The sequence below is a fragment of the Beta vulgaris genome, chromosome 7 (genome assembly GCF_026745355.1).
Source record: "Beta vulgaris subsp. vulgaris cultivar EL10 chromosome 7, EL10.2, whole genome shotgun sequence".
NCBI classification, from domain to species: Eukaryota; Viridiplantae; Streptophyta; class Magnoliopsida; order Caryophyllales; family Amaranthaceae; genus Beta; species Beta vulgaris.
The window spans coordinates 52554425-52626513 of NC_079208.1; the positions used below are offsets into that span (position 1 = coordinate 52554425).

The following is a 72089-nucleotide window of genomic DNA, read 5'->3' on the forward strand; positions in this document are numbered from 1 at the left end:
ATCTAACACTGATATCAATGTTTTGGATCAATCTCCGATATTTGATGAGTTGCTTGAAGGTGAAGGTCCTGAAATCCAGTACACGATAAATAGAAGTACATATAATATAAGATACTATCTTGCAGACGCACAGTATCTATCCTGAATGGCCTGTTTTCGTCAAAATTATTCCTCGAGTAAACATGTTATCTGAAAAAAGAAAACTATTTGCTCAACATCAAGAAGGTGCAAGGAAGAATATAGAACGAGCTTTTGGGGGTGCTTCAAAAGAGATTTGCGATTGTTTGCAACCCTGAACGTTTATGGAAAAAAGTGAAGTTGGCGATATCATGAAAACATGCATCATATTACATAATATGATTATTGAAGATGAAAGAGATGATACCAAATTGACCACTAGCGTTGACTATATAGTAGCAAGGAATCAAAGTGAAGGTCCACAACTTCATACCGGTCTACTTAGAAATTATTATGTAAACCGGAGCAAGTACTTTGAAGATCATATGCGAATTCGCAACCGAGCCCAATGTCACCAAATGCAGCATATTTGGTGGGACACATATGGCCGCATTTTGGAGGAGACGTTAATAAAATTTCGTGTATAATTTTCAATTTCGTGTGGTTGTACTTCTTTTATGTTTTAGAAATTATGTATGCAACTAATTGTGTTTATGCATGCCTTTAAATTATGTCATTATTTCAAATGTACTCAATTTGTGTCCCATAATTTATATAAAATTAAAGTAAGCTTAAAATCTTAAATAAATAATTACATAAATTGTAATTTAAATGATATAATAGTCGATAAATGTAACACCCCCAAAATCCATACACGTCTAATGCTACGTCGCATCGACTTTGGGAGTGTTACCGCCGCGATGGAACGCAAGGCATAATTAGAAATACGGTAACTCAAATTCATTGTCTCAAAACCAAATTGCAGCGGAATAGAAAATGTAATTACAACTCGGGAATCATAGATGACCCCTCTTTATTCAAACTCAAACCATGTAATAATGTTCTATAAAATTCATTAATGATCAAACCAAAAATTAACTTCAAACTACAGTCTAGCCCCATATGCTTGATGTCATGCAGCAGCACCAGCTCACCTAGTCTGCTCCCCATTGAAGTATCAATAGTTCATCACAGGACAACAAACACATAATAACACACGGGTCAGCTATGCTGAGTACGTAATGAACCATTGAAACTATATGAACATAAATGATGCATACATTACCACTGTTATATGAACCTACGTTATCTCACATCCTTTAATCTTTCATTATTTGGCATCGAACGGGCACCGTCATCTCACTAGAATCATACGGGCTACTGAATCCTTAATAGACAACTTGGTCTATTAGATGAAATGCAAATACGGTTTTGTTCCGTCTCACACCCATCACCTTAGTATGCATACCCCAAGATCGAACGGAACCTTCCGCCTACTTGAGTTATCAAAATATAAGGACACTACTGTCGTCACAGTAGGCCTGCGTAGGAGTGTAGGACAAGTCCTACACCCCCCATTGTTCTATACTTGTAGGGAGTCCAACTACAAGTATCGCCATAATCTTCTTTTATTACCAATCATTCTTTTATAACTTTAAGGAGTCATTTACATACTCTCTTAATTACCAAACTCAATCTTATCCTTAGTAACACTCTTGTTACTCTATAGATCAATAATAATGCTGATGTTACACTAGATAGAACTTCGCATTTCAATGCAACATATTTCAATGCATCATATTGATTTCACGTTATAAACGTCTAACCAAACAATCACAATCAAATGTTCCCTATCATGGTACTAGGTTCCAATAACATGAACTGCAACCTAAACATGATACTAAGCTTTGAAAGTAAACTGGTACGCGTACGTACCTTGTAACGGAGAATTTTCGCTGACTTAATAGAACGAGCCGCTTATGAAATTGGGACCTAAATCGTTAAAACAAAGCTCTTAGTGTTACGTCCTTGATAACACTAACAACTACTACGTCCTAAGCCATAACGATCTAACGATTCGAATTACGCAATAGTTAAAACCTTATTCTAGAACTTTCGTTATAATTCTAATCTAGTGAATTTAACGTCTTTTAGAAGTCAGAAATAGTGAGTAACTAAGTTATTTAGTAACATTAGTCCACTAATTTACCAATCCAAAATGTCATAAGTCCAGCCTGTCTTATGTCCAAAAGTCAAGTCATATGTCCAAAAGGTAAGTCATATGTCCAAAAGGTAAGTTCCATGTCCAAAAGTAAGTTCCATGTCCAAAAGGGTAAATTCCATGTCCAAAGGGTGAGTCACACGTCCCAAAGTCAGATTTCATGAAACAGGTTACTCATGAAACGATAATAATGTAACTAATAATAATACACAATTTTCCTACTTCCAACTTATTCCAATTACAAACCTAACCAGAAATTTTCACTTAAAACAGAACAATAACTTAACTAATAATTTATTACACAACTCTAATTATTAATTAATAATTACAAACCTTTCTTAACTACGAAACAGTAAATATAAGAATAATTAATAAACTGACATACTAAGTTAAGTACAAAATTATACCGTTAGAAATCGCCGGCGAAAGAATTCCGGCGACCGAAGACCACACCACTCACGCGCACGAAACCCTCAACACCACGACCCTTGTCGCAGCACTCGACCCACTTTTCGCACAAGAATTCCGGCGGACTCGCACCCTTGTGCTCGACAGAATTCGCACCACACGAACCCTTCACCAAGACTCTCGTCGCTGCTCGTACGTCGCCCACACCGCGCGACACTCGCGAGCCTCACACGAACCACAGCACCCTTCGCACCAAGACTCCCGGACAGAACTCTCGACACTCGCGCACACCTCACCCCTTCGACGAAATCGCGCACAACTCGACCCCTTCGACGGAATCTCGCAACTTTTCGACCCTCGACGCCTGCGCACCCTGCGCGTCGAACCTTGTACCTTCGTCGGACCCTTTTGCACGAAGCCAAAGAAGAAGAGTAGCGAGCGAACCCGCGAGAGAGATTCGAGAGAGAGAGATCCGAGAGAGAGAAAGAAAATTCTGAGAGAGAGAAAAAATTCGAAAAAGAGAGAAGGAGAGAGATGAATGTCGGCTGAGGAAGAGGGAGAAGAAAGGGTTAGGGTTTTTATCTGAAATTCCAACTTCTTTTCCTTTTTATACTCCCTTCCAAAAGGTAGTAACCCTAGGTCGATTAGGTTACTCTTTTAAAATTCCGGAAATTCCTAACAAATTCATATTACAATAATTTATTCCTATTAACTTGTAAATAAATTAAAATACCTTTTTTATTAATTCTTTTATATTTTCTTAATTAGTACGAAATTAGTATTAAAAATACGGAGTATTACAGGCTTCCCCCCTTAAAAGAAGTTTCGTCCCGAAACTTTGAGGTTGCCCGTCTTAACGACGATCTTTTGCACTTCTAAGTCCCAAATTTCACAAGCGTTTTCTAACGTTCACACAATAGATAAGCAATTTTCACACATAACTAGCATATAACTAACATAATCAACATAATTAACATACTTTAGGGTGAAAGCGCGAAATTCTATCGCATTCTTCCCCCTTAAAAGAAAAGTTACGTCCCCGTAACTCACGTACCTCTTGGAAAAGCTCAGGGTACTTCAGACGCATTGCATCTTCGGCTTCCCATGTGGCTTCCTCGGTAGTTTGATTTCTCCACAACACCTTGACAATTCTGACGTCCTTATTCCTCGTACTTCGCACTTTGCGGTCTAGGATCTGGACAGGTTTCTCCTCATAGGAAAAGTTTCGTCTAATCTACGTTTTCAGGTTCAAGGACATGTGACGCATCAGGTACGTATCTCCGGAGTTGGGAACGTGAAACACGTTATGGACCCTTTCTAAGTCGTTGGGTAAATCCAGGCGGTAAGCAACTTTCCCTACCCTCGCCAGTATCTCATAGGGTCCTATGAACTTAGGGCTTAGCTTCCCTTTTTTCCCGAATCGCATCACTCCTTTCATTGGGGACACCTTAAGCAACACTTTTTCCCCAACTTCGAAATTTTCGTCCCTTCGCTTCTGGTCCGCATAGGATTTTTGCCTGTCCTGTGCAGTCTTAATCTTTTCTTGAATGACTCGCACTTGATCCATCGTCTCTTGAATCATATCAGGTCCTAACACTACATCTCACTGATGTCGTTCCAACACAAAGGGCTACGACACTTTCTCCCGTACAACGCTTCAAATGGTGCCATCTTAATACTAGCATGGTAGCTGTTGTTGTATGAGAATTCTATGAGGTCCAAATGGTCTTCCCATGACCCTTGGTATTCTAAAGCACATGCTCGCAACATGTCCTCTAAGGTCTGAATAGTTCGTTCGTTTGACCATCGGTAGCGGGTGAAAGGCTGTACTCATTAATAGCTCACTACCAAATGCTTCCTGGACCTTTTTCCAGAAATTCGACAGGAATCGAGAATCTCGATCTGATACTATACTTGTGGGTACTCCATGCAATCGAATGACATTTTTCACATAAGCCTTGGCTAAGGCTTCCATACTCCACGTATCTTTCATAGGTATGAACCTTGCTGTCTTGGTTAGTCTATCCACTATCACCCAAATGGTATTATTGCCTCCCCGACTCCTAGGTAAGGCGACAACGAAGTCCATGGATATCGAGTCCCATTTCCACGTCGGAATGTCTAAGGGTTGAATCTTTCCCTGAGGTCTCTTGTGTTCACTTTTGACTTTCTGGCATGTTAAGCATTTGGAAACAAACTCAGCTACTGCTCTCTTCATACCAGGCCACCAAAACATCTTCTTGAGGTCCTTATACAACTTATCTCCCCCTGGGTGGACAGAATACGTCGTGTTATGACCCTCGCTCATTATCTTTTGTTTCAGTTCTTCACACTTTTGTGGCACGCACCACCTACCCTTATATCGTATGCCCATCCTCATGGATCGCAAACCCCTCTGCTTTGCCCTCCTTAAGCTTTGCCTTGACTCGCTCAAGTTTCACATCCCCAGGTTGACTCGCCCTTATCTCTTCTAGGAAGTTAGGTTCGATGGTTAGGGCACTCAGCAATCTTTCTACCTCCCCTTCATGAACAACTTCTATTTGAAGTCTAGAGAATTCCTCACAAAGTTTGTCGGCAACGACTAATGTATTCAGGCTATGGCTAGACTTGCGACTTAACGCATCAGCAACAACGTTGGCTTTACCCTCATGGTATTGAATGTCTAAGTCATAGTCTTTGATGAGCTCTAACCATCTGCGTTGTCTCATGTTGAGGTCTTTCTGGGTGAAGATATATTTAAGGCTTTTGTGATCGGTGAAGATACGGCAGGTTACCCCATAGAGGTAGTGTCTCCAAATTTTGAGTGCAAATACTATGGCGGCCAATTCTAGGTCATGTGTTGGGTAATTGACTTCATATGGCTTCAACTGTCGGGACGCATAAGCTATAACTTTCCCGTTTTGCATCAGAACACAACCCAACCCATTTGAGGATGAGTTGTTAGCTGATGACTTTCAGAATCTTAGGACAGTCACTTACGTCTCTGATGATGAAAGGAACAATAGGACCTTCATTATAGTGTTGGGTGGAGTCCAGGTTGTACCAGGGTTACATGGGGAGGATGATGATGATAGCCACCTCCACTAGAGGATATACCAGTTGAGGAGGAGAACCCTGCTGAGAATGAAGACCCTGTTGAGGATGAGAATCCTGTTCAGGAAGAGGATCCCATTGGAGGAGGATCCCATTGAGGAGGAGGATCCCATTGAGGAGGAGGATCCCAGTGAGAGGAGGATCCCATCGAGGAAGAAGATCCCGAGGAAGACCTAGGACCCATACTAGAAGATATATTCTTTGAGGACGGCGAGCCTGAGGCAGATGAGATTGACCTTGATGGAGGGATGGAGGATTCTGGATCTGAGGATGAAGCTCACCGTCTTGGCCCATATGTTCTTTTGAACATATATGAGGATTAGGATTTTTGTTTTAATTTTGATCGTTTTTGTTCATTTGTTATGTTAGGGATAATAAGGCTTGCATGCCAATTAGGGAGTAACATTATTTGATTTATATATATATATATAGTATTTCTTTACGAATATTACATTCCCATTTTCAATAATAGTGCATAGTTTTATCTTTTATTGTTAATTATGGCATCTTATTTTGGATGATTGTAATGCAAGTCAGTACAGACTTAAAGGTGTTCGCAATATATGTTGATATGTTAAATGTGTATTCGTTGAATAAGTTAAAACAAAAATTATGTGTAAGTCACTGAAATAGCTACTATGTTAATTTCAGCGCAGATGCTACGTCGCATCGACTTTGGGAGTGTTACCGCCGCGATGGAACGCAAGGCATAATTAGAAATACGGTAACTCAAATTCATTGTCTCAAAACCAAATTGCAGCGGAATAGAAAATGTAATTACAACTCGGGAATCATAGATGACCCCTCTTTATTCAAACTCAAACCATGTAATAATGTTCTATAAAATTCATTAATGATCAAACCAAAATTAACTTCAAACTACAGTCTAGCCCCCATATGCTTGATGTCATGCAGCAGCACCAGCTCACCTAGTCTGCTCCCCATTGAAGTATCAATAGTTCATCACAGGACAACAAACACATAATAACACACAGGGTCAGCTATGCTGAGTACGTAATGAACCATTGAAACTATATGAACATAAATGATGCATACATTACCACTGTTATATGAACCTACGTTATCTCACATCCTTTAATCTTTCATTATTTGGCATCGAACGGGCACCGTCATCTCACTAGAATCATACGGGCTACTGAATCCTTAATAGACAACTTGGTCTATTAGATGAAATGCAAATACGGTTTTGTTCCGTCTCACACCCATCACCTTAGTATGCATACCCCCAAGATCGAACGGAACCTTCCGCCTACTTGAGTTATCAAAATATAAGGACACTACTGTCGTCACAGTAGGCCTGCGTAGGAGTGTAGGACAAGTCCTACACTCCCCCATTGTTCTATACTTGTAGGGAGTCCAACTACAAGTATCGCCATAATCTTCTTTTATTACCAATCATTCTTTTATAACTTTAAGGAGTCATTTACATACTCTCTTAATTACCAAACTCAATCTTATCCTTAGTAACACTCTTGTTACTCTATAGATCAGATTAATAATGCTGATGTTACACTACGATAGAACTTCGCATTTCAATGCAACATATTTCAATGATCATATTGATTTCACGTTATAAACGTCTAACCAAACAATCACAATCAAATGTTCCCTATCATGGTACTAGGTTCCAATAACATGAACTGCAACCTAAACATGATACTAAGCTTTGAAAGTAAACTGGTACGCGTACGTACCTTGTAACGGAGAATTTTCGCTGACTTAATAGAACGAGCCGCTTATGAAATTGGGACCTAAATCGTTAAAACAAAGCTCTTAGTGTTACTCCTTGATAACACCAACTACTACGTCCTAAGACCATAACGATCTAACGATTCGAATTACGCAATAGTTAAAACCTTATTCTAACTTTCGTTATAATTCTAATCTAGTGAATTTAACGTCTTTTAGAAGTCAGAAATAGTGAGTAACTAAGTTTTAGTAACATTAGTCCACTAATTTACCAATCCAAAATGTCATAAGTCCAGCCTGTCTTATGTCCAAAAGTCAAGTCATATGTCCAAAAGGTAAGTCATATGTCCAAAAGGTAAGTTCCATGTCCAAAAGTAAGTTCCATGTCCAAAAGGGTAAATTCCATGTCCAAAGGGTGAGTCACACGTCCAAAGTCAGATTTCATGAAACAGGTTACTCATGAAACGATAATAATGTAACTAATAATAATACCAATTTTCCTACTTCCAACTTATTCCAATTACAAACCTAACCAGAAATTTTCACTTAAAACAGAACAATAACTTAACTAATAATTTATTACACAACTCTAATTATTAATTAATAATTACAAACCTTTCTTAACTACGAAACAGTAAATATAAGAATAATTAATAAACTGACATACTAAGTTAAGTACAAATTATACCGTTAGAAATCGCCGGCGAAAGAATTCCGGCGACCGAAGACCACACCACACGCGCACGAAACCCTCAACACCACGACCCTTGTCGCAGCACTCGACCCACTTTTCGCACAAGAATTCGGCGGACTCGCACCCTTGTGCTCGACAGAATTCGCACCACACGAACCCTTCACCAAGACTCTCGTCGCTGCTCGTACGTCGCCCACACCGCGCGACACTCGCGAGCCTCACACGAACCACAGCACCCTTCGCACCAAGACTCCCGGACAGAACTCTCGACACTCGCGCACACCTCGACCCTTCGACGAAATCGCGCACAACTCGACCCTTCGACGGAATCTCGCAACTTTTCGACCCTCGACGCCTGCGCACCTGCGCGCTCGAACCTTGTACCTTCGTCGGACCCTTTTGCACGAAGCCAAAGAAGAAGAGTAGCGAGCGAACCCGCGAGAGAGATTCGAGAGAGAGAGATCCGAGAGAGAGAAAGAAAATTCTGAGAGAGAGAAAAAATTCGAAAAAGAGAGAAGGAGAGAGATGAATGTCGGCTGAGGAGAGAGGGAGAAGAAAGGGTTTAGGGTTTTTATCTGAAATTCCAACTTCTTTTCCTTTTATACTCCCTTCCAAAAGGTAGTAACCCTAGGTCGATTAGGTTACTCTTTTAAAATTCCGGAAATTCCTAACAAATTCATATTACTAATAATTTATTCCTATTAACTTGTAAATAAATTAAAATACCTTTTTTATTAATTCTTTTATATTTTCTTAATTAGTACGAAATTAGTATTAAAAATACGGAGTATTACAATAAATATTTGAACTATATATTATCTACATATTAAGTAATTAACATTATAGAAAAAAAAAACATAAAATAGATTAAATATAAAATAATATGTTAAATTTTTGGTAGAGAGTCTGAGGGATAAAATTAAATGTAAAACTAGAATGGAGTCTGGAGTGAGTTTGAAGAATAAAAATTAGGTAAAAATTAGTCGAAAGCTAATGTGGTATAGTTTGAAAGTTGGGTTTGGGTATGATGGATAAGTGAAAGTATTGGGTCAGACCATCTGACCTAACATTTTCCGTCGGACAAAGCCGCGAGAACGGCACCGCTGCTCCTTCATCTTCTTCCTCCGTCGCCGCCGGTGAAAAACCAAAAATGAGCACAACCATTCATCATCATCCATTTTCATTCATCTTCCATCACACTCAAAATTCTTACACATACATACATACAATTTTTCCAGAAAATATAAACTTCATTTAGGAGAGTAAAAAAACAACAATGGATACAGCATGTGGTAAAGGAAAGAAAGGTGCAGCAAGAAGAAAAAAGGGTGGAGGTCCTAGAAATTTGATTGAAGTTGATGAAATTTTGCCGCATTACTTGAAAAGGACCCGACTAAGGAGAAGAATGTTGATATCAGACAATTCGAATTTGGTTTACTTTCAATTCGAAGGATGGTGAGAATGTGGTGAGTGGTGATTCCTTGCTTATAACAATGCCATGGTTGTTTTTATCAATTCGAAGGATGGTTGTTTTCAGGTTAGTTTTCTTTTCAGTTGGACTTTCTTTTCTTTCAGTTGAACTTTGTTTTCTTTCAGTTAGACTTTGTGTTCTTTCAGTTGGACTTTCTTTTCTTTCAGTTGGACTTTCTTTTCTTTCAGTTGAACTTTTTTTCTTTCCGTTAGACTTTCTTTTCTTTCAGTTAGACTTTCTTTTCTTTCAGTTGGACCAACTGAAAGAAATAATAGACTAACTGAAACAAAATGAAGACTACCTGAAGAAAAAATATAGACTACCTGAAAAAGAATAAAGACCAACTGAAACTCAAGTAAATCTAACTGAAGCACAAAAACCTACTGAAAAACAAAAAAGACTAACTGAAAACAAAATGAATACTACCTGAAAAAAAATTGGAACCACCTGAAAAAAAAATGAAGACTACCTGAAAAAAAATTGGAACCACCTGAAAGTCGTCCGACCAAGATTATGGTCGGACGAGTCCGACACAATACGTTCTCGATGGATAAACTCACCCTAAACTCAACATTACAAGACCTAAGAGAGCTTTGAGTTTTTAAACACTTGTGTTTTTTTAAATAGAAAAAAAGAGGTGATATTGTCCTTTCCAAGTCATTGTAAACTAAATTGAGAACAAAAATGTTGTGAGAAGGAATTTTAGGATAGATAGAATGAAAAGGTAAGGGGTGATTTTTTAGAAGTGATAATAAATTATAGTCTTATAGAATCAGATAAGCATTCGTAGTATTTACAACTATCAAATAATCAAAGTACAAATGTCTAGTATTCTAGTGTTTTTAAAATGCCTCGACGATTTCTAGCAAGTAAGTATTACATTTGTTTCTTTTCAATCTACAAAACAATAATAACGGAGGGAGCAGCCAGGGGACCAATTTCCCCAGTTTCATTTTTTCTTTTTTTTTTCTTCATATAAAATTTGTTTTTAAATTTTATATAATACTCCTAATCACTAATTTTAGTGTTCAAGGTATTTTACCACATTTTCTTTTGTGTTTTTGTTTAACTTTTTTTTTAGTATTTGTCGGGTGATATGATTATAAACTTATCTAACAAAGAAGATTGCAATAGTTTAGTTTCTCACGTTAATTTTTCTCACTGTATATTTTTTTCCCTTGTACTATTGATCTTCGATGAGTTTGACTTGATTTTATAGAGTACAAATAATTGTATGTTCACTTTTAATAAGATATGCTCCTACAAGTTTTTTTCTAAGATATCATTGATTGGTATTAAAAAAAAAATAAAGACTTGAAGACTGTCATTGTAATTTATTCATCTTTTCTAATTATATGATTTTGTTATTTTCGGGTATTAAATTTTTAGTTGCTCCCAATGTTATCAGAATCTGGATCCTACCTTGGATCGTAGGGGTTGGTAGAATTGAATCGGTGGGATCGGATCGTAGGATCGTAAGATCCTACAATTCGGTGATCAAATACATATTTTTTTTTATAGTATCAAATACAGATAATTATACTAGAATATGGTGAGAAGCTCATGTTAAAAAAATTTACACATATTAATAATGGCTTTTAGCAAATGGTGATAGTTTTTTATAAGATTGAAGTAACATGTGACCAAAATCTAATATGAGAAGTATAATATGTGAAATTACTTTAAATTACTTTATGATTTTTTATACGGTAGGATCGTAGAATGGTGTTAAGATCCTACCATGTGATTTTTTGTGGTTGGATAAGATCGAAAGATCCTACAAAATTAAGATCCTATATATACGTAGGATCGGGATTAGTGAATTCCTTCAGGATCGTAAAATCGTAGGATCTAAAGATCCGGATCGAGATTTTAACAACAATGAAGGCTCCATATTACATACTCTGTGTGTTGAAGTAAAAAAATTCAATGATTTTTGTCAAATTTTAACATCGATTGCCACTGCTTTAAAATTTGACATTCACATTTGTCAACACAACGCTTCAATCATTAATATCTCTAATTACAATATTTTAAATGTGAAAGTATTGGGTCAGACCGTCTGACCCAATACTTTCCGTCGGACGACCTTACAAACCTCTTAAATTTAACAGTCTCCCTCCGTTTCTGATGTTTCGGAAGATCTTTACTGACTGCAACATCACTAAGCTTCTTTTCACGGCCACTCCCTCTTTGAACTTTCTTCTTCTTCCTGTCAGTTTTAATAGACTCCATCGCCTTTAAATAGTCATCAAATGAAGACTTAAATTCAGTGTCTTCTTCTCATAACCATGTTGTTCTCCATCTGGGAAGTTGAGAGCGTACTTTTAATACAACTACTTCGATGGCGGGAGAAGAGGAGGAAGAACCACACCAGGAAACATGCCAATGGCGGTCGTCGGAGAGAGAACGAAGTTGGAGAGGAAGGAGATGAGGAAGACGATGATCAGGATGAGTAGATTAGAGAGTTTGGAGGAGAGAGAGTGGGAGTGAGACATAGCAGTTGGTGTGAGGTAGGAGTAGAGAAGAAGATAGTAATAATTTGGTGAGAGATTACTTGACTTTCAGTTGGTGTGTAAATTCTTTCAGTTTGTGTTGTTTTTCTTTCATTTGGTCTTCTGTGTTATTTTAGTTGGTGTGTAAATTCTTTCAACTTGTGTTGTTTTTCTTTCATTTGGTCTTCTGTTGACTTCCAATTGGTGTGTTGAATCTTTCAGCTTGTGTTGTTTTTCTTTCATTTGGTTTTCTATGTTCTTTCAGTTGGTGTGTAAATTATTTCACCTTGTGTTGTTTTTCTTTCATTTGGTCTTCTGTTGACTTTCAGTTGGTGTGTAAATTCTTTCAACTTGTGTTGTTTTTCTTTCATTTGGTCTTCTGTATTCTTTCAGTTTGTGTGTAAATTTTTTCAGCTTGTGTTGTTTTTATTTCATTTGGTCGTCCGACCAAATATTATGATCCGACGCATCTGACCCAATACCTTTTCATTTTAAATACATATAATAGCACAATCAAACAAGATACTCCATAATTATATTTTTCCTTGCGTTGATCACGTGTAATTGTGAAATTGCAATTTATTATTAGTGTTTAGCCCTGGGGTGAAGTGGTAAAAAAAACCCACAGCAACGAAAGTGGCGGTAAAAAGTAATGGAGATATATCTTCTTCTTTATCCACGTCCTGAGAAATCTGCTCTGGTGTGGCAGATGGCACCTTGTTTCTGACAAAACTGAAATCTTCTCTTTCTTTCTTTCTTCTACAATCCCATTTCACCTTATTCTTCTCTTCTGCTGCTTTTTTTTTTTTAGGAACAAATTTTTGGTTTATCTTCTTCACTTTTCTATCTGCAGTTTTGCAGAAAGTATGGCCATGTTTTTTCACTGCTCTACCCTCCTAACTCCTGCAAAACAGTCTGGTATTTCTTCATGGCATCAATTATTCTCCAGAAAGTTTAAATTTCAGGGTTAGTACGACTACATTTGATTTACTCATTAATCATTATTCTTCTTTCCATTTTGATAGTGCTGTGTATGAAAGTTTTTTTTTTTTTCTGAGTAGAATCATAATTGTGTTACCCATCTCAAAATTATTATGTTATCTTGACCAGTTTGGTAAAATTTAATCTGGGTGTAGTAGTTTTAGAAGTAATTTTATGAGTTTGGCGCGTAATTAAGCTAGTTTAGTTGGTAAAGTTTTGTGGGTCGCAATCGAAACTCGGGTTCTTGTTTATTTGGTATCTTTGAACCTTGAATTGGGGTTGTTGAGTGTTGACTGTTGAGGAGGTAAAAGGAGGAAATCAAAGCATATATTTTTTTTTTATGTATTTATGTATTATGTCATTATGTGGGATTGTGGGTTGATATTTGATGAAAGAAAGGGCATGTTTTTAAGCAACACTGAAGAGTATCAATTTATCATACAAAAATTCAGTAGTGCTAACTGCTAAGTTGGAACTGCAAAAATGAATTCTGAGAAGTTAATTCAATTTGGCTATCAGAGGAAGGGTTTAAGCCTATGTTCTTTTGGACTGAATTGGACTCGGCTGGACTGGACTGAACTGAACTTAATTTGTCTAACTGAACTGAACTGAACTTAATTTGTCTAAACTGAACTAAACTTAACTTAATTTGTCGAAAGAACTGAATAAAAACTGTGAGAGGAACTAACTGAACTGAAGTGAATGTGTGTGAGAACTGAATTTGTCTGAACCGAACTAAATTTGTCTGAACTTCACTGAACTGAATTTCCATTAATTCAGTCCAAAAGAACAGAGCTTAAGTAAGTGAATATAATTAAAGCAGTAATGTTGTTTGAGGTAATAGCTTAGAAGCACAAAGGCAAGAAAGGGTTAAACTGGTCCATTACCAAATCTTTGGATATCATTCTTTTTGAGCTCTATCTGGGTGGCTAAGTGATTGCATATTAGCTGCAGTTGAACTTTCAGCTGAATGTATGAAAAAAAATGGTTGGTAATGAATGCAAAATGCATTTGCAGTTTATTTCATCATATCTTATGTGGATTGTTAATACCTTTGGCGGTTCATGAAATGTGCCATACCTAGTAAGCCTAGGTTTGTTTATATAATTATAATCTGTTCTGTTCATGCACATATCTTCGGATTTTTGAAATGCTAATTGCTAATTTCTGAACCTGCACATTATTATTATTATGCTTTCTGTTTGTGGGTATGACTTATGCAACTCCCAAGTTACTTTCGAACCTACCCTACCTATCGTGTCTTGTATGCCTGTGAAAATTGAACATGCAGTTGTCAACTTATCATTTTTTATCTCTTACCTTCTTTGTCCATGTTTATCACCAAATAATCATCATAGTTTCCAACTCGTCCGGGAATGTTGTATAGGAAGGTTAGAAAAACATATTGGTCAGAGTGCACAATTATTGTAGACAGTGAACATCATCTGAACTTATGTGTCACAATTATTTGAGGCCTGGAAATCATTTTATTTCTTGGTAATGGTCTGCATTATTTGTATGACGCTCTTAGCAGTTTGGATTTCTTCTCATTGATGGTGGTTTTGTGGAACTGTATTTTGTGATAACTAAAATCTTAGCTTTCTTATGGAGTTACAAATGCATAACATACTTATCAAGGAAGATGTGTTGTTTAACTTAGGGGACCCAGCAATGCCATACAATTCAAAGAATTTCATATTGGCAAGCCGAGGTACTGCATCTGCACTGTCTAAGATTTACAGGATTTATTCAGGAGAATCATCTATGAACCATCTACAAAATAGGATTAACATGAAGACTTGCATTCACATGTCTCCGCTACTCTCAAGAGATGAATTGCGAAACCTTTCTTTCAATGAGGTATGCTGGTCAGTGGAGTCACAATCTTCTTCATATTTCTACAATTTCTTGCCAGTCTTAGATATGAAACTTTGTGCTGATCCTCCATAAACCTAGTAGTGTATTATCCCATGCCACATGCAGCCTTTGCTTTTGGGATATGGAGCATCTCAAGTTTCATGCTAACAGAAGAAATAGAGAAATACTTCTGGATAACTTCTTACTATCTGATATAATTAATTTTACCAGTCTCAAGACACTTTTGCTCAAGTAGTTTCTTGATACTTTTAGGGTTTGTATGACCTTCCAAATAGAAATCTCCATTTCAGTTCTTTAAAATGGGTTGACTCAAACTAGAAGTTTATCTCTCATCTCTCTTCAATTATTGTCATTTCAAATATATTCATTGAGTAACAAACCCTTTCGATGCGTGCTATTACCCTTCTACAGGATTGATACAGTATTTCATGATAGCTGACAAAGTCTTACTCTGTATCCAAAAAAAGAAGAAACTTTTCTCATAAATTAGTCCTCGTATGCAACTCCTACCTCTACTTATCAACTCACATTTAGAGGGATGCAAATCATGTTCGGCTTTTATTTTGGCGTCGAGCTTTTGCCTCATAACATGAACTCTCTTGTCAACATGACAGGAAGTCTACATTTTGAGATTACCTGCAATAGCAGTTCTTTTAGCCAATGCCATGTTTCTCACTATGCCTTTGGAAGCTCTAGCAGAAACAAGTGAGCCAGTCAATTCCGTCTTCAACATGCCCCTGTTCCTATTTGTAGCACTCATTGGGGCTACTGTTGGAGGTGAGTTACCTTTTTTGCTTCTCATGTTTGTATCATTGTCATAGTAGATCGTCTACTAATTTATTGAGCATGTATAAAGTAATGGATGGAACAACACAGAAAATGAGCTGTAAGAACATTGCTAAGACAAGCTGTATTATCTTCTATCTCAGCTTGATCTCTGAAAGCTGTGAAGGCATTATCCGAAATCTGCTTTATGATGACACCTGACACGTGTGAAAGAGAAGGTGATAGATGTGCTCATACAAGATGCAACTCATTTTCTTAAATACTGGTTGGGTACTTTTATCTTAGGAGCATGAGATGCCATAATCTTCATGAGCCTATATATTAAGCTACTTCATGCCCGTAATAGATTGACCTAGGGGGAAGGGGGCACTTTTGGTAATGCACATTAGTTTGTTATGGGTTAGCTTGAGGAATAAGTTAGAGGGTTAAAGGAAGAAACTCTGTAAATAACATAGATTAGGTAGAGAGAAAGGATGTTGAAAATTGTTGAGTGTTTAGGTGTTTAGTTTTTGGAGAGAAACAAGCCTCTCAAAAGCTTGTTACTATCTTTGTTTAACTGTAAAATTCCAAATTATCAATCAAATATAAGCTTTCCTTCTTAATTTTCTTCTTAAATTTGTTTTGAGATATCAGTTCATAAGCGAGAGGAAGACTTCTGTATGCACTGTTTTTGAAGAGAGCATTTCAATGATGCTGATCTTTCATCCGAGACCATGAGTCTGAACTAATCGTCAAAATGTGGAAACAATAACTACACAATTACTTTTATGTCATTGGAACTACGTCAGAACTACATTGTGAAGTGTGCTGTATGGTTACAGCCTCTTCGAAAACCTTTTACTTACATGGCTCATCAGTATGCAGAGTTGGTGATGCATTACCTAGTAATAGCTCCTTAGCTTTACCCTTCACCTAATTTCCATTACTAATAATGAAACTTCCATGAACAACTGACAATCATATACTTAATAGGCCATAAAGGCACATATATGTATCTATGGTCAATTTCTCCTCTGCCTGACTTCTGTTACCCTTGGCAGCTAATGACTCAATCTTAGATCAAAGATTTTTGATGTCGTGCGAACAGACTGCGAAGTGCAAATTACTACTCTGCGCTTCGTAGGCAGTAATGCTCATAAATTTATAGGTACACGTTGATGCTAATGAATTTATAGGTAAATTTGTGAATTAAGTCTTATCTCAATGTCCATGGTAATGCTTGTCCTCCTCATACCTTTTTCTCTTCCTAAAACTCCATTACTGTCCACTTTCATTTTAGAAGTTGCATTGTGGTAATGAAAATTTGTTAATAAAAACACATACTTGGGGATGAAACTTTATTACCATTGATATTGGCATGGGAAATTTCCTACAAACTCACATATAAATTCATCATAATTACCACATCATATCATTGGCTACCAAAGGGGCTTAAGTTCATGGTTGAATTAATGAATCATTTATTGGTGTTTTACGTCTTGGATCTTAATTCTGTGTTTATGTCACAGGATTGCTGGCTCGACAAAGGAGAGGGGAACTCCAACGACTTAATGAACAGCTGCGTCAGATTAATGCAGCTCTTAGAAGACAAGCAAAAATAGAGTCATACGCCCCTACCTTGAGTTATGCCCCTGCTAGTAACAAAATCCCGGACACTGAAGTAATAGTTGATCCAAGGAAAGAAGAGCTGATTTCTCGTCTGAAAGCTGGTAAAAATCATCTGAGGAACCAAGATCCAGAGAAAGCGTATACAGAGTTCAATGTTGCTCTGGCACTTGCTCAGAATTTAAATGATCCTGTTGAGGAAAAGAAAGCTGCCAGAGGCTTAGGTTGGTTTTTGCCTGACCTTATCATCTGCCTTTAAGTTCTGCATTTGGCGTTTTATGTGTTCCTTTTCTGCCTTTAACTTTTGCTTGAATTAAAAATTGCATATTTCTTCAAGGACATTCATCCAGGGAAAGTGTGAAAATCTGTGTAGCTGGAAGAGTTGAATTTCTCTTTTTGAACGAGCAGAGAGAAGTTTATAAAGTAAAACTAGCCTTAAAAGAAGTTGAAATCCGCATTTACTGTGTCAATATCTAAAGCAATGTGCATTTGTCCGTGGGGGTGATTCATATTCAAAAGGCAAAATATAAATTATGAACTGCTATTTTGTTGATGTTATAAAATCTCTACTATTTTCTGGTCATATCTGGTAAAATATATCAGCTCATTGTCCAATAGATCTACTATTTACCATTATTGAGAAAGTATAGAGAGGACTCAGCTCTCAGGAATATTAGGTTACAAAGCATAAAGTCAAAAGCTATGTTATATCTTATTTTTCAACTTGTGTTTTTTACCATTATCAACTCTAGCCATTATTAGTTTTGGTTTTTCTGGTTATGTGCTAAACACCATGTAGCAAGTCTGCGTGACGATGAATCAACTGGTTAAATGCTTTTCAGGAGCTTCATTACAAAGACAAGGGAAGTATCGTGAAGCGATCAGGTATCATAACATGGTTCTGGGTATATCTAAGCGCGTAGGAGAGTCCTCAGGAAATACAGAAGCTTATGGTGCAATTGCTGACTGCTACACTGAGCTAGGCGATCTTGAGAAAGCTGGAAAATTCTATGACAAGTATATTGCTAGACTAGAAGATTGACCTGCCTTATGCACCATTATTGTTCTTTGCTAACAACTATAGAGGTGCAGTGCCGAAAAGAAAAAAGAAAAAAAAAGTCGTCCTTAGCTACATCTATCATGGTAGGGTTTGTTCACTTTTATCTCGGAGCTATCCAATTTTGCGCATCTGAAAATTTATTCGTCTCTTTACCTTTGCTTTTATACTAGTCTTAAGGGATTGTTAATACTGCTTGAGATTACTTGCAACCGTGTTCTTTCTAATAATATTTCTGTACATGCTCCTTGTCTCTCTCCTTCCTCGATGCCACACCATCCCTTACGGGCACTACCATTAGCCCACCGGCCACCACGCCACTGCCATACCACTGAAGAAGAACTTATATTTAGTGGTGATTTCATTAGTATGCTATGTTCCTTGATTTGCAAGCCGATTAGATACTCTGTTCCCTCCCCTGCGGCAGGGAACAAAAGCCACTTCCCAGTCTAGGTTACCACTAGACCAGACCACTGCCATACCACCGAACTACACCAATATCTACTACTATCTACTGGTGGCTTAATTCATTTGCTCTGCTCTTCGATTTGGGAGCCAAATAGATGGCACTTTGCAATCTAAGGTTGAAATCAACGAACAACATCACCTATTCATTTTGTGGATGCTGGAGCAAGGTCTAACCCTATGTTGCTCAGACTCGGGTGCCCATGTCCGACACAGTTACGTGTCCAAGTGCCCGATTCGGCTATTTTTGGAATTTTTAGCCCAAAATAAAGTGTACAAGTGTCGCACCCATGTCCGATTGAGGTGAAATGAAGAGTCCGAGCAATATAGGTCTAGCCCTCTTCAAATCATCTATTCTATGTATTTCCTTAACCACGAATATCAAATTATCAATCTATACAATTATACTATATACTAAAGCAAAAGCTATTTAAACCTTTTTGCCCCTCCTAAACTCATCAAAATTGATTTGACATTTGCATTGAAACTCTTAAACATTGGTCTTGCGGGCATTAATTAGTGCTTGCATTCAAGCTAAATTTAGTGAATATATAGAAGTATTTGAATAACTATATCAAAGTAAATTTTTTGATTCATATATGGCCAAACATTTTCACATACATTAACTAGGATAACAAAGAAATGGAAATAGCTCAGAGTTTGCCTAGTAATTATTTATCTTAAATAAAATTAACATGAGCTTATACGGAGTGCTTAACAATGTAATTCGCAAAACGATGCAAATCCGTAAAACAATAAAAATTCACCAAACTTGTGAAGTTTGACAGCATGTGTCGTAAAAACAGTTTTATAAAACTTGGGAACTTTTTCTTCTTCTTCGCAGCAGCCCACACAAATAAACAGAAGTCACAACTCACAACCGATTATGCTGCGTATCCTAATTCTACCACTAATTAGCACTTCTTCCGAAAAAAAAAAAAATAGCTACAAGACTAAAAACAGCAAAAACAAGCGTCATTAAACAGATCTTGCATCACAAAGGCAGAATGAGTGAGAAGGAACACCTAGATACTGAATTTACTTCAAGCAGAAATATATTCCGACATTTTTGTATACACATAAAACTTCCTCATATCAACTTCTGGGATCTGTCACAACGCTTCGCAAGGATAGCATGGAAAACCAAATCCCAAGAAAGGAAAAATAAGAGAAATGTAAATAAACTAAGGACCATAATGGACAGACTTCCTCTAAATCAACCATAATAAGTTCCTACAAGATAGGAAGAAAATAAAAGAAACTGAAACATGAAAAGCCGAGGGGATAAAACAAAAGATTAAAAGAAGAAAAAGGAAAAAAAGAAAAGAAAAAAGAAACAAGAAGGGTTACATCATGCATCCACAGTCCACACACAGGACAATCAAGTGCAGGGAGGGAGGGAAATAAGCCTCTAATCCTCGCCGTTTTGAAAACATAAATGTCGCTAATAAACGATTTTAGACACACGAATGCAAATCTGCAGGTGCAGAAGAAATTCAAAAGGCTGTGCATCAAGAGAGCTTAATGGTAGTACATCATTTGCTGGGCAGCTGCAACGTTCTGAAACCCGCCGTCATAAATAGCTTGGCTAGCTCCAGCAGCCGTCATCCCCCCCATACTTGCCTTGTTAAGCGGATGTGGACCCTGAGCATGCATGAGAGCATGCATTCCACCCATCTTACTCATTGCTAGTTGCCTCTCATAGGAAAGAAGATCTGTAGCAGAAAGCCCCAGAGGAGCAGGAGCAGGTGGAGGAAGTGGATTTGAAGCTGTCCCCGCAGGTGTTGGCTTGCTTCCCCAGGAGCACTAAATTCACAGGACAGAAACATCATTATATCAGCAGCAAAGATAATTAAAAGATGAGAGGCGCAAATACCAACGTATTTTTAAAGGGTGAGAGTCATTCGAAATCCCCAACACAGAAAAGGGAGAAAAATAGACGCACCTTAATTTGTTTGCCCAAAAGCATGTTCTGTGTATTTCCCACCTGAATTGCCAAAGCAGCTTCAGCATGAGTACTGTATCTGACAAAGCCAAAGCCTTTGTCACGCTGCACCCTTACTTCTTCAATAGCTCCAGCACCTAAGTTGTGGAAGTGCCGATGGAGGTCAAGCTGGGTAGTCTGCAGGTAATGCATGACCATTTTGACATCATTAAAATTACATTAGTAAAAAAATCAAGTTAGCAAGTATTTGTCCCTGATTGTTCTGCGTCTTATTCTAGAATATTCTATTTGACTCCAATAATTGATATTAAAGAAAATTCAGCCAATAGCTAACTCCCTTCTTCGTTATCTAATATGATTACAATTCTTCACATGCATTAAGAATTTGACCAACACTCGACCTGTGTTGGATGAGTTTAGAAAAAGCAGCAACAAAAATTGACTACAAATGTCCATTCGACCACAATACAGAAGCTACTGAGTCTACTGAGGCTGCAACTAAATCCTCATGCTAGATAAGCAAAGATAAAACTTTGCCTTCCCCTGAGAACAGGTTTGAAGGGAAGATAGAACCAAAGAGAAGATAGATCAATGACATCTCATTACCTCAGGAGCAAGATTCCCGACATAAACAGTTGTGAATTGTGGATTGTTTTCAGGGGCTTCGCTGTTTGTGGCCTCCTTTCCATCTTCTGAAAAATGCCAAAAAGTTTTTAATACACAACATTATAGACTTCATTGTCGTGATAGAATTATATGCCCAGCAATTTGACAGGTTGCATGAACAATGGGGGAAGGGGATGACCTATACTGGGTAAGCATATGCAAAAACGGAAAACTGGGCAGAACAGCAATACCCGAAGGTTATGATATTTTGATAAGGCTCTTTTTCTGTCACCTGCTTGTAGTCATTAGGATGCTTTTTTGCCTTGGGGGGGGGGGGGAGAAGACCACTCACTACTTAAGCATGATGGTGAAATCTAGACTGAATACATTATTTTCATGATTCATCTTATTTACTCTTTGTTAGCGAGCAATTCATCCCAGATGACACATGTACACACAAAATAGAACCTCGGATCTCAAATTCCCTGGAAGTCTTCTTTGAATTCTCAACACCATCTTATTTACTCTTTTCTAGGGAGCAATTCATCCCAGATGACACATGTACACACAAAATAGAACCTAGGATCTCAAATTCCCTGGAAGTCTTCCTTGAATTCTCTAACACCTTGTATCAGCAAAGGTTTCTACTTCACTACTATTAGTTAACTAAAGCTCCAGGTGTAAGTTTAAGCTTTACAGATTGGCTTAAGCAAATAATGCTGTATGGAATATGGACAGGCCAACAATCTTGCTGTCATAAGTAAAGGCAAAAAAAATAAGTAAAGAAGTCGTGGCAGAAAAAACAATTCGATGGTTTAAGGGTCGTTGTTAATAGTGGGCATAAAATATCCGATCCGATCTTTTAGTTTTCGGGTCAGATACGGGTCGATATTTTCAGTTTCTGACATCCGAAACATAGGGATTTTTAGTATATTTTCGGATCGAAAATATACATTTCCATGACCGGATATCCGAATATATCCGATGACCCGATTTTTTCCTTTGAAAAAATTATTAATTTTAGTTATTGGATATCCGATTTTTCCGTATTGGGTTTGAATCGCATTTTCCCCGATCCGGAACTTTCAAAAATCCGAAATTTGGATCGGATCAGGTTATCCGAAGCAAACACCCTATCAGTTATCAACAAAAGCTACCTTACTAGACTACTTCAAACCCATTTGAAGTGCACAACATAGCTACCTCAAACTGCCTATCCATACCCATCTTCCTCAGTCCCATCTCTCTTGTTCAATTCAGGATTAACCACGATCCACTATTCGAGTCTCGGGATATTCAGGTCAAAGGTATTAGGTTAGCAAATGCAATGAAGAATTGGCTTGAAGTTGTTTAGATCTCCACTCAGGCCTCAAAGGGGCACTAGAAGTCCCGGACCTTTAATTAGTACGGTGGCCCAAATGAAAGCTTCCAACACAGAGACATGATTAAAGTTCTGGAAGTCATTGGCTCCAGGAAGGTTTGGACCTAGTACCACAGCCTCTAGGCTTATTCTAACCACAAGCTTGCGTGCACTAAGAGTGCAAATACAGAGCATTATTCATGTTGTAAATTCGTGATAGATAGACCCTTGCCTAGATCAGTGTATCGCGCCGAGGCGCCGATTGGGGTCGGCTAGGGTGCAGCTTGCTCTGTGAACTTTATTAGTTATTCATTTCTTATACACTGGTTGGCAGTTGCTAACCAGATTAGGAACCTACCATTCCCCCCAAAGCCTAGACCTACAAATGTGGCAATAGGATCCAAGCCAACCAACAAAGTATTACAAATTTACTACGCCCAAGATCACAGCTAAAAATGAGCATAAATTGCAGCATTTAGCACCTCCCATGAAGAGTTGAAGACCATTGACAGTAAATCATATAAACATCACCCCAATGGCCCAATGGCCCAATGGCCCAATGGCCCAATGCCTCTAAGAAAGGGTGGCAGGTCAAGCATAAGCAGCTTTACCCTTGCAATAAGGATCTGCTTGGTCTAAAATGCAACAATTGTTGATAATCTAGTTTCAAAACCAAAAGCTAAGTGTTTGATACGTCATTTCCAAAATTTCTGGATACGGGGACACTGTCCTAACTTTAGACACGGGTACGGCAAAAAAAAATCCTAAAAAAAACTATCTCATGGCAATTTAAACTAATCTTTTCCCAAAAAATAGGGGCACTTGTCTAGGGAATAGATGATAAATGGTGTGATTTAAAATAAACTCCAATTGAAAAATGTCTTTTCCCCGAAAAAACCCAGATAACTATTTGCTCAAAACTCGAAAGCCCGTATACCAATTAAAGTACCTTGTGGGATGAAAGAGAGCAATAAAGAAACACGGAGCATTAAGAAAAAAACAAAAGGCAGCCGGCAGTCTTTGAGAGATAGAAAGAAAGACAGTCACGTGAAGTAAAAAAGCCCCGGCCTTTTGTTTTCTCTCCTCACTAAACATAACACTCATTTTCTCTCTCCTAACGTGGCTCTTCCATTCTCATTTTCTCGATGACTTTCTCAGGCGACTACCCGACCATTTCCGATGATGCATGAGGTAGACAAGGTAAGAGTGCTCTCTCTCTTTACTGGTTTCCCTCCTTCCATAGGTAACCGGTCCTCTCTCTACTTAGTGGTTTCCCTCCTCCCAGATCTAGTCGTATCCCAGTGCAAATTGAAGAATTCCATATGTATTTCGTATCGGGATCCCTGCCGTGTCGTATCGATACCGGTGCGCTGGCAATTTTGCCGTGTCCGAGTAACATAGCACGTGTCAAAAATTGTTGATTACTTCTTCTTTCTATAATGTTTGCAACAAATAGAGTGGGAACACTTTTTAAGGAACCTATGTGATGAGGAAAAAGAAAGAGATAAGATAAAATGAAAGACTCGTGTGATAGGAAAGAGATACAGATGATATATTACCAAATAAGGTCATGTTGCAATTACTATGGAACGGATGAAGCATTACAAAAATCAGAATATGCCTTTCCGCATTAAGTTTCAGTCACCAAAAACCAATATTCGTTTTATTCAGCAAATCTATATCCGGGTCTTTTTTACAATTCCACCACTACGTTGAAGAATAATTGCAAAAAAAATAAGGTCATGTTGCAATTACTATGGAACGGATGAAGCATTACAAAAATCAGAATATGCCTTTCCGCATTACGTTCAGTCACCACAAACCAATATTCGTTTTATTCAGCAAATCTATATCCGGGTCTTTTCTACAATTCCACCACTACGTTGAAGAATAATTGCAAAACAATCTTTTTCCTTCATCTAAGCTAAGGTCACAGATGTGAAGCCTATACTAAGCTGAGGTCACAGAATATGCCTTTACATGACCCTCTATCCAAGACCGACATAATCAGCCATGCTGCAATCAACATAGTAACTCAAGGGACTTAATTCTCCCATAACGAATTAGTGCCTAGTGCAAGGCTCAAAGACGAATCAAAACTATACACCATAGGAAAGCCTCTTGAGAACAGAGTGATCATTATTAATACTGACCGAGACCAATTTCATAGTGATTTTTTAAACAACAATGATCTGACAAGAGAAGAATTGCCACCAATTTCGGACTTTATTAGAGAATTCAACAAAAACAGGTCAGGTGAACATTTACAGAAGAAATCCTAATACGTCATCAGATCAGTACAAACCTGATGAGCCGTTGGTCAATTCAACCACACTTTTCGCATCAGAACTCTGCTTATCATCATTGGAAGCAGCACCTTTAGTTGCCCAATTGCAGCGTATCTGCCTACTACCAAGCCATTTTCCTATGATGCATGAAAAAACATTGATCTGATTATGTACAAGTAAACCAGTACCATGAAACAGAAAAATAGCCAAAGGCCCAAGACTCCAAGGACTATGCAGAGCCACAAACTGATGGAAAAGAAAGCACCAAGCAGATGCATAAAATTCTAATAAGAACTACATGCCATTATTGTTCACTCTAAAGTCAGTAACTCAATATAAGGGGCAGTAGTTGTTCCAATCATAAGATCAACGAGAATTGTTAAAATTATGATGGCAGATACAAGATTATCTACACTAAATCGAAGCAACTATTACAAGACACCTCAAAGAAATTTATTACAGGTTACAAGACTTACAAATGATAAGAAAAAAATATTGAAACAAAAAGCTAAATACATCAACCTTTTTCCAGCATGCAATATACAATTTAACAAGTAACTATGACTTGTTGAAAACATATAGACCACAAGTCTTTTCCTCCAAAAAGTATTCACAAAGTTGTCACAGACTCTAACTTATCAGTTCACTGAAGGAAAGCAGAGGATAAATGCATACATTGAAGACCTTGCTCTGCCAGCACGTGGTACAAAACATACAGCAAAAACTCTACAAGCACAAAGAGAAAAAATGTATGTGTGATTCATGTTGCTCTTACCAGTAACGTCATTTATAGCACTTTGAGCATCCTGTAGAATCAAAAGAAATTTTAGAACAAAATTTATAGAGCATAGAAGAACCTGATACAGAGAAGAACATGAAATAACCTGCTGGCTGCGGAAAGACACAAACCCAAACCCCCTGGAACGCCCAGTTTTCTGGTCCCACATAACTCTTGCATCTCTGCAAAGGAAAATAATTTATCAACTAAGGCATACACAATTGCATCAATCTACAAGCCTAGACTCAAACACAAACAAACTTCAAATTAAAGAAACATACAGGAAACAACTTTAGACACGTTAAAAAGGTATAAACCACAGAAAAGAATTCAAAGAAAGATAAGGAAGAATGACGCTTACGAACAACTAGGAAAAACGGAAAAACAAGCAAACAGCATAGCATCGGTAACCTCGGGGCTCAGGTCGCCAACGAACACATTGAAGTGATCTGGAAACATCACAAATGGGGCATTCATAAATGTCAATCAACCGGGCCATTATATGAAAAAACATCATATCCTACAAGAAAAACAATTGATTGCAAACTAACTTGAAGTATCTTCTCGCTGACCACTTGTATATGCCCAATTAACCTTTATCGGCTGCCCAAACCTGGATAACATATTCCCTTTTAAACAAAACAATCAAAATAACCAGATCAACAGCAAAACCAAACATGTTAACACTCACAAATGCCTTCCATTAAGCGTTAATATAGCCATGCTAGCAAATCTGCGGTCATAGTAGTGAATGAAACCATAGGACGACTGCATGGAGCATAAGAATTTTGTTAGCAACCAAACATAAGTTAAGAGCTCATCCTGACTATATATCCTACCATACTTATATGCTAGCAAATAGGCAGCATATACTCTATCTAGCAAATGCAACGAATATTTGTCCTCAAAAAATACAAAAGAGAAAATTAAGGACACCAACAAGACATGAGATGCCAAGAAGGCACACCATCAACTCCTTCAGGTTGTGCAAGCTTGGAGTTGGCATGAAGTTTTAGAATAATAACAGAAGTAGAATATATGATAGCGGAAATAAAATGGAAGTAAGAGAGAGTATGGGTAGAGAGAACAAAAGAGCTGCTGTGATTGAGAGAGAACATCTACCTATAACTCTACATAGAAGTGTAAACACAAAGTGAGGAGAACTAAAAAACTATAATGTGGAAAAAACAAAGAATTTAACATGGGAGATGCAAAAAAAACCATATTAGCTAACTCACTCAAGTTTCAATAGGCAGTTAATGGTTTAAGCAGTCCAAAAATCGAAATGTAATTCTTATGTTAAGTTGGGAAATTTATTTTGGAGAAGCACTTCTTGTTTAAGGATAAAGTAAAACATCCATGTTATTTCCTCAAGATTGAAGATACAATGGTTATGTTGTTCTTTAACCTCCTCTTTATTCCTTAATCATCTTGTTCTAAGTGTCCTGCCCAAATGAAAGAACTTTTCAATAATTCAACAGAGTGTTTGTTAGAATCTCTATGAGTTCACCAAAGTTCCACCCATTTTCACAATACATAGGCCTTTCACTAAGTAACTTGACAGCCAAAGCGAGTACCTTTTCCTTCCTAATAAGCTTACAACCTTCAACATGGCCAGCACTAGCAAAAACCTCCTGAATTAATGGTTCTGTAACCTGAGGATGAATATTACCCACATACCTGCATTTTCTCAAATAATAAACAAACTAGAAAATTAAAGATAAATAAGAAAACAAGGAAAACGAAATAAGCCATAAGGAATTGCCGTCTGAATACTTAAAATGCTGAAAGAGAAACAAAACATTAGTTGTAAGATGTGCACAGCAGCACTTACACACTGCGGCATGTAGAAGGATCGAAGCCAGGAGGAAGGTTCCCACTGGGATATGGCTCTATCTGAAACATTCAAAGTGAGTATATATGTGAGTTTAAAGAGGATAAAGATTACAACGTTAGATGCACAGGAAATTATCACTTCTAATTTGCTCTAGTTAGGTATTACACTGCGAGAATAATTAGCAAGCATTAAATTAATCCTACCAACACAAAAATACATAGCAAAGCCCAGCATCAGCCCCTCAAACAGATAAGCTTCATAATTACTTTTAGCTAAATAGGGCAAGTGCTTCTGATGTATGTAAGACCCTTACCATAATTACAAGTACACAAACAACGACACAGGAAACATAAATAGAAAATATGCCGCTACACCGTGAAACAAGACAACTGAATACACCAGGATCCTAATTGAAACAGTCAAGCATCCCAGATAGATGATACTCTCCCTATAAGGATTTCCAGATTCTCCATACTATATGGTCCACAAGAAAGATAGAGCACATTCACATAAAACAATCTCACCCAGAAAAGCCAAGTAACCCATTGCCCAAGTGGTGCTCTAGCAAGCTTAGTTGTCGAAATCACTTATTGTAGAGCAGGATCATCAAAACGAATAAAGAAATTCTTAAAAATTCAGCACAAATTCACTCACTGACACGCATTCCACATCTTTTTTAAGGTTAACTCCCACTTTTGAACTACACCAACAACAATACGAGTATGTACTGTATATATTCATAATCCTCACAACAATTACGCCAAAAGACAGCCATAAGCGAACAAGCAAGCTAGAAATAGCTCAAACGAGCCCCAAAAAGCTCTACATTATGAAAAGGAATCCAAATTGACCCAGTATGACAAAATCTATAGTCTCAGAACATGAAATCCTAGCTCAAACAAGTATAAACAATGTACAAACCCAAAAAGAAAAAAATCGAACCCCAAGATCAAGAAAAAAAACTACAAACCCTAAGTTCATCTGTCAAAAATGATAGAACTAAAGCAAATTTCAACTCCTAGCTAACGAAAAAAAAGTATAAAAACACCGAAATCAAGGAGACGAATTATAAATAAGTATAGATAAAAAAAAATTAACCTGAGGAGCAGCAAGAAGACCAGGATGGTAGAGAGATTGCTGCTGCTGCTGAAGAAGAGCTTGCTGCATCAAAACTTGCTGTTGTTGCTTCATTCTTTGGTTCTGCATACTTATAAACCCTAGAAATTGAAATCAATTTGGGGGGAAATTTAATAGAAGAAGATTTGATTAAATTGGGGTTTTACCGAGTGTTTTAGGGTTCGAGGGGGTTTCGACTTCGGAGAGAAGAAGACCCTCGAAGAAATGTTAAGAGGGGGAAAGAGGAGAGAGAAAATGAGAGGGAGGCCTCAAAAAGGGGGTAATAAAATTTTCCGATGATCATTTTTATACATATACAAAATTTATTTATTAAAGTAGAAGCATGGGCATTTACTATGGTTATGTTCAGTTCACCTTATTTTTGCTTATTTCAGATCTAATCAGATCAGATCAGAAAAAATAAGTTCAGATCAGATCAGTTCAGATCATGCTTATATTTAAAAATTATTATATCTTTTATTACATATTAGTAAAAATTATAATAATTGAATATTAATAAAGTACTCATTGAGACGAATCAAACAAGACCCCACATGACTATATTTTTTCTTATATATTGAGAAAAATTTAAAAGATAAGATCTTGTAATCAGATCAGTTCAGATCAGATCAGATCAGATCAGAAAAAATAAGTTCAGATCAGAAAATTTCAGGTGAACTAAACATAGCCTATGTTTTAATTGTTGAGAATCTACTTCCTCGATAACCAAAAAAAAAAAAAAAAAACCACAAGAAATGTAATAATTGGAAACTTACTTATTTTAGTAATTTTTTCAACAAAATTACGAAAAATACCATTATTTAAAAATAATAATCTAATTATATCATCTTAATTTTCATTACATTTTTAACCACAAATTCATTAAATTTAATGATCCTACAAATCACCACTAGTCCGCCACCAACCTTCACTTATCATCACCACCACCCATCTCGCTTTCATCACCACCAGCCCCACTCCATCACCATCACCACCCCACTCACCACCGATCACCATCCTCTTCCAAAACTCAAACCCTCCACTAGTAGAGAAACACAAATTTGGGTTAGTCTACATGTGCGTCACACGTTAAAAGCACTGACGCAAATGACCTGGAAGAGCTTATTTGCATCGCACATAATTAAGAGAACGTGTGATGCAAAAAATGAAAGCAAATGGGGTAGGGTCGTTTACGTCTAATTGTGATGAGAACGCGACGCGAATGACAAACATGATTTGCTTTAAACACTGCTATCGTGCGACGCACATGGCTAGATCCCATAATTTGCTTCGCATGCTAATGGGATGCTATGCAAGTCGTTTTTGTCTAATGCTGATGACTTGGATCCCCTATTAAGTTATGTGCGTCGGACACAGCTACAATGCGATGCACATGGCTAGATCCCATGATTTGCGTCGCATGCTAATTGGCTGCGACGAAAATCGTTTTCGTCTAAAAGCTGATGACTTGGATCCCCTATTAAGTCATGTGTGTCGGAAATTTGGGCCCGTCCGACGCAAATGATGTAGCCCAGAATTATTATTTTCCAACGACATCATTCGAGCCCTAAAACATAACTCACTCTCAAACTCGTTTTCTCTCTCTCTCTCTCTCTCTCTTTCCCACGATTGCTAACCTACCCTCGCCAGCGCTCCCTCACCCTCGACGGCGACCGTCGATTCTCCGGCGATCTAAACAACCCATCTCCAGCAGTTTTCGCTGTTTTCAGATTTTCTCTCTCATTCTCGATCCTTACTCTCATACTTTCTCGGTTTTCGGTCGCAACAATCTCGGCTGCCGCCTACTTTGCCGGCAAATCTTGGTGCACTCCTCTTGCTCTCTCACACACACACTCTCTTTCTTTATCTCTCACACACTCCAGTCGTGCCGCCACTTATACCGACTCGTTGCCGCCGTTGCGGACCGACTCGCCGCGTCAATGTATGTCATTCTTGTTGTTTTGTATTTTTTTTTTTTGTATTAATTTACATTAGGAAAAATTGACACTATGTGTCCCAACTAAGGGCGAACATTTTTTAAAGATACCAACTATTTATTATCTAGTATAAGACCTAACTATAGGAGGGTGTGAATTTGGGCGGACCTTACAGGTTACTTTACCTATTACAGCAGGTTACTAGTCACGTGAGCTCATTAAAAACGCACATGACCTGTACTTTTTTTCTTTTGCTCAACTTCTTATAGTTCTTAATTTTCTTGATTGATTTATAAAAAGAATAACTCTTTAAAAGGAAACACAATACACAACTATAAACAACGAACCCCCTCCTAACCGTCACTACAATGGTGAGTTCACACTTCACACCATAAAAGAACAACTTCTTCACAACATAAACCCACCCCCACCTTTGTAATCTCTAGCATTGTTTTTGCATTGCTTGATTGATTTCCCCGTATTTAATTCAAGGAAACATACACACCCTTATGCTAATTTCTCCATGCCAAACTCTTGGTCCTCCTCCATTGTCATACACAGGTGAAGTACAAACTCCTGAACCTTCTCCAATATAAAAATTGGGTGGCAATCAATAAAATTATAGAGAATTAAGCTGATTGATCATTGATTAGAGAGAGAAAAAGAGATGTACTCGGCTTTATCCTAGAAGTAAGAGGAGCGTGAGAGAATTGCAGACTTAATTTGAGATTCCATGGCGTTCGTTTTGTCGCCATCTTATTACCCTTCATCCGCAATTGATAGCAGCTCTTCCTGCTTTTTTCCTCATCTCCATTACATAAGGGAAGGGAAGCAACGGTGTCCTCTTTTGAACTAATTATTTTACCCTCTTCCTTTTCTAAATTACAAAAGAAATCTCAATACCAAAATGGGGGTCAAACAAAGCCACCGAAAATTAATTTTCAACAATCACTCATAAATCACTTATATGAGGAAACTTTACAAATCACTCATAGAATTGAGAAAATCACGTTGTAAAAATCACGCAAACCACTCAAATGATCAGGAAACTTTACAAAAACTAAAAATTAACTTACAAACTAAAATTAATATACTAGGACGTCAATACATACAATGCAAAAACATCCATAGAATTCACTTACAAATCATTATTCTTAACAACCATTCACAATTACATACTCACAAAAATTACCTATAAACACAAATTTGAGAAAAACGTAAGATTTTGATAGTGATATCACACATTCGTCCATCGACGATTTGCAAACTTTCAAATAGGTACATAATTCTTTAAATCTTCTAAGTTATTTCACATTAGTCGACTGTTATGTAATTGAAAAAATGGAGATAATAGCAATTAGTTGAAAAGGGTTTTTATATAATTAGACTTAAATTTGATTCATTTTCATATAAAATTAGAAAACAAGATGTGTATGAAATTTGATTCATTTATGACACTGATGAAAAAGTTACAAATTTAGTTCTTTTTTTTAAATTCCAATATAATTTTTTTGCCCAAAACTTTTGCAGAATATCCACGTTCAGAAATAAATTTTGGAAAAAAAAACAATACCAAACCTTTTTGCGAACAACTTTTGCAAAAATCTATTTTCTAGAAAAAAAAAATTTACATTAATTTGCGAAAACCATTTCATGCGAAATCAGATTGTGTATGAAAATTTTGAAAGTTCATTTCACCTATAATTGAAACTCAAAGTGTTTAAATTTAGAAAAGGAGAAAAATTAAAAATGACCATTTCATGTGAAATCAGATTGTGTATGAAAAACTTAAAATTCCTTTCAAATATAATTGAAACTCAAAGTGTGAACATTTAGAAAAGGAGAAAAATCAAAATGATGAAAATTCTTAAATATCAATTTGTGAAATCAGAATTTAGAAGTTAGACAAGGAAAAAAAACTGAAATTGTATTATACTTTTTGGTTACAATTTTGGGATCATAGAGAAATTACTGAAATCCATATCAAAAACTATTATAAATTACAAAAATGAATAAAACCAAAAAAAAAGAACATGAAGATATTTAGTAAAGAACATCATACTGATTATAAAAGAACATGCGCATATAAGAGTTGAGAAACAAAAAACTATTTAAAATCACAAAAATGAATAACATAAAAAGAACATGGAAAAATCTTATTCACAAAATGGAGGTGAACTTAAATACTAACTAACTTTAGTTGAGGGCTAATAAGAAATACCAAAGTTAAAATTATAACTACGTAGCTTATGTTCTTAACTATCAAACAAAATGGTATGAGTTTAGATAAACCCTAACCCTCTCTTTTTTTTCTCTCTAAAACCCTAGCCTCCTCTACCCCTTTTTCATCCGTTAGGGGCTGCCATGGATGCTTTCATCCATGGTAAGCCCCTTTTCCGCTTTTATTTTCAGTTTTTATTTCATTTTCTTGTTTTGTTGAATAAATTAGTATCTCTTTATGAGATTTCTTCAAACCCTTTTATGGGGTTTTTAGTCTCCGTTGTGGAGATCTCCTTCTCCCCTATGGGAGTTGTGAGTGTAGTTTTTTTGTTTTTAGGTATGAGAAATTGTTCTTATTGGTTGAAGTTCGAGACTCAACATGAAGGTATTGGAATCTCGGATGCGGTTAACATGGTTCGATCAAGAATGTTCTTCCCAAACTATGTCAGAATGATAGACTTCCTCATCAATAGCTGTTTGATTCAGCAAATACAAGGGGGCTGCGCTGTATTGCTCGATTTGGTTCATTATAGTTTCTTCGAAGACGAATTTGATTTAATCTTGTTTAATTGTATCTTGTTTTTCTTTAATATCTATTGTAGATGCCGTTTGGCCTTCAATTAATGAAATTTCTCTTTCAAAAAAAAAAAAAAACTTAAATACTAACTTGCATTTTCAGTTTGTTTACTACTTAGTATTAGGCCTAAAAATATCAAAGCACGCATCACGTGCACAAAATGCTAGTATATAGGGGAAGGTGATTATGGGATTGCAGCCTCTAGACTCCATGCAGAAAGCTTGTTTTAAAAGCTTTGTCTTGGGCAATCCACCATAACTTGCGCAAAATGACCTTTCATACTGATTGCATTAACCTTATTAATGCTTTGCAGACGCCTTCCTTGAGTCCAACTGCTATCAAATGGACCATCCAACATATCATATGTATTGCTAAGAATTGAGATTATTGTTTTGTGTTGAAGGTGAATCGACAACAAGTCTAGAATGCACATGACTTGATAAAATAATGTGCACACGCTTGTTCTTAATTCACCTCAAATTAAACTTAGACTAGTTTGTTTACTATTTACCATATGTCAAAAAATATATAAAAATAAAAAAATACTAATTAATAGAATAATAATTCAAGTTTAATATATGGAATATATCATCATTCATGGGAATTCCAGTAAAAATAAGAATAAATATATTAAACATCAATACATCATAGCCAAACAATTCACTCATGACTCATGACCATGAGCTTTGAAAAATACATGGATATTCCAATAAAAATATGAATAAATATATATAATATAATAGTATATAGAGAAATACCTAGCTAATAAGTGAGGAAGAAGAATCACTTAAACATACCAAAATCAAAGAAGATTTTAAAAAAATTATACATATACGACCTCTTACAATTGATATTTGACTACTACTTCTTGGAGTCTAGCTACTACAAGCTAATTAAGTCTTATAACTTCAACTCCAATTGTTGTTGCTCAATCAAACTTGTCATCATGTTGTGAGGATGAGATTCAGCCATTTTCATGGATGGATTATGGAGTTGATAAGGTGCATTCGCCGCGATTCGATGCTTCCTCTTCTCCATGAATCGATGAAGGGAAACTCGTCTTGCAATAGGTAAATCAGACAAGCTAGATACTCCTTGAGGAACCACATTTTGTGCAAGATAACTTGTTAATGTGTTGATACTCCTTAGAGTTTGAGTTGGTGTTTCAGTTTGATTTTGAGTATGAGAGGAAGAATTCATTGTTTGACATCTAGCTAGAGACATTATTTCTCGAGCTTTGTCCTCGGGTAATTCATTGAAAACTAATACTCTTCCACCATAGAATATAGTCATGCTTGGTGTAGTGGTATTCTTAGGTTCATCGTTCTCTGAAATTGACAATTCTCTGAAAAAAGAGAGAAATTTTAGGGTTAGTTTCGCTTCAGTTTAATTCAGTGTTATAAATCTAAACTAATCTAAAAAATAGGGAAATTCAAAATGTTGCATTGTTTTTAAATGTAATCTTACTGTTTAGTTTTTTAGAGAATCACAATTAGTAATTTCGGATTTTATCACAAACTATTTCTTTTTTTTTTATTTTAAAAAGGGAAATGAGTTTAAACTCACGCACAAGAGAGTAGAAACAATATTTAAACAAAGTATAGTTGCATAATTGATTATAATCTCTTCAGTTTTGGATTTTTAATCAGAGTCCTTAAAACAAATTTATGCCTACGGTTCAAGGAAGAATTGTACTAAGCCGGCTATCGAGATCTCTCAATCCCCTAATTTGTGATTAGTGATTACAACTTACAAGAAGTACCTCAACATAACTTAGAAGACAATAATTGTAATATTAAAAAATATGTTCATTATTACTACTTGTTTTAGATAGAAATCAAAAATGTCTTGGCCTAATGGTTAAGATTGAGGTGCTGTCAACGATAGGTCACAGACTCACTTGTTCAAATTTCCCTCCCCTTCTTTATACTGACTTCGTGGCTCATATGAATAATACTTGTTTAAGACTTGTTTTAGATTGGATAATAGAAGTACATTGATGGAGTAAGTATATTTTTGGAAAGTAACACCTCATTTCGTATATACTATGTAACAACCTGCCATTTATTGTGGAATTTTATCACCAATATCCTCTCTATCATACATAGGACCTACTATATCTTAACAAATCTTACTCACATGGAGTATAAATCAACGATCCAATTAACCCAAAAAAACCCAACCAAAGTAGATAATTTTTTTTTTTTTTTGAAGAATGATATATAATTATCTTTAAATGAAAAAAAAGTGATGATCTCATATAATAATAATTAAAACTCCAAAGAATGGATTTGCTTGATTTACCTGCAATCAGCCATAGTTTTGGTTGTCTCTTTAACACCAGCTGCAGTCAATGAGCTCATCAGAGGAAACAGCTCCAAAGACAACTTCTCCTTTTCCAAATTTCTGGGGAATAAATTTATTGCAGTATTCTTTGGTCCAGATAACTCTTTAACACCTACAGAATTCAATTAAAGCATTACTTAAATAACCCAAAAACAAAATAAATACTTATATGAAGTATATTCATATCATAAACTATATCTAACCAAATTAGCTTCTTGAATAATGATACAAGGTTGAATAATGATTAATAAACTTTTTTCTTGAAAGGCCTTTAGATTTTCATTTATGATGTTATTCTAAAAGATGCAAGAAAGGAAATTATCAACAATAAAGAAAACACATGTTTTATGTAGTTAAATAATTAATTAATAATGTGTTAGCTACATGTGTCGAACAGATCAAATGATATTTAATTTTAATTTAATTTTGAGGGTAATTTTCATTTCAACCATACAAACATAAATATAAAAAATGGTACATTCTCGGATCATTTCAATACCTAAGATCGAATTTGTCTATACTAAGACCGCAAATATTGTATCCGTTCTTTACTTATCATCATTATATATATATAGTCCATAACAACAATAATTTCTTAAACAGAAAGGGAAAAAAAGTACCTTTAAATTCAAACTCTGATGGAGCAAGAGTAGTCTTAAAAGCATCAAGATGTCCAAGAGATCTTCTTTCTTTCAAGAACTGGCTAAAACGATTACATGTTTGCGTAAAATTTGACTTATTATTATTCATGATCTTCTCTTGCTTATTATGCCCCCAAAACAACATTTCAGATCCCATATTTATTTCTTCCTTATTGTAAACCAACTTTTGATGAAAAATACTAGATAGTATGAACTTTGTTAGTTGTTACTTAAAGATTAGAAATGAAGGATGGTGTATATAAGAAGGGAGACAATGAAGGAAATGAGAATATATAGTCTTTTTTAAGAGATAAGAGGAGAGAGAAAAAGGTAGGTTTTTATGGTTTATGAATTGATTAGGTGGTGGAATACTTTACAACTCGTGGTATTTTTTTTTGAAAAAAAATGTGGGGCCAAATTTTTTGCTAGTTGGGTTTTGTTGGTTGCTTACTTTGAACACGCACCTCAACATTAAGTTGTTGTTTTTGATATTTGTTCACGTGTTTATTGCTTTGGATCTAAGAATGTGGTGCTATTATTCAATTATTAAAGATAAGGTCGTCGGTGAAAAAAACTAATAATGGAAAGTTGGAGGTAATTGTTTTGTATTCTTGCTAGATATTTTATCATTTTCAGTATTTACTGGGATATCATCCTTAGATCTGTGTATTTACTTCCTCCGTTTCTTTTTACTCGCTACACTTTCCATTATGGGAAGTTTCACATTACTTGCTACACTTCTTTTTTTGGGCAATAAACTCTCTCTATCTCTCTCCTCCCACATGGGTCCCTTTTCTTTTTCTCTCTACTTCTCTCTTCTCCAAAAATTGCCTAAAAATCCGTGAAATGAGAAGTGTAGCGAGTAAAAAAAAATGGAGGAAGTATAAGGTTTTTTTCTTTTACGTTGCGAGAAATTGAATTGAACTTAGTTAAATTGTATATTTAATTTTCTAAAATAATGATAATTGATATTAATCAATCATTATTAACACAATAATATCAATACTTATTATTATTATTATTTATTAATATTATTTATTTGTTAAATACTTGTTGTTGGTGGTGTAGATATTAATAAAAATAATTATAGTAATAAAAATAAGGACTAGTAATAACAATAATAATAATAACAATAATAAAAATAAAAACAATAATAATTATAAAATAATAATATGAGTAATAATACGAAAAATAAATATAATATTAATAATTAATAATTGTAATATTAAAAATAAAAATAATAATTAAAATATCGAGCTAAATTGAACTGAAATGAGCTAAACTAAACTAAAAATAAGTCTAAAAGAACAGGGCCTAACTTTGCAAGATGTAATATTTCAATAGTTTCTTTATACTTCCTCTTTTCTAAAATAAATGAAACATTTATCATTTTAGGTAGTTTCAACATAAATGAAACGTTACTATATTCGGTATTTATTTCTCTCTATCTCTCCTCATAGGTAGGTCCCTCTTTTTCTTTTTTCTTTCTCTCTCTAAATGTTTCTCTCTCTCTCCATATATATATATTAACTAGTTTTTAGGCCCGGGTTATGTCCCAGGTACTCATATTTTCCATCGGTTAATAATTTAATTTTAAAATAATTACACCATATATCACTTGGTGTAGCGGTAAATGTATCTTAATATTTATTAATAGGTCATGGGGTCGATTCAAAATATCATTATATTTTTTTCCAAAAATATGATGACCAATCTACTGTTGGTTCGTTGCACACGCGATAAAATTCTAGTACAAGAGAAAATGTTCCACATGGCACATAAAAGCACACCTGAAATAAATTATATACGCAATCGATTGGAATTTGTGCTATGATTAACAATTTCACTAACCTTCTTTATGAGAGTTGTCCTCTGACCTTGCTTTAAACTCCATCTCCTTATTCTTATTATCGAACAACAACAATAAGATTTGATTAGCATCAAAAATAATTTGTAAAACTATTTCATTAGTTACGAACTAGAGGACTCTACATTCATGGTGAATTTTGAAAGGGGGGGGGGGGTAGAGCAAGAGGATGACTGCAAAAAAAATCAAATAAGAAAAATAAACTTTATGGCTAGAAGTAGGAATTTATTAACACATTACTAATTACAACACATATCTATAATTTTGTGGAAATATGAATCACAAAAGATGTTAGATGTGATGGCGAGTCTTTGGAAATCCTTACTTGAGGTCAGGGGTTCGAGCCCAAGCTTTAGCATATATATATATATATATATATATATATATATATATATATATATATATATATATATATATAATATATATTATATATATATATATATATATATATATATATATATATATGCAATTTATTTCCATATTTTTTTTTTAGATATCAATGTGAAAAAGGGTATTTTTTTTTAATATTCAAAAAAAAATTTAGAAGGATCCATTTCTTTATACTTGTTCCTGAAGTAGAAAGCGTTTTAAAAGGGCCTCGGCTTCCTCAGTAGATGTCTTGGTAGACGATATAATTTCTTGTAACTCCGGTTTATTCGTTTTTACATAAGTACGTAATTCAACAAGATATTTTCTTACTTGCTCAAGTTCTAATAAATCAAGATAGCCATTCGTTCCGGTATAAATAGTCATTACCTGTTTTTCTACCGTGAGGGGGGCGGATTGGGGCTGTTTGAGCAATTCACATAATCGTTGCCCTCTTGCCAACTGATTCTGAGTCGCTTCATCAAGATTAGAAGCAAATTGTGCAAAGGCTTCTAATTCTGCAAATTGGGCCAGCTCCAATTTTAATTTACCACCTACTTGTTTCATGGCTTTAATTTGAGCCGCGCGTGGATCCTACCCGAAAAACTGAAATACCCACATTAATAGCTGGTCTGATTCCAACATTGAATAGATCGGCGGATAAGAATATTTGCCCATCTGTATATATATATATATATATATATATATATATATATATATATATATATATATATATATAATGATCACCTGACTTATTGGTGATTAATAGACACGAGACAAAATTCTAGTGGCAACAGGAGGGTGTCACGAGGCGCATAGACGCTGTTATGCACACCTTTTAATATATCTGTATAGATAGATTGGACAGTGGAAACCAAATTTTTCACTCCTTTGTTTCATTATTTTATGACATTGCATTTTTCTATAAAAGTGAAATTGCATTATTCCCAAAATATAATGAAAGTAATCAGAATTTTTTTAATTGGGGGGGGGGGGTAACATAAAGTGTAGTAACAATAGCTTTGAAACAAGAAGCTAAGGTATTTCTGTAAATTAATATATTTGTTATTCTCCTATACAATATACATGCTAGTTGATATATACAGTATGGGTTTGTTCTCTTCGGCATAAAACAGCTGAACTGAACTGAACTGATCTGAATTGAATTGAATTGAACTGAACTGAATTGAATAAAACTGAACTGAATTGAACTGAACTGAAATGAATAGTGATATGTGAGAGTAAAAGTATTGTCAAGAGCTGAACTGAACTGGTCTGAAATGAACTGATCTGAACTGAACTGAAAATAAGCTGGGGAGAACAGGCCCTATGTCCTTGTTTATGTGCTATGATTTACAAAGGATATATGGGCAGGGGCGGATCCAGGATTTCGAATTTGGTGGGGTACCAAATTACAAAAAAAAAAAATTCACAATATCATATTTTAAAACAATGCAACACTTTAATTTTCACAACTTTAATAAATAATATTAAGTATTCAATACTATCTCTATTTTTAGTATATTTAACATATTGACTTTCACATTCATCAACAGATGCAACTTTTATTTCAATTTGTTACTAAAGTTTATAAGAAGCTGATATAAATTTATTTAATGTAAATAGAAATCAAAACAAAATTTTAAATAGTATAATTAATTTTTAAGTATTTGTAAATAAATCTTGGTCATAATTAATATATTTGAATAATGTCGAAAGTCAAATTGTTTTATTTGTAAATGAAAGAAAAAGTAACCGTTATATCACAAACAAAAAAAATGGTTAAAATTAGAGTTAGAATTCAGGGAGATGGATACTATTTAAAATATGAAATGAAGATCCAAACTGGAGAAGAAAGCTAAAATAGAGAAGAGAAAGAGTAAGAAGTAAAAAAGAAAAAAAACAAAACAAAACAAAAGCAAATAAGAAAGAAAAGAAAAAAAAGGGGCAGAAAATGCAGGTAGGGGAAGTCGAACCTCGAGGGGGGGGGGGGAACAACAATTACAATATTACATGTTACTAAGAGAACCACTGGACCAAGTTGCATTATATGTTATTTTTTGCGCGTGTTTTAATTTTAACTATTGTAAAAATCTGCTTGACCGTTAAAAGTAAAAAGAATTCGATTTTTTTTTGGTGGGGCACGTGCCATCCAGGACCCTTAATAGATCTGCCCCTGTTAATATGGGTCAGTCTTCCCTCCATTTATCGTAGTTGAATGCAGTGCATGAAGTAGAGATATATGAGATTTATATGGAAATTAGGTTTTTGGATCCGTACATTCAAAACATATAAATGATTCGTCACGTCTACTGGTCGATCGACCAGAAACTTTTTTGCGTAATAAAAATGCACCATTATATTAATTACAAAGTTGTTTAGCAGATACATAATAATCATATGTGTTGTAAGACTTCTCCATATGCTATATTAGTTGTAGTATTAGACATCTAATGTTCTTTCCCACAAATTAGTATTATTAGTCATTAGGCACTTTTTACTCATAACTCTATAAAGGACTACATAAAATTGGTCAAATAATTGGTTTCGGGAGCAATGTTGACTTTTAACACGGCCAAAAGAAACTACCTTTTTTTTTTAAACGTCATAGGAAAATCTGTTCTATCTGACGAATAAATATCATACGGAGTACAAATACCTTATTATTCCCCATTGCTACCTGAGATGATCAAAACTTGGATGATTCAGTTTCATACTTGCTTGATTATTACAAGCTCATAATTGTTAAACAAACCAGATGTTGGGTCAATATTCCTTAGTAGCATCACCGATTACGTACTAACCTTCAGTCTTATATAATGACTCAATAAACCAAAATATCTAATGTTAATTAGGAATTCAGTGGAGTAAATTTTCATGCATTTCAAAGTTACGTGCACTTTTCCTTAGAGAATCAAATTGCATTTAAACTTAAAAGTTCTATTAACTCCCCGAGTAACTCGGACAATACATGATCATTCACCGTCTCCACTGTCTCATGAGTCGAAGCAAGAATAACCATCGTTTGAAAATAGTTAGATTCCTATAAATGATCCTCTAGGTGGCCAAATATATGTTTTCACTATAGTTGATATAAAATTATTTCCACTATCTATAAAATTAAACATGAGTATACAGTACCCATACGATGATATCTACTATTTTGTCTAAAGTTAAATAACTTACATATCATCTAATTATGATAAGGATGATGATCAAAAAATTCTAATCGAATATTGATCAAACCAATAAGTTCATTTTCAGAACTTGCTCGCAAATAATTTAACGGGGTAAACATTATTGTAGACATATTAGAATTAACGATAATTCTATTATTTAGAAGTAGATCGTGTATATATATATTCATCCAACTAAAAATGAACTCAACAACCAACTCCTATTGGGATATATTAAAATAGATTTATGGTGATGTTTATTTTCTACTTTAAATAAGAAATGAACTTACTTCATTCCCTAAATGTACAAAGTCTTAAATGCACACATTTGATCATCAAAATTTCTAATATACTTAACAAATGGATCCATGCATATGTTATATGATATATTAACAAATACTCCCTCTCCTCTATTAGTTTACCCCTTTCTTTTGCACAAAGTTTTAAGAGAAATAATGTTGTGGATCATAGAAAGAAAGATAAACTATTATTTTATATTAAAGTTGAATGTATGTGTGATGAAAAGTTTGTGGTCCCATTTCAAAAATAGCAAAAAAAAAAAAAGAAAGGGGTAAACTAATTAATAAGGGACACTCTTAGAAAGAATACGGGTAAACTAAGAGAGGACGGAGGGAGTACAAAGTATTAAGATAAAATTAGATTAAAATTTTATATCCTGACCTTGAAACAAAAGAAATGAATGAAATTCTAGAGAAAAAATATATATAAGAATAATTTTATTGGGTCAGAATAAGAAAACGAACATAAACTTTCACATTTTAAATTGTTACAAGGACTCAAACTTTACATCTATACAAATATATTAAAAGGCGTGCGTGACAATGTATACACGGCACATGACACATCTGTTACTCCACTATAATTGCCTAATATGTACACAAGTCATGTCAATTAACAAAAGTAAAATTAGCTTGCAACAAAATTTGAACACATGACAATATGACATCTTACTATTATACATGACACCATTACCATCTTAACCAACTCTTAATTATGCTTCAAGTAATCAAGTGTCCACATTATTATATTTGTACCTTTTAAATGTTAAGTTTTCCTTAATATATTTTAATGGGAAAGGAAAAAAGTGCATATCAAGTTGGAAAACAATACCAACCCAAAACAACGCCCGGACCCATAGTAATAATTACTCCATCCGTTTCCTAAAGATCTTCCATCTTTTCGTTTAAGTGCGTTTCCAAAAGATCTTCCCTTTTTTACTTTATTCCTTATTTGGATTTTTTTTTTTCCTTTTAACCCTCTCATATCCCTTTCATATGGTCCACCATTACATTATTAATTTAATTTTACTCCCTTTCTTTCTCCTACTTTAACCCTTTTTATTTGTTTATTTATCTTAACCCCTTTGTCTCTCCTACTTTACCCATCCCATACCCCACACCAATGGATCCTCCTTGGCACTGTAGGAACAGTAACAAGGAAGATCTTTAGGAAACGGAGGGGGTAGATAACTACACATACTACCTCTGTTTTTATTTAGTTGCAACATTTACCTTTTTGCACAAACTTTAAGAATTGAAAAAAGAGAGTATAATTGAGTAATTGACCCACTTGCCCCTGCTACTAATACTGATGATCAGGTTCAAAATAGTAGGTGAAGTAAGGGTAATATAGTCAAAATATCCCAAAAGCTTTCCTAGAAAGGGAAATGTTGGAACTAATAAAAAACACCTGAAAGTAGAAATTGTTGCAACTAAAGAAAAACAGAGGTAGTATAAGAAAAGTGTCTAATAGAAAAAAAGATGAAGGAGACCCATTGTAATAGATTTAAAAATTAATACGCCCTTTGTGCTCTTCTTTTAATGTTTCTCACTGTGCGTAAATTCGTTAATGAATTTTTTTCACCTTAAATATTTTCAATTACATGTTAGTAAAAAATATAACATTTGAATATTAATAAATTACTCATTGAGATGAATCAATTTAGACTTCACATGATTATTTTTTTGTCTTATATATTGAAATTAATTTGAAAAATTGTCTCTAATTATAAATAATATTAAAATTTTAAATGATAAAGATAAAAAAAATACAGAGAAGAGTACTACCTAGCAATAATATTGGTGACAATGCTAAACTAATAATGAATTAGGGTTTAAGACAGAAGGGAAAAAAATCAGAAAAAAGGATCCGAAGAAGTCGGCATATATAGAGAATAAAGGTGGTACAAATGATTTAGCCATTATATGAGAGACAAGTTGCAATAAGAGTCAGTCAAATGAGAGTTATGGTGTACATTAATCGGGAAATCTGATCATCCTAGTGCTTTCTCTTGATAGGAAAATTTGACAATTAATGTACAATTTGGGACCCTCCAAATCGAGGGCAAACAAAATTTTCGCGTCTTATGAGTTCAGAAATAACTCTACATCTGCAACTCTATCATAAAAATGGTCCAAAGACGAAAAGCCTATAAGCACCTAAGATTAGTCAAGGAGCTCTTCAAGAAGAAAAAAAAATGGAGAGCAATTCTATCTCAATATTGATACTTTTTAGGTGCTCTCCCTTCGCTCTTTATAGAGAAATTTTGGAAAATTGCTCTCCTCAAGAGCGTTGAGAGAGCATGCTCTTAGTATAGTATGATAACGCATGTCATTGAAAATATTTTTTAAAAAATAACAATTAAAGATAATAATAAATTGGAAAGCATATTGGAGAGTGATACATTGTTAGCAATTTTTGAAGAGGCCGGTGATCTTGAAGAAAGAGAAAGTTAAAAATGGATTGGAGAGTAATCTTGCAGAACTATATTTATGTTGGCGCTATGCATTTTATATTTGAACGTTAACATATTATTGATCGTTTCAGCATAACATACATGTGACACATGTTCAAACATATATGTTTAAGCACATAGTTTTAGGTGCTCCTAGTAACACCTAAGAATTTGCACCACATAAACATTAAATACTATTATGGCAAACACATAAAATTGAGACTAATATTTTAGTAGTCAACGCCTGAGAGTAAGGGGGATATAAGGGAATCCCTACTCCCAAGCACTAGTAGATAGTGGGCTTCGAACTCGTGACATCCAAGTCACAAGGTGAGTACAGTTCTCCACCACTTCCATCAAACAAGCTTGGTTAAATTGAGACTAATATAATTGAGTATAATTAAACTTGCAAAATAAAATGATAAAGTATCTAATTTGATGTCAAAACTTGGTATTTTATAATTTTTTTGATTAATTATTAAGTTAGCCTTTTTTTTTTTGAATAAAAAGCCATAGTAGGGCTCCTCAGAATAAGATATCCCCCAGTTCTATGAAGGAACTACTCAATTTCTATCATGTGGTCAAAGTTCATGCTTTTTAATATATACACATGGCAATTAAAACATGTGATATGTTGTTGGATATGTCGCAATTTTTATATTTGAATATCTCTTATATATTTTTTTACTAATAAGAAATTTAGGATATTAGTAAAAGCAAACATATATAAGAGTCAAAATCTATATATCTATACAAATATATTAAAATGCGTGCATGACAATGTATACATGTCACGTGGCACTTTTGTTATTACTCAACTAGAATTGTCCAACATGTACATAAGTCATGTCAATTAACAAAAGTAAAATTAGCTTGCAACAAGATTTGAACTTGTAAACTCTTACTATTATACATAACATAATTACCATCTCAACCAACTTTTAATCATGCTTTAAGTGTCCACTATTATATTTCTACCTTTTAAATGTTGAGTTTTCCTTAATACTATATTTTAACGGGAATGGAAAAAAATGCATATCAAGTTCGGAAACAAAATACCAACTCGGGGCAACGCCGGGCCCAAATACTAGTATATATCTAAAACTCAAGACAAACAAATGTCATACTGCCACATGTACTCTTCCCTCCCCCACACAATCAAATGAGACATTTATACAAATATATTAAAAGGCATGCAAAAAAAAAAAAACTTATGTGTCACGTGGCACTTTTCTCAAATTTCTAATGTAAATGTTTTATGTCTATGTGTATTCGTCACTTTTTAAAAAATGTGTAAGTGTAAGGTATTGAACACGTGACATTTGAAATGAAAAGTAAGAGCTTAACCATAATACACTATGACTTTGTTGTCTAATTAATGTTTCAAATAAAATATGATGAAGTCCTGTAATAATTATAATTAACTAAAAAGACTTAACGAGTTTTAAGTTTTGTTCAGTTTTAAGTTTTTCACGGAACTTTTATAAAATTCAAGCAGTGCAAATATTATGTTCTAGAGAAAAATTTAATGAGTTCTAGAATACACACCTGTTAAAACTGAATAAAATTGTAGGGGTTGTTCAGGTCATAAGTAAAAAAAACTTGTTAAAAGTTAATTCATGTACAAGCTTTACTTGCTACTGGAATAAATGAAGGTTGACTTGTTAAAAACGGTCAACGCGAAGGTTGACTTATTCTTGACAATTTTTCCTAAACAAATATATACATCTCTAACACTCTTATTACGTAACTTACAAGAGAATATTGATGTCATATTCTCTTACCACAATTCCTTTTAAGGTATTGTTTTCAAACTCAAACCTTTTAATTTTTTTTTGCTTATCACGTCGTGACGTGAATTTTTCAATTTTTTAATGGACAAAAAAATACGAAAAGTAGCAAAATAAATTATGAAATTTAAACATAATAATTATTTGTTTATTGTAACTGACCCGAGACATCGTCCGGACAAAAAAAAACTAGTTAAACAATAAAAATGTGTGATTCAAGACTCGAACCCATGACTTCTCATTTGATATGCTAATGAACTAACTAACTACACTACAATGCTCATGATGGTATTTGTAGGGGGGGGGGGAGGATCATTTAAAGACAAAATATTTCAGTTTTTGAAGACTTCAAATGCACACAACACATCTATACTAATATATTAAAAGGCGTGTGTAAATCAAGAACGGTGCCACGTGGCGCTCTCTCTAGGGAGTTTTAGTTCATGTAATCCATGTACAATGAAAAAAATTAGAAATTGCATAGTATGGGTTTCGATCCCGTGACCTCAAGCTCATGTACTAAAGTTTTAACCACTAGACGAAGTTGTATTTAGTGATATTATATCAAAGTACAATATTAATAAATGAAAATTTTCTTACCCGGGGCATAGCCCGAGCCTAATAACTAGTTAACTAATTAATCTGAAGCATATATCCCGAGATAAGAACTAGTGTATACATCAAAAACAAAGGTGGTACCAATATAAAAGTTTTCATTGCAAAACCTTTCATTTTCTTATATCAGATGCAAAGGTAAATTTTGAAGAGTTCACTAACGATATAATAATTACCTTCTATTAAATTAAATAGTCGAAACGACTAGATAAGATTATGCGTTGTGACACATAATTATATTTATACAAATATATTAAAAGACATTCCCATTAAAAAAACAGTGCCGAACACATGATCTTTGAAATGATTTGTAAGAGTTTATCCACTAATCCACCATAATTTTAGTGGTTAATGTTTCAAACTAAAACATAATAAAAACTTATAATTATATGTAATTATAAAGAATAGGCAAACCTTTTAATCTCTAATACTTTTATTAACTACTTTATATTGTTTTATATTGTATTGTATTGTATTGTATTGTATTAATATTGTTATTACTATTATTTATTTATTAATTAATGATAGCTAAATTATTATCATTACTATTAGTTACTCCCTCTGTTTTTTTTGTATTCTCACTTTCTTATGCGCGTCTCCCAATGCATCTATTTGAACTTAAATATCATTAATTATATATTAGTAAAAATTATAACGATTGAATGTTAATAATGTACTAATTGAGACGAATCAAACAAGACCCCACATGACTATATTTTTTCTTATAAATTGAAAAACATGGAGAAAGATTCTCCCTAAGAAAGAATAGTGTCAAGATTTCAAGTGAGAAAGATAAAAAAACAGAGGGAGTATAATTTAGTTCAGTTTAGTTGTTATATGTCGAAAAGAACAAACCCTTAGTATGGAGTATAAATCATATTTAATAATTGGGTGGAATTGTAAGATTTTTACTTTACAACTTATTGGTCGAATGTTCAAATCTTACTTTACAAACTTATTTTTTTTATTTTTCATTAGAAAAGACGATTGTCCAAAAATCAACTCCTGTTAGGCTACTAGTATGTAGGACACACCAGCTAGAGGTGGGCATGGGCCGTGCCGGGACGGCCCACGTGCCAAGCTCGCGTGCCTCGTGCCACAACGTGCCGTGCCAAAACGGACCAAGAAATGCTCGTGCCGTGCGGGGCTCGTGCCAAGTTGTAAAATATGAGGCCCATGCACGACCCGACCCACGTGTCGTGTCGTGCCGGGCCGGGCCGGGCCATCGTGCCTTATACAAATTTTAAATATTATGAAATTTTAACCAAAATAAGCGTGCCAACTTGCGGGCCGGCCCGTCGTGCTGGTGCCGGGTTCGTGCCAAACTTTTAGAATGTTGTTCATGCGTGGCCCACGGCCCACCACTCGTGCCGGCGTGCCGTGTCGTACTCATATTGGGCTCGTGCTGGGCTCAAATCGTGCCGTGTCGGGCTGACCCTCGTGTCAGCCCGACCCATGCCCAGCTCTTACACCAGCTCACAGGATGGGAACAAGGCAAAATAACCCAAAAGTGAATTACCAACATATTAGTGAGATAAGGATTTGAAGCATAAACAATGCCCTAAAATTCGAAATAATACTCCATTGAAAATTGAAATACCACCTCTCCCTCTACTCTATAAACTTTTGTTTTTTGAAACCCTTACTCTACAAACTTTTTATTTATTTATTGAGCCCCCTTTACTCTACAAACTTTTATAATACATATTCCTCATCTTCTTGTTAGGCAACAAATAAAAGAAAATCGTAGATACTTGTCTTTGCTCCTTTTTGAAAGGGTCTATTTTAACAAGTTGAACCTTTCTCTTTTGTACTTCCGTGATGCTACATACTTACTTTAGACTTCGTCAAGCGTCGATTAATTAGGTCCGACATTGGATTCTTTTATCTTGAAATATCAAATAGAAGTATATTTTTGAACCAGCACATGCTTACAACTTACTTCAAACTACTCTTCAAATTCTAAACGGCTAAACATCGCCTAAAATTAATTAAAATCATTCCGATCATATCAAAAATTTCCAACTTTACCTTTTTTTTTTCCAAACTACCACCTCCTGCCACAACAAGCCCACCACCACCTCCTACCACAACTAGCCCACCACCACCTCCAACTCCCCACCGCCACCTTGTCAACCACCCATATTTCGAAAAATTTTTGGGGTCATGAGTCGAACATTTGGCTAGGAAGTCTGACCCATGTCCCGAACGTCCATATCAAACGTTCGGGCCATAGGTCGAACTTCCTAGCCAGACGTTCGCCCCCTTAAAAAATTTTTTAAGTTAAGGGTCGAACATCCTGGCCAGGACGTTCGCCCCCTTGAAAAAATTTTAAGTTAAGGGTTGAACATCCTGGCCAGGACGTTTGACCCATGGCCCAAACATCTGGCCCGGACGTTGGGGCCACGGGTTGAACGTCCTCGCCAAAAGTTTGACCCTTAGCTTTAATTAAAATCACTTTTTTTGTGGCATGGGTGGTGGCGAGTGGTGGAAAAAAGAGGAGGGTAAAATAGTAAATTCAAAGTGAAACTGGGGCGATTTTAAATAATTTAGGGGCGATGTTTAACAAACTACATTTACACCTTTAGAAGAAAAATAGGTAGCCCATATTATTTTCAAATAACAAGGGCATGTTCTTTTTGACATAAAATAACTGAATTGAACTGATTGCAACTGAACTGAATTGAACTGATTGCAACTGAACTGAAATGAATTAAATTATAACTTATAGAGATGGTAATTGAAATTGAACTGAACTGATTATAACTGATGGTAACTAAACTGAATTAAACTGAATTGAACTAGACTAAAAATAAGTTGGATAGAGCAAACCTTAAATAAATCCACAACAATAATATCTAGTCTAAATTAAACTCTAAAGTCTAAAGCACGAGTATATTGTAGCACTTACTACTATCATAATTCATAATATTACAATAAATATCAAATCATGAATCAATGAAAAGTATTCTAGAGAACGTACATATTGTTCACATGCTAAGAAAATAAAAAGGCAAGGTGAGTGTTAAAACGTCAATTGACGATTGTGACATGTAGAAATTACAAAACTAAATGTTGTGAGCTTGTGGGTCTCATGACTAATCTGGAGCGTTGTATTGTCTTTGATCATAAATAATTATATTCTTTCCAGATATGTCCAGTTGTCAGAATCAATGAAAAATAAATTGTCTGAAAATATCACATTTTTTGTGTCAAATTGTTTAATGTGACTCGTGACTTTATCCATCTCCTCTTACTTCTTAGAGCCAATTTGGTAAGTCGGCAACAAGCAAGTAGGCAAACATGTATTGTTGGCAACCAGGCAGCAAGGAGTAAGAGTATGGCATGTTGATGAAATTTACTAGTACTTCTTTGGTGAGTGGTAATTAATAGTAACAAATTTACCGTTAATATCATGAAGGAAATCGATGTCTAGATGAATAATGGGCTTTGTTATTTAACGCCCTAATATATCATACTAATGCTCTAAATACAATATTTTTATACTGTATATTTATAAATTCATTTTTTTATGTCTTCTTTCCTTCCCCTCTCCCTTTCCCTTCCCCACCATTGAAACCGCCACTACCAACACCTCCGCCACCAACACCGCACCCACACCCATTGCCAACAACACCGTCGCCACCACCACCACATTTTTTGCTAATACTGTATCAATGACTATTTACTGGGCACCACCGATGCTACACACCACCACTATCGCACCACCACCTTCACACTGCTACGCCACCACCGCTGTACCCTCACCACTCACCCACACCCTTCTTCTCTCCTATGTTTTCTGCATTTTAATTGATTTTTTTTTAAAAAATAAAATAAAGGGAGGCGCCTGCCATGGTCGCCTCCACCGATGGTGGGGCGTCCATGGTGGACGCCTCTCCATATTTTTTTTTAAAAAAATTCAAACCCTTAAGGCGTCCACCATGGACGCCCCACCACCGGTGAAGGCGTCCATGGCAGGCGCCTCACCCTGTGGTGGAGCGCTTGTCATGGACACCTTCACCGATGGTGGGGCGTCTATGGTGGACGCCTCTTTTTTCTGATTTTTTTTAGAAAAAATCAAAGAGAATTGAACAGAGGAGAGAAGAAGGAGAGAAGAGGGGGTGGAGTGTGCTAATGTTGCCGGAAAATATTGTTGCCGGAAATGATGTCGCCAGAAAATGTTGTTGCCGTTGCTAGAGTTCCTTCGTGACGATGATGAGAGAAATTGAGAGTGAGGGAGTGATGAGCGAGAGAGGGGGTGAAGTATGGGAATGGGAGGGTTAGAGAAAGTAAAATCGTATAGATACGTAATAAGTATAAATACAGGGCGTTAGTAAAAAATAATAGAGCGGTGTTTAGCAAATGAGTTAATAATTGTATACATCAGGTTACATTTTTTCTTTCACTTTAGATATGATATTAACTGCATGACAATGTAAATTTAAAATATAAAAATATATTTCAAGGTAAGAGTCTATAATCGTAGCTATGACATGAGATGATTGAGATTTTCTTCTCAACTTTAAAAGTAAATATACTACGATATTGTTCTTTTGAAGTTATTTTTAGTTAATTTCATTTTAGTTAATTTCAGTTTAGTTCAGTCAAAATAAGTTCAAAATAATAAGACCACTGGCACTATCGTCATTTAATTCTAGCTATGAAATGGATCGTTTTTTTTAAAAATAACTTTATGAATTATGACTTTTAAGTGACATCTATGTAAATAGGAGGGACAATTTTAGGATAAATAAAGTATCTTCAAGAATTGTATTTTTAAGTCTCTTTTAGTCTAATAATTTTTTCAATGCCGACACCTTTACATTAGAGTTAGGTCAAGACCTAATCTTATACCTCTGAGCCTACCTTTTTGACCCTACTTCATCCAACCAGTTTAAAGGAGTCTAATGATGTAAGCAATCAAGTAAAAATTATTTTTTTATATTAAAAGTATTAAGTTAAGTGATATATAGCTTAAGTTGAATTAGTAACATCAATATAATTGAATGTTATTCCTTTTTCCCAACAAACTAATGATCTTCAAAAAGGCTTTTCTTAACCATATATATTTTTTTTCTTAATGAGACATTCATGGAATAGTTCTCAAAAGGCTTAATCTAAGGCATACATCAGGGTCCCTTATCCACCCTCTTGAGAGTGAAATTACTACATGATCACCTTACCTCTAATATGATATCTTTCTTATAACCATCTCCTTGTGAAGATTCGGTTTTTGCCTTACTCTTAGCATTATTGTACTTCATGTTATATCCTCCTAAAGGCAAGCCTTCTTTATGGTAACAATTTCTCTATCGTTGCTATAGTGTTTGGATCCTCTAGAGTTGTAAAATAACTTTACAAGATAGAGTTTAAACAATATCAACCATTGAATAAAAAAAATCAATGGCTCATATATTCTGTTTCCGAAATCCCTCCTATTTTATCTCATCAAAATCCACCCCTACATCTTTTCCTTCCACCAATATGAAATCTTGATTTTAAAATATATGGCTCTAATACGATTCTACCTTGTAGAATTTCACTAAAACTCCAGAAGATCCGGACTCGTTCCTATAAGACTACTTTTCTTCTACATCTAAGCGGGGTCAAGTGATCCCACATCCAAAAATGTAGGTGTTCCCCTTAAGTATAGCTTACTCGACTATAAACTCCGATCATTATTTAGAGAGCAGACCAAGTCCTAATTGGATAAATTGATCATTTTGTAACTTTATTTGTTAGTGGAAACTAAGTTTTGTAGATAAAAATCACAATTTCAGAGCACACATGTAAAATCACTTAATTAGTATGGTTCCACCTACAACTCCACCATTAGTATGATATTGTCTGCTTTGAATCTAATCCGTACGAATTTGTTTTTGAGCTCCTTTTCAAAAAGCCTATACCAATATAGTTTGTAAAGTCTTACAAACTAGGTAACTAGTTCTTATCTCCTCAATGTAAAACTTGAGATGTATACTCAACAGATATATTATGCTTTGGGCTGGCGGCATACTCATAACTCATAAGGCATAACTCATTGCTATAAAATGTAAGTGCTGTGGTCATATGCCGAGAGTGTGTTCATTTTCTGCTCGTAGTTACGGCCCACGAGAGTTAAGCGGAAAGCACCATAAATATCAAGAGCCTCAAAGCTTAAAGAAAAGCAAAAGGTTTTCTCGAGAGTTGCATGAGTAAATTAACTTCCAAGAGTGAAGGAAAAAATGGTTACTGTTATTGTCTGTTTGTTATTTCGTTATAAATAATGGTAATGGAAATAAATTTGTACGTAAATTTGTAAAGAAAATCATTATTCATTTTCATGGTAATGCTAATTTATCGTATTTGCCTATTATCTTTTTAAAATTTTCATTTGTATCCCATACCACCTTGTAGGTGATAATGACTAATGAGTAGTAATGAAAATTGATTCCCATTGGAGAAAAACACAAAAGTTTAGAGCTGAGATTGCTTCTCCATGGAGAAAAAAAACACAAAATTAGGAGTTGAAATTGCCTCTGCATGGAGATTTTTTAAGGGTGTTTCCTTTTTAATATAACGACTACTAAACGAGCCGTTAGGAGCATAAAGGTGACCCATTGTATCCGAGTATTATGCAATTTTAATATAATGTTATTAATTGGAATTTGTTAGTGCAAATTTAGTTTGTAAGAGGTTTTGCAACTTTCTTTTTTTCGTATGAAATGACCTTAATAAATTTTTAATTACCTTAAACTTTTTTATATATGCCATAGGACACCTACATATTTTATACAATTATTTTACATGTGTAAAAACACTAAGGTATAAAATCAATTAGATATTTGAAAAGTACATAATGATATGATTCTAACAAGATATCATATGAATATGTTTTCTTCTTCTTTTAAATTAGTGTTATATTACGGTCGAAATTCAGTGAAACCTTGACAAAACCACATAAGAAAGATTCAAATCAGACCAAATCAAATCACCTTATTCCAGAGAAAGAAAATATAGCCTAAATTAAAACCATGATACCACAATTTTATAAACTATTTTTAATATTTTTTGTGTAACCACTAACCATTGCCTAATTCGACTTATTAAATTGTAACTAATTTACACCAATCATATTGCATAAAAATAAACCATTAATATAGTACAAAATTGGAAATTATCTCAAGTTAAGATAGTTAAGCCAAATAAGGCCTAGAATTTTTCCCCCTCAAAAAAAAAAAAGGCCTAGAATTTGGTGGAGCAAAAGTCCATAATTCCTTCATTTTCGCCAAATTATTGACTTTGTCAACCTCAACAACTTATTCCATTCATTTTTTTCCTCTCTTTCTCCTTAACAATTTGACTCTTTGAGACCTCTTTCAATCTGAGGCTCTCTTGCCTTCACCTCCCAAGTTCTCACAATTTTTATTTTTTTTACCAAAAACACAACAAAATTGAACAAAATAAGAAAACAAACACTAAAAAAACAACACAAAAAGAAAAAAAAACAGAAAGAAAAAGCCAATTCACGTACACCATCATGAAAACTAGACATTGGAGGAATGAAAACTCAGCAAAAAACATTCACAAATTAGAGAAAAAACTAAAAATAGTTGAAGGCATTAAATTAATATCATCATCATCTTCTTCTTCTTCCTACAACATTATTTCTGGCTAAAACTTAAATGGCCATTATTATTGTTAACCAAACTTTCATGCCACTTTTATTACCATCTTTCATATTTTTCATCATCTTATTATCTTCAAGAACACAATCCATATCTGATGCTGAAGCCTTATTGAAGTTTAAGAGCTCGTTATCGCCTTCCGAAGCTCTAAACTCCTGGAGTCCTAACACAACACCTTGCCAAGACAAAAACTCTCATTGGAATGGCATTGTTTGTTTCCAAGGCAATGTAATTGGCCTACGTTTAAAAAATATGGGATTATCTGGTAATATTGATGTTAATGCATTGGCTAATCTTCCTGGACTTCGAACCCTTAGCTTTGAAGATAACAATTTTACTGGTCCTATGCCTCAGTTTAATCGTTTAGGTGCCTTAAAAGCCATTTACTTGAGTAACAACAAGTTTAGTGGTGAAATTTCTTCAGATTTCTTCTCAAAAATGGAGTCATTGAAGAAAATTTGGTTAGCTAACAACACATTTTCCGGTGAGATACCATCCTCGTTAGCTCAACTTCGCAACCTTCTTGAGTTACACCTTGAAAACAACCAATTCTCCGGTGTGCTTCCGCCTCTTAAACAACCTCCTTTGGTGTCCCTTGACTTGTCTAATAACATACTACAAGGGCAAATTCCAATGAGTCTTTTAAATTTTAAGGCCTCAACTTTTGTAGGAAACCCTAAACTTTGTGGTGAGATCATTGGAAAAGATTGTACTACACCGGTTGCAAATGAATCACCACCATTATCACCACCATCCGCGACACCCCCTCTAGGGTTGATTGGTTTAAAAAAAGCTCATCCACACAATAGAAACCACTTCAAAGGGGTGTTAGCAATTGTTTTAAGTGTAACTTTGGTGCTTTTGTCCTTGGTAGTTGTTGCCCTTTATGTAATAAAAAAGAGAAAAGCAAAGGAAGATAATAATATTCCTACAAGTACTAAACCTAATATGACTACTAGCACTTCTTCCGGTGGTGCCACCACCAAAGATAGCGCGGTGGAGGTAGATGTAGCCCCCAATTCAAGCCAATCATCTTCAGTTTCGAGTAAGAGGAGCAACTCAAGTAAGAGAGGTGGCTCAACAAAAGGCGGTAGTGGTGGTGCTATGGGGGATTTAACTATGGTGAATGATGAGAAGGGGGTGTTTGGGTTGGCGGATTTGATGAAAGCATCGGCGGAGGTCTTAGGAAATGGCGGTATGGGATCGGCTTATAAGGCAATCATGGCTAATGGATTTGGGGTGGCAGTGAAGAGGATGCGTGAGCTAAATAGATTGGAAAAGGATGAATTTGATGTAGAGATTAGGAAGTTGGCTAGTTTGAGACATAAAAATGTTTTGACTCCTTTGGCTTATCATTACAGGAAAGAAGAGAAGTTAGTGGTTTATGAATATGTTCCTAAAGGAAGCTTGCATTATATTCTACATGGTAAGACATACATGTTCCTAAATCTCTTCTTTCCAAGTTTTGTAATTTGATCATGTTATCACATTTATGTTTGTATCATCCTAGCTTAATCATTCTGTGTGATTATGAGAATAAAATCCAAAGCATGATAAAATGGTGTGTCGTAGAGATTAATCTCAGGCCAATTAGAGAATTTTTGCCTAATGTTTGACGATGATTCTAAACTTGTTGAAGCTACAATGTATAGCACACAACACATGTGATATTTAACAAAACTCCTGAGGTGATCAACTAGTGAGTCTAGTCAGTACGTTTTTAGCTGCCCATGAATAAGGATCGAATATAATGCATCCAATGCACCTTCTGTTTGTTTGCATCTATATTATTCTAATGACTTTTTTTTTTTTTTTTACTCTTTTTAGGTGATCGGGGGACTTCACATGAAGAACTTAATTGGCCAACACGTCTAAAAATCATCAAAGGAATAACAGAAGGGCTTTGTTATCTTCACTCTCAACTAAGCACATATGAGTTACCTCATGGTAACCTAAAATCTAGCAACATTATGATCAATGTGGAAAACGAACCATTAATCTCAGATTATGGTTTTAATCCAATGACTAACCCTAACGTCGCGACACAAGCATTATTTGGGTACCGATCACCAGAAATGATACAACACCAAGCAAAAGTATCTCCTAAATGTGATGTATATTGCTTAGGAGTTGTCATACTCGAGATTCTTACGGGCAAGTTTCCATCCCAATACCTTAACACAACAAAGGGTGGCACCGATGTTGTGCAATGGGTGGCATCAGCTATAGAAGAAGGCAGAGAAGCAGAATTGCTAGATCCTGACATTATTGGATCGCAGTCCACGAGTTCTAAGGACAACATGGTGAAGATGCTTCACATTGGGACTTCTTGCACTCAATCTAATTGTGATAAAAGACCAAGTTTGATTCAAGTTAAGGAGAGAATACAAAGGGTTGATGTTTAATTTAGGATGGTGATGGTCTACGTTTCCGGTGTATAAAGAGCCACGAGGGTAGTAGTAATGTAGACGGAATTTAATTCCAAGTAAGATCATTGACAGGGTAGGGCTATTGAAATATTGTATGTGTAAGGTCGTGTTTTGTGCTTAATTGTAAATTTCATGGGATCTTAATGGATTTGTATTTTACATTATCATAACTCATATCATGATGATCTGCTGGCTAACTTTTTTTGACTATGTGCAGGATCAACCGTTGTCTTTAGTGTTTTCTTACAAAACAAATTAAATTTGATCCAATAGTAAAATGATGATACTATTAGATTATAGACTACTCTTAGTAAGTAGACATAGTTTTTCTTCTTTTATGAAAATTGTAGTAGGAATCTTACACATGTGAAGATTGTGCATCCGGGAGCACTTCAAATGGTGTGCTAGATTGGTCGATCCTCACACACCACACAAGCTTAAAAAGACATCACCAACGACTAAAGTGTACTTGTTTCTTTTTTTCGAGCGAGAGATTTTTTTTGATTGAAAAAGAATCTAATAGTTAGATATTTAAATTGTAATGTGAGTCTAGAATATCTTATCATATCATTTGGAGTGTCTTATCATATTTGTTTATTTTACATTTAGCTACCTAGCCTTTTTTCTTTTTGCACTATATTCGTAATAGATTTTCCTTTCTACCTGGCACATTAAATAAAAATTGATGCGATTATGAGGTATTTTATATTCTATTAGATCACGAGAGAGAAAGGGGTGAGAATACAAGGAAAAAAGAGAAAGAAGAATGAAGAGAAGCAATATTGTGAGATACTTTATTTATACTCTATTTGCCTTTTACAACGATATATCTTTGATTAACAATTAATATTCCGGTGTAAAAAAAGCTTTCCTTGTAGTGTTCCCCAAGAAAGAAAATGAAAAATTTAATTGAAATTTACCGTTATCACAAAAATGGACAATTTTTCTGAGACATAAGATATACACCAACATATTTCCATGATTATTAATAAAATTTACCAAACTGTACTTTATTTATAAGATTTGCTATTAGGAACCAACACATGTTGCTATACAAGAAATTGTAGGTCGTGGGATTAAGTAAGTGTGCTGACTCGACATGTCTTGACCTATATATTTATTAAACTGATTGGATTAGGCTTCAACTTTTTAAACACAAACTAATTAATACAACCTGTTTACATGCTTGAAGGTTATCAATATCATCAGTGTAGCTTAAAACAAGCTTATAGTTTATGTTTATTTGATTTAGGTTTTGATCTTTAGATGTTATATCTGATTTATCTGTATGCAATTTTCACAAAGAGAAATTAGATTTAATTAAACGAATTTGTTTGGTTTATATATAAGTATTTGATAAATGAATCAAATAAAAAGGTTAGTTGACTCTTGTGACAAATAAATTAGGGTAGTAGAATTATTAGTTGCTAATCCATTTAATAAACGAGTCAGATTAGGATGCAGGGGAATCAACTAAACTTTGAACCCAATATGAAATCGACACAACAAAATCCCATTTATCAAGCTATACAAGCGGTCACCTCTGAGGGGTCGTTTGGTTCAAAATAAGAAATGGAAAGGGAATGGAATGGGATGAAAGGATGGAATGGGAATGGAATGTGTTACTTTAGACACTTGTTTGTTTTGATGTAGGAATGGAATCATTGGCCTAATGACTCCTTTACTTTTTGTTTCCTGTGGTGTGAGGAGGGTTTCAAGATGGGGGAATCAAAATTGGGTTAGTAAAGGAGTGAAAAAAATGGATAACCCAACCAAACATAAAATAAGGAAGTGTGTTACTTCAATCCGTTTCCAAACCTAAAATATTTCCAACCAAACGGACCATGAATAGAATACTCAGTAAGGAGAAAAAGAACCTCATGGTTATGGGTTTTGGGCCTACTTTAATTATTGGGATCATAGTTAACAGGTGTTGAGAAAACATATATGTGGACTGTGGAGGTATATCAGCAAGTAGTTCTTCACAAAGTATCCACAAAAATCTCAAGTGATAACCGGCCTGTAAATTTGTCTTCCTCTGAATTGCTTATGAAATGATGCATGTTTAAGTTATAACTTATAACTAGTTATTAGGCCCGGGCTATGCTTCGGGTAAGGAAACTTTTCATTCATTAATATTATACTTTAAGATGATAACACTAAGGGGATGTTTGGTAAGATTAATGGAAACGGAATGGAAAGGGTTTGGATAAGGAGGGGAAACGGAAATAATAATCGTTGCCTTTAATACTTGTTTGGTATCTTAGTGGAATGGAAACAATTGAAATGTTTATGATTGAGGAAGGAAACGTGATTTGTTTCCACTAGTTTGATAACGGTAACAAATGGGGGGATTGTGTTTCCCTCCGGAAACGGCATTTGTTACTTAACACTCATACCAAACAATTAGAAATGGAAACGCTTATTTGAATCCGTTTCCTACATCAAATTACTCTATACCAAACACCCTCTAAATTTTATTTGGTCTAGTGGTTAAGACTTTAATCTATGTTCTTGAAGTCCTGAGATCAAACCCTATACTATGCAATTTCTAACTTTTTTTTATTGTTGTAAATTACATGGAGTAAAACCCCCTTAGGAAGAGCGCCACGTGGCACCGTTCCTTCTTTAGGCATGTCTTTTAATATATTAGTATAGATGATGCTAATAGCTAACAATTACGATGAAAGTTCAACATAAGTCAATTTTTTATTTCATTCTTATTCCTTCAAATGAAACATGAAACTAATAAGGTGATCCATAGATCTGTTTAAACTCGACGGATTTTTCTTTTACTATAAATTTCATTGTTGTCAGTATTGACATGTAGAATGAGACTTTATCTTTATTCTCCTTCGATTAATCAACTCTTCCAACGATCTAAGCACGTTTAATTTAGAGTTGTATCTTACATTTTTTTGAGTTGTATATGTTACATATGACAAGGCATAATTTTAATCATTTTAAGTCATTTCTTCCATATAAACTTTTTATTTATTTATTTATGCAATTTGTATAAGGGACATAATAATGAAGCTAAATATAGATGAAGTGAAATTCTCAAATAGTTGTTTAGCTGTTGTTTATGTCAATTTTGTACCAAGTACGCAAAAGGAAAAGGGAACCAACAACGAGATCTTTACACTATGGCAATCAACATTAACGGATAAATGAAATATGTAAAGGAAATAAAATAATAAAAAGACAAATGAATTGTTGACGCGGAAAACCCAAATGATGGGAAAAACCGCGGGTGATGCTTTGATCACCAATCCACTAATATGCCGACGGCGTCAATACAAGGGTAGAATACAATATCAAGCTTTCTTGTGCCACTATGGAAAATATTAGAGTAGAGAATAAATAATATGAATGTGTGCGTGGAGAGAGTGAAGTAGTAGAAGAGAAACTAGGGTTACATTGAACTACATATATATATATATAGGCTATGGGATATCCTTCAAAGATGCTGTCCAACTCCCTTGAAGATAGGTAGTGCCTTGTTTATCTCTAACTTCCTCCTATTTTTCCTCCAGCAGTTATACCCAAAGTCAATGCCAATCCCATAATTCTTGCTAACTGATATTTAATTCCTTCTTTGCTAATATGAAATTTTCCGGGCCCAACAGCTGTTTAATTTGATTCCATATATATGCTCTCCAATTATCCAAACAACAGTTGTTCAATACAAAATTATAGCATAACAATCGAATAAGTAAGATACATAATTGCGCTAAATAGTGAGTTGGGAATATGATATATGTTACTCTATAAGAGTAGTTAGTTCAATATGACTAATGTCCTTAAATTGTTTATCTCCGGATGCACAGCATGATTCTTTGGAAGTCAAGCTGTTGTCCCTTGAAAGATGAGCAACTAATGACAAGTTTATAACTTATATTATAAGCTGCCAGAGTATTGCATTACTAAGGATAGACAATCTTCTACATTGTTAATTAATGTTGCGCATCTTCTCATGAGCCACCCGTGCAACCTTTGATTTAACATTAAGTTATACCACCTTCTAGATACATCTTATTCTAATTTTTTAACTTTCTTATTTTTTTTAAAAAAATTATGTCACCATTTAGTGTGATTATCTCAATTTTAAAAGTAATTTCCATCTAGCAATTTGTTAGAGTTGATCCATAAAAAGAGGTCAAGAAGAAGATTGTAAAAATAAACTCATAGCTATCATCTAGCTAACTTGGACAATAAGATGTGCATTTATGTAATGAGAATTAACTCAATTATGAACCATGGTTTTAATTATATCGAACTTGTGATTTAATATAGAATTAGATTTGTAACAGCCTAACAGATGTCTTAATTAAAAGTCATGTAAGAAGTATGTTGACCAAAACATAAGGGATCAAAATTATAATTATGCATGATCAATTATACGCGGTGCAGATGTAATAGTCCTAAGATTGTTATTATTTATGTCCTTTGTTTCTTGTGCCTATTCGTGTTAATTAGATTTTACAATGCGTATGGACAAGTCGTAGGGCCGATAGTATTTATATAGAATTAATTAACTACTAGTACATTAACTACTAATTATGTGTTATATATACCATTTGATTCTTCAATAAGGAATTGGGGTTGGCTCAAGTGGTGAGTTTTCCCATCTTTGCTAGAAAGGTTCACGGTTTATTCTTACCCCCAATCATTTGCGTGGGATCTAAGGGGAGAGAGGGTTGGAGATGTCTGGCTTGTAATGGACCTCTAGGTGGGGGTCCTGTGCGAGGACAACCCAAAGGATTTCTTCTTACTAATTTTTTTAAAACAATTTGATTTTTTAATATTTTTTAATAAAAGTTTGACAATTCTTTTAATTAAGGAAAAAGAAAGAATACATATATAGGGAAGATAATATAAAAAGAAAGAAAAAAAAAAGTTAAGGAGAAAAAGAACAAAAAAGAAGGAAAAAATGAAGCAAAACATCAATCATGAAAATTGAACCATAGATAATTGGAGTATGACCACTCATGCTTCAAAAAAAACATGACATCCCTCCCTCTCATCAACTTTCTCTCTCATCTTACCAAAATTTGTCATGGATTATGACCCATTTTGACACATGCACCACACTCATGACCAAAAAAAAAGAACATCATCATTCTTTATCCCATTTCTTACTATACTCCATCTCATTTTCTGTCTCTTACATCAATACATATTTAGTGCTCGTTTGGTTAAATGTAGGGAGTGCAAATTTCTTGGAATTTTATTTTCCCATGCAATTATATTTCATAGAAATTGCTAATTGTTTGGTGTTTCATGGGAAGTGAAAGTTTTCATGAGAATTTCCACTTACCTAGGCCCCCCTAGGTAAGTAATTTTGTCCGTTTTGTGAGAAGTTGAACTTCTTAGAAAATTCTACTTCCCATGAATTTGTCAACCAAATAACACCAAAAGATTCCAATTCCTATGAATTCCGACTTTATATGCTAAACAATGTCAACCAAACAACACCTTATACCTTTTGATATTTATAATATCCTACACGATTATAAATAAATTATGTTATATATTAACGATCTTATATAAATTCATTTGGTAGTAATTAGTTTTGATTAAAAAAACTTCAATAATAAAAACTTCTATAAATAATTATTCATGTGTGTACAATGTAGAGGGAAAATAATTAATTTCATAAGTGTGTCAAAATATAGCAAAATGAATGTCTATTTGTAGATCTGAAAAAGATAGGATCACTGGTGAAATTTTTATTTTTTTAATTTGTATTTTTTAAGTTGTTCCTATTGCAAAACTCGAATTATAAAAAATAACCTTTATAACACATTGCCATATGTCCACAAATGGTTAGCTTAAGTCATAAGCTGACCAATCGTGGTTTGGGTCATAGGATGACCAACCATGGATTGAGTCATAGCATGACCCAAACACAAACATATAAAAATCATGGATGCAATCCCATGTTTTTTTTGAGCAAAGTTCATGACTCAAATTGATGCCCAAAAAAACCATGAGTGGACACGCTCTTATATAACACAATAATTGTAGCCTTGGAAGGTGGGTTGCCTAATAGGAAAGGACAGGTTTTGTTTGTCCTTTCCCTTCTTTTTTTTCAAAAATTTTAATTGCAACATTTCAACTTTCATGCTTATCAAATTCACACCTTTAATCATTTATATCTCTAATTATCTATAAGTAGGTACACTAAAAATTATTCAACGTCTTTTGTACAACACTTTGTTTCTATATAAAAATTAGGATTTTGCTAAATGACGCTCTATTTTTCCTACGAACGCCCCATATTAATACAAGGGTATTTCCTTCTCTTTCCCCTTCATTCTCTATTCCCCATTCCCTCATTCATTCACCAAGTAGAACTTGGTCTAGTGGTTTGGTTTGTATATCACAACCTCAAGGTTGTGGGATCAAACCCTACTAGAGGCACTTTGGGGGTGAGGATTTCCCCTTACCATCCCCCTTTACTTCCAAGGGGTCTTACTTGCAAACCCAGGATTGATTGACCTGTGCGAGGTTTCGATCTGGTTAGGACGCCTTCTTCTTACCTTTTAAAAAAAAAAATTCCGACAAGCTCACATTTTCCAACGACTTCAATTTTTTTTTACCATCCTGTTATATCGCGGGGAAATGCTAATGTAATTAAAAAAAATCGAATAAAACTGATATAATGTCTTGAACGTGGCGCTTCGAAAAATTTAGCACGTTGACCGGTTAGGGAGTCAGGGTCTAGGGGTAACTCCCCCAAAACTTACTACATGGGGTTTAATGTAATCATTTTTTGTTTCAATTCCTATTTTGGTCGATTTTATTTAGCTTAATTAGAACATCTCGTAGTAGCGTAAAATTTGCTAGAAATTGACTTGAAACTGTCGAAAAAGCGCTCAGGCACCTAAGATAGGCGCTCGAACCTGTAGTCAGGCGCCTGTATCCATGGTTGGGCGGCTAAAGTAGGCGCTTATATTTGTGGTTAGGCGCCTATTTTAGGCGCCTGAGCACTTTTTTCGGCATTTGCAAGTTATTATAGTCCAAATTTTTTAATTAAATGAATTATGAAATTTCATTAATATTGATAATGCAATAATGTGGTCAGAAAAGTTGCACGTAATTTTACCGGAAAGGTCGCCGAAGATATTGCCAGAGGAGTGGCGGTGTGATGATGCCACTCAACCTCTTTCAATGTGTGATGAGACAGAGTGACCGAAAAAGTGGCCGGAGAAGTCCTTGGATAATGATAGAGTGTGAGGAAGTATGAGAATAGAAGAGTGAAAGAAAGTGAGGATGTATGAGTAGGAGAGTAAGAGACAAAGTGAGGGAATAAGTATGAGTATAAATACATAAGAAGTATGTATACAGGGCATTAGTAGTAAATAAAAGGGCGGCATTTAGCAATGCAGAAAAATTATCATTTAGAATTAGTATACATACATTATAAAAGCTATAAATATTATCAACAAAAGTTCATTTTTTTAGAGTTTTTTGTTAGAAACAATCTTTTATTATCACGTATTTGCGAGAAACAACCTTTTAATTTTTTTTACAACTTACAACCTTAAACAAAATTCTTTTTGCGAGATGAAACCTTTTCCATTTTTTCGTTAATGACTGTTAACTTTTTGTCATTGATTGTGAGTTTGTTTACCTCCAACTCTTTACATTTTATTTCCCTCTACTTTTTAGCTCTATTTCTCTCCCATTTCTCTTATAAAACCCTAGTTCCCCAAATTTATTTTGCTCACCATATCTCATATCTCTCTTGGCCTTCAACAAATTTAGGATTCTTACTCATCAAATCTGAAATCTCTCTTTCTCTTTAACAATGGTAAAGTTTGAATGTGGTTTGCGGTGACTACAAGTACTTCTTGGACACATGATAATACGGGGAGAAAGTTCGTAGCTCTCAAATTCTATAATCACTAAACTGGACAAAAAGGTTGCAACACCTTCAATTGCAGCTGCAGAGAGAGAATGATGATCCCCTACTCTTATATAGGGTGGCATATTAGAGTGTTTAATGGAGGAGAGATGATTGAGGGAGAGAGAGATGACACAAAGGGTTTGTTTTCTTTAATTTAGGGTAGAAAGGGAGGGAAATGAATTGTAAAAGAGATGGAAGTAAACCAACTCATAGTCAACGACAAAAAGTTAACGGTCAATGACAGAAAAATGGAAAATATTTCATCTCGCATTTTTTTCAAGGTTGTAAGTTGCAAAAAAAAATTTAAGAGGTTTTTTTTGCAAAAAAGTGAATATAAAAGGTTGTTTCTGACAAAAAACTCTTTTTTTATCTAATACAAATCCCAAATTTAGAATCTTATTTCATGGCCCGAGAGTGATATGCTACACAAAATAATGTTTACTACCAAACATCTCATAGGGCACAGGACATAATAAAAATTAATGTGAAAAGGTCTAGATGTCTCTACAATTAAGCTAGAACAGTGGAACAATTATCGGAAAAACAATGAACCTTGGGACTATTGGCTCCACAACAATGTCTAGATGTCTCTCTTCTTTACAATTGTGCTCTAAACCTTGTGATGGTACAATTGATGATACATAATAGACTACACCTTATGCTCCATTCTTATCATTCAGTTTATATGTTACAAAATGCTACTTGTGTTGTCAAAAAGAAAAGCAATTTTGTGATGACAATACTTCTTTGTCTATATTATAAACAACAACGATACCCCCCTGCCATTCAAAATATGTAGTTTTTAGCCATATAGTACTAGTATTATGATCATACGAATTTTTTTTTTTTAATATTATGACTTTTAACTTACATAAGTAACAATGTTTACAATTATATAGTGAAATTACAAAGAGAGAGTTTAAATAGATATAATTTTGATATCATATCACAAATCTAAGAACTACACATCGATAACTTATTAGCATATAAATAAAATACAATTTGAAGTTTATCACTATCAACTTCATTGGCATGTTCAACAATAAACATTATTTACTTATTCTAATCAAACTTTTATGACATGTATTTTTTTTTAAAAAATGTAATAAACATTTAATATTTGATAATATACGTTAAACTAACTTATCCATTACTCAATAATCTAAAATTGCACAAAAATCAACAAAGTTTTATGGAAAAAATTGTTCAAATGAGAAAAAAATGTCCAACAACCCAAATTAAATAAAAATGCAAATACAAAAATCATTTTAAAATTTCCATTTTTAATAAGCATTTAGCTCAATACAAAAATAAAAATGAGTAATTTGATTTGAAAGTCAAGCCTAGTTCAACTTTAGTACAATTTTGAAAACAAACTACTACAAATCTTCAACTTTTGTCAACAAACAAGTCTTCCTCCCTCAAACTCATCCAAACTACAAAACCTTCCACAAAAAGAGTTAAAAACTACTACAATTATGGTAGTTTATCATTACCTTAACACAAAACTAAACCTCTTACCACCCAATTAGAAATATTGGCCGTCAACTCCGCCGGAATATCCTCTCTACTAAACCAAAACATTCACCAATTCATGTGATGTCAAATTCATTTCTAATCCAACATTTTTTTATTTTTTAAACCTTCCAATTATTTCTAAACCCTCTTTCATTTTTTCAAAGACAAAAAACCAACATATCGCCATTACACTGTCCACCTTACTCCATCCCTCCTTACTATATACCTCCCCCACCTCTACTTTTTCTCTCTCCTAACAAAAATAAATTCAACTTTTGTTTGATTTCATTTTTAGTGAGTTTGTTTTATTCATTAATTTCAACTTGAACTTTTTATTGGAAGCTCCAGCAAAAATGGAGTCTCCGCCGCGAAGTAGCGGAGCTGGTGGTGAAGATGGTGGTATTGAATCAGCTGAGAAGATAATACTACGATGGGATTCTACAGTATCTGAAGAAGCTAGAGATAAGATGATTTTCTCCGGTGACCGTCATGAAGTTGACCGTTACCTTAAAGCAGTTGATGAGATCCAACGGTCAGTTCATTCACTAGCTATGGCTTCTCCTTCTTCCGGCGGTAGTGGTGGTGGTGGTGATCGTAACCCTAATACTATCCAAATCGCCATGGCTAGACTTGAAGATGAGTTCCGTAACATCCTCCTTTCTCACTCTTCTGCGGTTGACGCTGATTCACTATTAGTTGATACACCTCGTTCTCACTCCTCTTCTTCTCGCGATCATTTCGACCATTTCGCCGCCGCCGCCGACGCCGCCGTTGAAGATGAGGAGAGAGGAAATATTCCGAGGTTAGACAGCGGTGGAAGCAGCAGTGGTGGTGGTGGAGGTGGTGGTGGAAGTTCGAGTTCGTCGAGGAGAAGTATTAGGTCGACTACAAGTATAAGAGAAGTTGATCTGATTCCATTAGATGCGATCGGAGATCTTAGGAGTATCGCGGAACGTATGATCGCAGCTGGATATTTGCGTGAGTGCATCCAGGTGTATGGAAGTGTGAGAAAATCTAGCGTTGATGCGAGTTTCCGAAACCTAGGGATCGAGAAACTTAGCATCGGAGATATACAGAGATTGGAGTGGGATGCATTAGAGAATAAGATCAGGCGTTGGATTAAAGCTGCTAAAGTTTGTATTAGGACGCTTTTCGCTTCTGAGAAGCGTCTTAGTGAGCAGATCTTTGATGGATTGAATGCATATTCTTCATCATCATTATCTGGTGGTGGTGCTTGTTGTGGTTCATCTCCACCTCCATCTCCGTGTTCGTATTCGGAGGCGTGTTTTCTGGAGACGGTGAAAGGACCTGCAATGCAGTTGTTTAATTTTGCGGAGGCGATAAGTATAAGTAGGAGATCGCCGGAGAAGTTGTTTAAGATCCTTGATTTGCATGATGCGTTGGCGGAGCTTTTAGCTGATATTGAGGTTGTGTTTGAGTCTAAGACGGCGGAGTCGATTAGGGTGCAGGCAGCTGAGATCTTATCGAGGTTGGCGGAGGCGGCAAGAGGGATATTGTCGGAGTTTGAGAATGCTGTATTGAGGGAACCTTCAAGGGTTCCAGTTCCTGGTGGGACAATTCATCCATTGACTAGGTATGTGATGAATTATATTAGCTTGATATCTGATTATAAGCAGACTTTGTTTGAGTTGATTGTATCGAAACCATCTTCGAGTGGGACGAGGTATTCTGGGGAATTATCTGTGCCGGATTTTGATTTTTCGGAGTTAGAGGAAGAGAGGACTACATTAGCTTTGCATTTGATTTGGATAATTGTTATTTTGGAATTCAATTTAGAGGGGAAGTCACAACATTATAAAGATACATCTTTGGCTCATTTGTTTATGATGAATAATGTTCATTATATTGTACAAAAGATTAAAGGGTCACCTGAATTAAGGGAGATGATTGGAGATGAATACTTGAAAAAGTTGACAGGGAAATTTAGGCTTGCTGCTACTAGTTATCAGAGGGCTACTTGGGTGAAAGTGTTGAATTGTTTGAGGGATGAGGGTTTACATGTGAGTGGGAGTTTTTCTTCCGGGGTGTCCAAGAGTGCGTTGAGAGAGCGGTTTAAGTCTTTCAATGCAGTGTTTGAAGAGGTTCATCGGACTCAAGCCATGTGGTTTGTGCCCGATACACAGCTCCGAGAGGAGCTTAGGATATCAATAGCGGAGAAATTGCTCCCCGCTTATCGATCATTTCTTGGTCGGTTTAGGAGCCATATTGAGAGTGGCAGACATCCGGAGCAGTACATCAGGTACTCATGGGAAGATTTGGATTCAGCTGTATTGGATTTGTTTGAGGGTAACCCAGTTACGCAACACATGAGAAAAAGGTCACAGGGATAATGATTGTTCAACTATGACACTAGAAGCTAGGAATTCATTCTTTAAATTTTTTTGAGGAAGCCTTTCGGGTGATGGCATTCTGTTTGAACTATGGTGATTCCTGAAGACTTCTTTCCCCTGAAGAAACATCTGTTGATTCATCAAGGATTATAGTGAAGCAAGTAGGAAAAGATCAATATCTTCCCTCCAGGATGCCAGAGTCTGAATGTTTCTATCCTGTAAGCATTTCTGTTGTTTGTATCTCCTCTAAATTTTAGAATTTTGGTTCGCTTTTGTTCATATGGAAACTGTTTTAATGTGTGATTTTGTCCTCAATGGTCTTATATCTATAAGCAATATTCTTTCATATACTGCCCTTTTTTTTGTCCTTTGGAAGAAATTCTATCTGTTATTCTATTCTCATTACTCAGAACAAGATTGTTAATTCTTTAAACATCATATCTCTATGATTTATAAGAGCTTGCAAGTATTCATTTTACCATTTTCCAATTTATGCGTGGTCTAAAATCTGGGAGATTTGATAGCATAACTGCAAATTGCATGCCTAAGGGGACCATCACTCGAGAGTCGAGACCCTGCAGGAAGTTTCCCTAGAATGGATGTACTCGAATATCATCTGAATTCTATTTACCTGCTATAAAAGTCCAAATTTTGTGAGATCTCACCATCTTGTGCTCTCGAGTGGTTGGTGCGCTCTCTCAAGACACATAAATTGTATTAGAGAAGAATAAGAGGAGTGTGTTGAAAAAGATCAATTCCTTCCTCCCTAGATTGTAGACCATATGTCTATTTTAGAGTATCCCAATTCTTGGTTCAATAAGTTAAACTTTGAACTTGACAAAAAAAAAAGGAAAACTTTGAACTTCCCATATCACTCTTAATGAGTACCTTTGATCAAGAACTTCAATGAGGTACTACATTGGTGTGATGGATAACCTTGTACGTAATGATCCATGTTACTCACAGTCAGGTACTTGTTTGTTGGTTGTGGGTATGTGTCCAAGTGTCCAACCACGCAGATATGTGAAAATTTTCCAGGATTTTGGCCCAAGGTTCGGAATGTTGAGCATTCTACATGGGTACTTAAGGTGAAGTGAAGCATAGTGTTGGATATTATTAAGATAAGAACTATGATATTCTAATCTCAGTTACTTACATATGAACCCCACCCAAATGTTGCCTATTAGGTGAGATTCGACGAAGTATCAATGTATGACCTTTGACCTTTCATTTTCCTACATCCTATCACAGTTGTGCTGTATTATCTTTGGATTACTATAGACTATTTGCTAGAAGTGTGCTGACTGCTGAGCACTGACTGGTGTATTTCATCCTTCCAGAAGACTTACTTGGTTGCACATCTACTTGAAAACCTTTGCAAGTTGAATACCAAACATGCTTATGGCATTTCATGTGTGTTATTAACATCTTTTCGGAGTGTCTCGGTCTGAAGGTGATATGGCGTTTGGATTTGCTTTCATGTTAACATCTGGATGGTTTGTTAACCTATGTCTATCTATACACTTCAAGCCAAACTTTATTTTGTCTTTTATTATATTTAAACAGGTTAATTCCTTTGTATCTTGTGGAGTGATGCATTTGCATCACATAAGATCTGATTCTTTTAGTAGATAGGAAAAAGTTCGACGTCGAGTCGTCGATGGTACAGTGAAGAACGCCAAAACAGTTTGCTGTGATATTCATACCATGAGGCTTCTTATTCAACATCGTTCTTGTTCTTGTTCGAGAAGACTATGTCTTCTTAGTGCGTGAAAAGAGCTCCAGTCTTTTTATGTGTTTTGACCTTTGGGAAACCTAGACAATAAAAAGTTATGTGTGTGGGGTATGCAACTTTTTATGCACTTCATGGATTCCAAACCCAACTGATCTTTCATATCAACTTCATGGAATTTCTATCTAGAATGCATAATTTTCAACGGCAACATGATGTTGATATATTGGAAAATTTCATCCAAGCCTAACTAATTCAACATTTATGCACATTTTACATCTTTGATTATACTAATACCTAATGTGATTCTTGTCATAAGACGAAAATTTCATAGCTTAGTGTAAGGCATCAATTTTTTTGTCCAAAGAATTATTGCTAACAATACAAAAATCATCCCTGTATTACAATTAATTATTCTAGTCTATATCATGCATAATTTGTGCTTTGGATTAAAAAAAATAGTTAACCACTATAAATTCATAAACAAAAATAACATTTTTTTTAGTACTTATTCAAAGAAGCCAGCTAATTAGGCTACCATCATCAGTGACGTGGAGCAACTAATGCCAATAATCCTGTATTAAAATTTAAAGAGATCTAACACACACACTCTCTCTCTGTGTGCATGAGATTTTAACTATAAAAAGTGCATTAAAAAAAGTCAACACTGGGAAATGAGGATTGCTTATCTTAATTTGGATACTGTCTAAATGGCATTACATGTGAGGTCTACGTCACATGGCTCTTGGATAATTAAGCAATAGTTGGTTTATAATTAACTTGGTTAAGTGATTAATTAGATGCCTTACAGCAATATTAATTAAGAACCCTCTATGATATTGATAGGAGATGCTTTCTTCTCCTACTCTGTGATTTGTTGCGTTGTTAAAGATCTCAATAATCAAGTAGTAGTAGTACTTTGATTCAAATTCTCTATATCAGTTCACACCACTTTTGTCAAAAGAACTAGGCTCTTGTAGTCCTGTTAATTGTTAAATGGTTTGAGAAAAGCGGGTGTTTTTATAATAACCTTCTTGAAGAAAAAGCTACCGTAAAAAATTAATGTGAGTTATGAATTTGTCTCAACAGTTGATAATATTTATGGTTAATTACTATGGATATACTCATATACTCTATATTCGTAATATGCATATATGTATTTAATCAATATTTAAGTTATGGGTTATTTTCTGAATTGCCATTTATAGCAATTTTTTACTTTTCAAAATTAGTTATGGGTTATTTTCTAAATTGCAACTTATAAATTCTAAATTTTATAGCTAGCAGTTTTAAGTGAGTAGTCACTTTTCCCTAAAAAAAGGAGTGGGGGATGCTTAGGAGGGTTCTACCGGGGAAGCGCGTAGGGGTGGACAAAGATGAAAGGACAGGAGTGGGGGCGGGGGTTTAGCAGTGACGAAATGAGGAGGGGGGG

At 35.0% G+C, this 72089-nt stretch overlaps 5 protein-coding genes and 2 long non-coding RNA genes across 7 annotated transcripts; 3 read left to right on the plus strand and 4 right to left on the minus strand.

Annotated features, from left to right (window-relative positions):
* Window positions 1–921: 921 nt before the first annotated feature.
* LOC130592224 (uncharacterized) lies at window positions 922–2875 on the minus strand. Its single transcript, XR_008970486.1, has 3 exons — window positions 2587–2875; window positions 1894–1950; window positions 922–1117 (listed from the first exon to the last, which is right to left on the minus strand). It is a non-coding gene; the product is annotated as an uncharacterized LOC130592224 (long non-coding RNA).
* A 3543-nt stretch (window positions 2876–6418) lies between these two features.
* Window positions 6419–8125, minus strand: LOC130592223 (uncharacterized). The gene is made up of 3 exons (XR_008970485.1): window positions 8079–8125; window positions 7396–7452; window positions 6419–6614 (listed from the first exon to the last, which is right to left on the minus strand). It is a non-coding gene; the product is annotated as an uncharacterized LOC130592223 (long non-coding RNA).
* A 4552-nt stretch (window positions 8126–12677) lies between these two features.
* Window positions 12678–18597, plus strand: LOC104899724 (protein FLUORESCENT IN BLUE LIGHT, chloroplastic). Its single transcript, XM_010686975.4, has 5 exons — window positions 12678–13016; window positions 14692–14891; window positions 15524–15686; window positions 17204–17524; window positions 18143–18597. The coding sequence occupies exons 1-5, from the start codon at window positions 12917–12919 to the stop codon at window positions 18340–18342; spliced, it is 984 nt and encodes a 327-aa protein (XP_010685277.1). The 5' UTR covers window positions 12678–12916; the 3' UTR covers window positions 18343–18597.
* A 1233-nt stretch (window positions 18598–19830) lies between these two features.
* Window positions 19831–29042, minus strand: LOC104899725 (oligouridylate-binding protein 1B). The gene is made up of 12 exons (XM_010686976.4): window positions 28735–29042; window positions 27634–27695; window positions 27377–27479; window positions 26491–26567; window positions 26351–26412; window positions 26161–26248; window positions 25906–25981; window positions 25797–25827; window positions 25039–25158; window positions 21374–21459; window positions 20768–20944; window positions 19831–20628 (listed from the first exon to the last, which is right to left on the minus strand). Exons 1-12 carry the CDS (start codon window positions 28840–28842, stop codon window positions 20344–20346), a joined length of 1275 nt encoding a protein of 424 aa, XP_010685278.1. The 5' UTR covers window positions 28843–29042; the 3' UTR covers window positions 19831–20343.
* A 5148-nt stretch (window positions 29043–34190) lies between these two features.
* Window positions 34191–36788, minus strand: LOC104899726 (protein TIFY 10A). Its single transcript, XM_010686977.4, has 3 exons — window positions 36453–36788; window positions 35791–35944; window positions 34191–34831 (listed from the first exon to the last, which is right to left on the minus strand). Exons 1-3 carry the CDS (start codon window positions 36628–36630, stop codon window positions 34387–34389), a joined length of 777 nt encoding a protein of 258 aa, XP_010685279.1. The 5' UTR covers window positions 36631–36788; the 3' UTR covers window positions 34191–34386.
* Window positions 36789–54709: 17921 nt separating this feature from the next.
* Window positions 54710–57304, plus strand: LOC104899727 (pollen receptor-like kinase 3). Its single transcript, XM_010686978.3, has 2 exons — window positions 54710–56138; window positions 56540–57304. The coding sequence occupies exons 1-2, from the start codon at window positions 54710–54712 to the stop codon at window positions 57115–57117; spliced, it is 2007 nt and encodes a 668-aa protein (XP_010685280.1). The 3' UTR covers window positions 57118–57304.
* Window positions 57305–66470: 9166 nt separating this feature from the next.
* Window positions 66471–70506, plus strand: LOC104899728 (exocyst complex component EXO70A1). The gene is made up of 2 exons (XM_019250948.3): window positions 66471–69143; window positions 70266–70506. The coding sequence occupies exon 1, from the start codon at window positions 66928–66930 to the stop codon at window positions 68923–68925; it is 1998 nt and encodes a 665-aa protein (XP_019106493.1). The 5' UTR covers window positions 66471–66927; the 3' UTR covers window positions 68926–69143; window positions 70266–70506.
* Window positions 70507–72089: the final 1583 nt, after the last annotated feature.

Coding starts and splice junctions, on each gene's coding strand:
- LOC104899724 (XM_010686975.4), top strand. CDS start 12,917: ATGGCCATGTTTTTTCACTGCTCTACCCTCCTAACTCCTGCAAAACAG. Junction 14,892..15,523: donor GAAACCTTTCTTTCAATGAG/GTATGCTGGTCA, acceptor TCAACATGACAG/GAAGTCTACATTTTGAGATT. Junction 17,525..18,142: donor GAAAGCTGCCAGAGGCTTAG/GTTGGTTTTTGC, acceptor AATGCTTTTCAG/GAGCTTCATTACAAAGACAA.
- LOC104899725 (XM_010686976.4), bottom strand. CDS start 28,842: ATGCAGAACCAAAGAATGAAGCAACAACAGCAAGTTTTGATGCAGCAA. Junction 26,249..26,350: donor TCAGCGAGAAGATACTTCAA/GTTAGTTTGCAA, acceptor TGATGTTTCCAG/ATCACTTCAATGTGTTCGTT. Junction 21,460..25,038: donor ATTGACCAACGGCTCATCAG/GTTTGTACTGAT, acceptor GGCATTTTTCAG/AAGATGGAAAGGAGGCCACA.
- LOC104899726 (XM_010686977.4), bottom strand. CDS start 36,630: ATGGGATCTGAAATGTTGTTTTGGGGGCATAATAAGCAAGAGAAGATC. Junction 35,945..36,452: donor ATCAGAGTTTGAATTTAAAG/GTACTTTTTTTC, acceptor TGAATTCTGTAG/GTGTTAAAGAGTTATCTGGA. Junction 34,832..35,790: donor AAAACTATGGCTGATTGCAG/GTAAATCAAGCA, acceptor CTCTTTTTTCAG/AGAATTGTCAATTTCAGAGA.
- LOC104899727 (XM_010686978.3), top strand. CDS start 54,710: ATGGCCATTATTATTGTTAACCAAACTTTCATGCCACTTTTATTACCA. Junction 56,139..56,539: donor CTTGCATTATATTCTACATG/GTAAGACATACA, acceptor TACTCTTTTTAG/GTGATCGGGGGACTTCACAT.
- LOC104899728 (XM_019250948.3), top strand. CDS start 66,928: ATGGAGTCTCCGCCGCGAAGTAGCGGAGCTGGTGGTGAAGATGGTGGT.